Source organism: Pygocentrus nattereri, chromosome 8 (genome assembly GCF_015220715.1).
Source record: "Pygocentrus nattereri isolate fPygNat1 chromosome 8, fPygNat1.pri, whole genome shotgun sequence".
Taxonomy (NCBI): Eukaryota; Metazoa; Chordata; class Actinopteri; order Characiformes; family Serrasalmidae; genus Pygocentrus; species Pygocentrus nattereri.
Genome location: NC_051218.1, coordinates 46,864,488 through 46,936,576, shown reverse-complemented (window position 1 = coordinate 46,936,576; position 72,089 = coordinate 46,864,488). Strand labels below are relative to the sequence as shown.

At 41.3% G+C, this 72,089-nt stretch overlaps 3 protein-coding genes across 6 annotated transcripts; 1 reads left to right on the top strand and 2 right to left on the bottom strand.

Annotated features, from left to right (window-relative positions):
* The first annotated feature begins 14,992 nt into the window (after positions 1-14,992).
* LOC108443114 (integral membrane protein 2A) lies at positions 14,993-20,958 on the top strand. 4 transcript variants are annotated; one of them, XR_005130605.1, is made up of 8 exons: positions 14,993-15,154; positions 15,523-15,657; positions 17,331-17,528; positions 17,805-17,915; positions 18,311-18,455; positions 19,093-19,280; positions 20,476-20,585; positions 20,779-20,958. XR_005130605.1 is itself a non-coding variant. In XM_017723542.2 (6 exons), exons 1-6 carry the CDS (start codon positions 15,098-15,100, stop codon positions 19,179-19,181), a joined length of 735 nt encoding a protein of 244 aa, XP_017579031.1. In that variant the 5' UTR covers positions 14,993-15,097; the 3' UTR covers positions 19,182-20,958. The 4 variants fall into 4 exon arrangements, 1 of the variants encoding a protein (XP_017579031.1); XR_001859111.2 differs by having other exon boundaries at positions 20,476-20,958; XR_001859112.2 differs by having other exon boundaries at positions 19,093-20,585.
* Positions 20,959-32,179: 11,221 nt separating this feature from the next.
* gpr174 (G protein-coupled receptor 174) lies at positions 32,180-45,951 on the bottom strand. The gene is made up of 2 exons (XM_017723526.1): positions 45,435-45,951; positions 32,180-34,051 (listed from the first exon to the last, which is right to left on the bottom strand). The coding sequence occupies exon 2, from the start codon at positions 33,771-33,773 to the stop codon at positions 32,778-32,780; it is 996 nt and encodes a 331-aa protein (XP_017579015.1). The 5' UTR covers positions 33,774-34,051; positions 45,435-45,951; the 3' UTR covers positions 32,180-32,777.
* A 9,937-nt stretch (positions 45,952-55,888) lies between these two features.
* On the bottom strand, positions 55,889-67,527 carry p2ry10 (P2Y receptor family member 10). Its single transcript, XM_017723541.2, has 3 exons — positions 67,048-67,527; positions 59,050-59,259; positions 55,889-58,850 (listed from the first exon to the last, which is right to left on the bottom strand). Exons 2-3 carry the CDS (start codon positions 59,229-59,231, stop codon positions 58,019-58,021), a joined length of 1,014 nt encoding a protein of 337 aa, XP_017579030.1. The 5' UTR covers positions 59,232-59,259; positions 67,048-67,527; the 3' UTR covers positions 55,889-58,018.
* Between the last annotated feature and the right edge of the window lie 4,562 nt (positions 67,528-72,089).

The following is a 72,089-nucleotide window of genomic DNA, read 5'->3' as shown; positions in this document are numbered from 1 at the left end:
ATATGTGTGTGGGGGGGCAGTTTAACCTAGACACGTTTTTTCCAGTGTTCAGAAACTTGAGCATTTCCTGACTTCGTGGCGGAGCTCCTTAAGGATGAAATTATCAAATTTCCAAAGCAATTATAGAGACTCACACAATCACAGATGTGCGCAGACTCAGGGCTGAGGAGTCAACAGCACGTCTGATTATGAATGGACATCTTCAGACAGGAGAACGTGTGGAACATTACACCTTTTGAAATGGATACGGGCTCCGCGCTCCCGTTTCTCTTTCTCCTCTTTCCTCCCCTTGTTTTTCACTTGTTTATGTGTGTCTTTTTTAAATGTCCTGTATTGAACATGTCTGAGGAACCTTTGGTGAAGTTCACCTCTGACTTCACGGCATTCCCTTCTACTTTAGTCACATCATCTGTTTTAGAGGCTCTCCACATTTTGGATAGGAGCTCATGGGTGTTCAAGAGGACCTATTGGCCACTTTGGGTTTGCGTTTTGTGATGAATTGTTTCCTTTGTTTATTTGCTATTTTTCCCCAAAATAAAGACATCAAAAGTCATTTCTGCATAATTAAATGGTTACCATGTGAACAAACTCTTTGTTTGCTTGAAATCCTACATTCTAGATACTAAGAATTGCTCACAGCAGTAGTGGAGACCCATGTTTGCAGATGTGTGAAGAACTTTTTAAAGAGGGGCTTCACATATTGTTAGAGTTCTTTACCTATGTAAGGGTTCTTTGTAGGACCTTCAGGTTATGTAAAGGTTCTTTAGGGAACCAAAATGGTTCTTTCATGTAAAGTGTACCTCACAGAAATCCAAATGGTTTTGAATATGTTCCCTGATACCTGAGACGTGTGGATGTTGTAAGGTGAAGCACTATGGCCCACTCGCCCCCAATCGTGTTATTTTCAGATTTACCACGTTACACAACAGGCCATACTTCTGCACATAAAACCTCAGAAGACACTTGCAGGTGTGATGGTCATTTGGGATGTTAAATTAAAAGGGCTGTATTTAGAGATTGTAGATATGGATTCCTGTCACAGAAATAATAATTAACTATTTCACATTAAACCACTCTGAGGCTTTGTTTACGTCTCTATAGCTGAATTGTACATCAATTTTAAAAGAAAATTTGTGAAATTTCAAGTGGTGCTTCATTCTGACAAGCTGCACTGTTTGTGGTGACAGACAAACGGGATACGCCTGTGAAGACAGGACTTCACAGAAGTGTTAACAACACCCACACTGTCAGTTTTCTCCCACCAGCTTTTGGACCAGACTGCAGTGAAAAGTAACTTCCCTGCAAATAGAGTTGCCTTTTTTCTTGGAGGGGGAATTTAATCTCAGAGCCATTCTGACTCCAGCAGCACGGCATGAAGTCATCGTTTACTGGGTAAAGTGGCTGAAGGACAAAAATACAAAGTGCATTTTGTCAGTTCGAACAATAAACTGTAGTGTCATGAGGTTTAATCTGCTGTTAATCAGCTCTACGGAAAACTAAATCAAGCATCAGAAACCGCAGATTATTCTGTTCTCTCCTGACTGTAAGTGCAAAGGCCTCCCGGCTGTGCTCGGCTTTATGTCTGTTGACAGATGAGGGTTTTTTTCTCTCAGTAAACCCAATAAGTTGTTCCGTAAGTTAAAGTAACATACCTGATTTTTCCCCCTCTTTCTTGCCGCCTGTTAATCCTTCCTCTTTTGTGTGTACACAAGCAGGATTAGCAAGTTCAAACAAATTGTAAGATGAGCCCATCCCCAGGCTTTCAGGACCACTTTGCCCCGTCTGTATAGGAGCAGACGAGGGCGTGGGCTGCGGCACAAATCAGCTCCTCTGTTTATTTACAAGCCAGTTGTAATTACCGGTCACAATTTGCCCGTTAAACATAGGAAACGTCGAAGCCCAGGGAGCGTGTGTGAACAGATAAGATGTCAGATGTACAGTAGAGAGGTTGGACGGGCTCCGGCCTCGGCTCTATGCAACCTGAAACAAGTGCTCTCGACGTGTTTATTTACCTTCTGGAATAAGTAAAGTAAAACCAGGGGACCACCTTGGACCCAGCCAGTAATTTCATATTGATGTTTAAGGGTTTAAGACTTTTTTTATAGATGCAGGTTTACCCATTGCTTCTCTTCAGGAAGCGGTGGACGAGTGAGCCAGCAAACCTTTAACATTCTTTCCTGGGAACCAAGAGGCACTCAATCAGATTTAAAAAGGGGAAAACCGTCACCCTTTTCATTTTACCACAAGTTGGCCCGGCTGGAGCCACGACTCCCGGTGTGGGGCTTCCACAGACCTACTGTAAGCACCGCTGAGCTGCTCTGTTAGAGTGAATGGTTTCTGGGAGGCCATGAACATTTAACTTAATGGGAAGCAACAGATGGAAGGGAGATCTTTTACATTATAAGGGATCCAGAGTTTCATTATGGAAATGAGAGGAACTTTAGAGCGACCTGTGGGGAAAAGCTACGAGTCCAAGTATAAGAAAGCCTCTGAGTCGCGATTTAAAGGGTTTTCCATGTAATATATCAAAGAGTGTCATCGTTTAAGCTGCAAGCTAGATTCATCTCACTGGAGGACAGGACATTTACAGCTATATGTCTTTCAATGTGAGCACAGCTTACATAGTGAAACTTGAATTGTATGACTTTAACTGGCATAATTTCAAGTGATCCTCATGTTACAGACTCTGCAAACTCATGCATATTCTTTATGAACATGGATATGTTTTGAAGTATGTAACAAATGCTTAAAGATGTCAAGACTGACAAGTTACTGAAAGAAACTTGAAAGGGAAAGAAAGGGAAAAAAGTAGCAAGTGGCAAATTCATAAGGAAACAATGCACAACACAATATCATGGAAGATAATAATATATTAATACCAGTAAATATATAAATAAATAAATCTTCTGAGAAGGTCCAGTGAGATGGTAAACAAAACTATGAATCAAGATGATTTTAAGGTCTCTGGCTGCATCTGAATCTGAATCTGAATCTGATCTGTAACTGATGGTCTCACTGAATACACTCCATGCATTAATGAGCATGTAAATCCACATGGCCACCAGATCAGGCTTCCAAAATCATTTAAAGAGAGTAATACACATAAATAGAAATTACACAATGTATTAAAGAAGAAACTGAAACAACTGTTGATCTAAGCCGTTTTCAGTTTCACTAAAAGAAAACTGGTCTTTTTAACACACATTCGAAAAATGAAATAAAATAGAAGAATGAAAAAAACTGTCTCCCAAATCCTGAGAGTTTGTCTTCACAGTCACCTTTTTTTCAGGTCGACAGTTTTAATATTTTTCATGAATTCTATATTTATTATCAGTTACACAGTGACTTTAATTTATTCACTTCTGCACAGTCTCTATTTATTTATTTCACACAGTGGCAATATGTTTATTAATTCTACACTCTCTCAGTTTTTTGGTTCTACTTAGTGTCAATATTTAAAAAATTCTGCACACCCACAATATTTTTTATCAGTCCTGCACAAAATTCCTTCTTTTCTTTTCTCTTTCGGTTTTTCCATTGTTGTTTATTATTATTTATCCTTTGTACTTTGTGATAATAATATGAAAATCAGCAGCTTTCACCTTAAGAGTGTAATATTTACTGAAAGTGCGACATGTTTTTAATGTTTATATCTATCTATCTATCTATCTATCTATCTATCTATCTATCTATCTATCTATCTATCTATATATATATATATATATATATATATATATATATATATATATCGTATCTCCATTTGTGTCATTTTTCCTGGTTCATAATTTGAAAATGCCTGTTTCTCTTTATATTGTGCATAAATTTCATAAAAATATAAATGGACTAAAGAAACAAAGAAAAAAAAGTTACCATTTTAGAGATACGAGGTTTTCTTCTGACAACATGATGATGATCCACCACCCAAATAATACCTCTGTGGGGGTCCATGGGGGTCCTGCCCACTGAAGACCAGGGTAAAAGGGGGCTAACACTAGCTAACATGATTAACGATCTTGCCAGCTAGCATGCTAATGTAGCTAATATGTGCCATGTGTGGTGGGCTGAGTGGACAGCCCTGTGGAATGCCAGTGGTCAGTATGGTGGTGCTGGAGGTGATGTTATCAGTGTGGACTGTCCATAAGAAAATCTAGGATCCAGTTACGGGGGGAGCATTAAAGCCCAGCAGACTCAACTTCACAAGTGGCTACTGTGGAATTATTCTCTTGAATGCTGAAATGAAGTTTAGTGAACAACCTTTGAAGCGTCTTTGTACATAAGACAAGACAGAGTTGTTCATATGGATTCAGTCAGTGAACCAGTGAAGGCGGAATACAGACAAAGTAATCCAGTGAGGTGGGAAGGCTGTTTTTTGGCCTCCTGATTAGCCTTTCCAAGCACTTCATAATGACTGATAGGTGATTAAGTTGGGCCATGGTCAAAGCTTTTGGCACTAATACGATGGAGGTGGCTTTGAAGCATCCTGGATAGCTTGGATCATAACTGTCTATAAAGATGTCTGTGAGGACAACTGCACATTAACTGAACATGTGACCTTATATTTTGTCAGGCCCATGCAGTCTTGCATGGGTTGACCCTTAATAGGGACATTTAAAATCAGCTCTGGACAAGTAGAACACCTGGTCACTAAGAGAGTTAGTGGAGATGGGGGTGGACAGGTGTATCATTCTGTGCCTCAAAGCCTGCATGAAGTCGTTCAGCACAAAAAAAGCCATTTCTAACCAGGCACCTGGCTGTACCTAATAAACCGGCATCTCTGAAGATTTTTGTTTTTGCGTATTTGTAAAATCATTGTAGAATCATCTTGTGGAATCAAATTTCATGATGAATCATATTTACTGCTTGCATTCTGAAGTGAGGGTTTTGTTTTAGAGGAGGTTGATAAAGTTATATGAAACACATAAATATAAAAATATGTAATTTTGTTAAAGTCATCCTCTCAAATACTTATCAGTATTTTTCACACTGTAGCATCAGATTTGAGAAGCCCTTATGATATACATCAATAAATCGATTAAATGTGCTGCCCAGCCAACTACTGGCTGCATTTAGGGGTTTCAACATTTATGTGCGCTGTGACGTGATATTATAGCACGATAACAGAACAACCACATTAGCCTGTCGCCCAGCCAGTTCACACAGTCGAATGGAGTCGAATCCAGGAAACCAGGAGATGCACCACTGGTACTGATGTCAGGCTGAAAAAAGGAGTGCAGATGGAAAACCACTGTAGACACATCACCGCGCACTCGACACAGAATCACACGGTGTGGATCTACAGCTGGGCTAGATGAAAAAATGCAATTCACATTATTTCTTACAGTGTTTTGGTGGTCCACAGTCCACAGAAGTCCAAAATAATCAGTTGCTAGTTATTTATTAACACACAATGATGTGGATCCTTTGGAAGTGATCATGGATTGGGCTCTGATCCATTTCACTGTGAAAGTGAAACAGCTGAGAAAACTGTAACTAATTCATTCTCTTTATCTGAAGGAGAGGAGTCGTGAGACAAGGCTGCCACAATAAGGACTGTTGATGAATGACAGACACTGCAGTTGACTGGCAGGTCATGCATACTGTAAACCAAGTCCACAAAACAATAATATAGCAGCAATTACATCACCATTACACGGTATTAAACAGTGCTGTGAAAACATAGTTACCTGATTTATTTTTGCATATTTGTCACTTTTGTGTGTTTCAGGGCTTTAAACAAAATGTAATATAAGACACAGACAAGTTGAGGAAACATAAAATACATTCTTTAAACGATGGTTTAATTTATTGAAGGCAAAAGTTAACCCAGCACCAACTGGTGCTTAATTGCTCAATCAACCAATCAATTGATAACTGGAATCAATCCAACTAGACACACCCAGACCTGATGACTGCCAGCCCTGTTGATCCAAATACCACTTGAATATAACTTTTCCAAGATCAATAGAAATTCTGGAGGAGATGAGAAAGTTTTTAATATATATATATATTACTCTGGAAATAGAGAAAACTTTTAAACAGCAGTGACTCTTCCTAGACGAGGCTGACCTTCTCCAGGAGCCAAGTCACGACTCAGCACAGAGTTCTCAAAGGAACACAGATGAACACCTAAGGAGCTGCAGGCCCCGCTCACGTCAGATCAAGTCAGATTCCTGATTCCACCGTTACAAAGACATGAGGGAAAATCGGGTCTGTGGGGGAGCTACAAGCTGAAAACCACCACTAACCAAGAAAACACAAATGCTTGTTTCACATCTACCAAAAACACCTTGATGCCCCCCAAGCCTACTGGAATGACGTTCTGCGGACTAACGAGTTGAAAGCTTTTGGAAAACAGGGATCGCTTTACGTGTGACACAGCATTCCACATTACAATCGTACTAGTGACACACATGGTGGCAGCATGATGGTGGGGATACTTTACTGCATTAGGACCTGATCAACTTTCCATAATTGACAGAACCACGAATTCTGCTCTGTACCAGAGATGCTGGTGAAAGTGTGATCTTTTGGGTTACACAGCTAGACACTGATCTGCTTCTTCTTCTTCTTCTTCTTCTTCTTCTTCTTCTTCTTCTTCTTTCGGCTGCTCCCTTCAGGGGAGGCCACAGCGGATCCTCTGCCTCCATCTCGCCCTATCCACTGCCTCCTCTACTTTCACACCAACCATCTCCATGTCCACCTTCACTACATCCATAAACCTTCTCTGAGGTCTACCTCTTCTCCTTCTCCCCAGCAGCTCCATCTCCAACATTCTTTGACTGATCTGCTTCATAAAAGCTGAAAAAAGAAGCAATGGGAAGGTTTTGGTCGTCTGGTCAAATTTCCTGGACCCGGCTGAAACGATAGGAAACTGGATTTTGTCTAAAATGACGCTGTTGTTAATGAAACACTGAGCGCCTCAGAAAGCTCCTCTGTCTTTACACCTGATGTTTTTTTTTTCTTGTTTGTTTGTTTTCACATTATTTGTTTGTTTGTTATATGTGCAAAAATTTGGGCACCCCTAGTAAATGTATATATTTCGTCGACTCTCAGAGTGAATATAAATACACGCCCCACAGAGACTCACTTCTACACAATCACTGTTTATTTCCTGAATTTAACAAACTGGAGAAAAAATTCTCCAACAGAGTTATAGTTTATATTTATTGTTTCATTTTGTATTAAAAAACAGAAAATAAGTAAAATTTCAGAAAGTTGTCATTAGACAAGTAGTAGATTATATCTGCTTTAGAGGATGGGTTCACTTCAACCAAACAGAGGCGCCTACATTTCTGTGTATGATTATATTTTCTATACAGTTTTGTGTCTTGATTGGTGGACTTTAAAGCCATCTTTAAACATCTATATGTAAATGCATTAAGCATTTATTTGTTAAAAACATCTACAACAAAAACTAAAATAAAAACAGTAAATATAAAAACTCAATCTAATTGAATAAAGAAATCAAAAGAAAATAAGTGGTAAAAAACAATAATTTGAGTTTTAAAAAATGATCACAACTCTGACCGGGTAGACCCCCAGAACGGTCTCCATCAGACTAACAGCACTTTTTCATCTTTGGGAGAAACTCAGGCTCCACTGTGAGGAGAGAATTCAACACTGTGGGTCTGAAAGGATGTGTAGCTGAGAAGAAGCTCATACTGAGAAAAAAAACAGTTAAAGATCCCTGCCGATCTTCAGTCGTCAGTCAGGTCTTCAGTGAAGAATGGATGCTGTAATAAAGGTTAAAAACATTAAACACTGAAAATGTTTGTCACATTTTGTTCTTCGTTTTTCTCCTCATACTGAAAAGTGAATAACTTGCACTTAAAGGCTGTTTGACTAGGAAATAAATAAAGGAAGGTGGATTTTATACTGTACAGAACTGATTATTAACCCTGAGGACAGATCTGAAGTCTGATTGGCTTCTGTGTTAAAAATAAAGCTGATAAATGTAGAAATGAAAGGGAAGAAACACTTCTGATTCCGGAAAAACCACTTCTGATTCCTGAAAAATCACTTCTGATTCCTGAAAAATCACTTCTGATTCCTGAAAAATCACTTCTGATTCCTGAAAAACCACTTCTGATTCCTGAAAAGACACTTCTCTGCCCTTTGCTTGCCCTCCACCTTCCTTTCACATTTTCCTGAAAGCTCCTCTCTATGCTGACAGTCTCTCACTGATTGTGTTGAGAGGAGAAGCTTGAGGTTCTTCATTCTTTCCGAGACACCTATGGCGTTCCAGGTCACAGGCCAAATAAATCACATTCACAAGGCGAGACTGAACCCTAAATTATTTCTTGTATGTTTACAAGTGTTTTTCTCCTCCAGTAAAAAGGCTGAAAAGAAATTCCTCTTCATTACACTATTTTCCAGGCATAGCTCTTCATAGCTGTGGTAGATAAAAACAGCAATGGTCCTAATGGGCAAAAGGAGAGGTTAAAACTATCCGTCGTGCACTAAAACTTACTGTGAATATCACATTATAACAATATTTATTCCAACAAGTGACAAGCATCATTTACAGCAAGAAAAACAGAGCAGGCTTTCTCACATCCACCCAGACCACACTGAGCTGCTGCTCGTTGACACTGTATAGAGTTATACTGTAGACACTGCTTAGAGTGCTATAGAGTAGAATCAGCATGTCCCCCAATAAATAAAATGAAATAAAGAAATTAAAAAAAAAGAAATAAAGTCATTCAGAGTGGTTTGATGTGAAATGTGCTGTGCTAGAGCCGGGAATGTTCACAGTGGTGGTGATAGGAACCAGACATCTGAAGAGTAACAGCTCTAAAATCCCCCTCACTGAAGATTAGAACACGAAATAGAAATGCTTATGAAGTCACGGATGCCGGAGACGTTGTTTTATGATGGTTTTGAGTTCAGGTTTAAACCCCCTCAGGGAGGAGGGGAACATGCACGTGGTTCTAAGGCAAAAAGAAATGTGTTTTTTTCAGACTTACCGCTGTTTTATCATCATCATCATCATCATCACAGACAAACTCAGAAGGTGTGTGTAGGTTCACTGGTCATTGTGGTCAGTGATTCGAGTGGCTATATCTGCATTGTAAACATCATAGCCTCTGGTTCCCATCAGCACCACTGTAAAGAAATCAGGACGTTTCTCTACAGAGAACCGTTTCACATCAAACCTCTGTCTCTGTTTACATCTCAGCCAGGTAATTACTGAAAACTGAACATTTACCTCCGCATGAAGGCAGCAGGATGAAGTGCCTTGGCTTGAAAACAGCGTGATTGTTTATGGTCATCAGTACAGCAATCGCTCAAATGACTGAAAATTGGACAGCTGCAGGACAGATGATGTCCACTTAGTCCACCCTGAATGTAACCGCACTTTGTGGTTTTAGACAAAAAATAATTGTTTTTTAATCAGCAGATGACACACTTCAAAACACTGGTAAGTGAGGAAATAGGAATGTGATGTCGTTAACAGCTCTTACTTTTCAGTCAAAGCAGAAAATCAATATTTTTCATATTTTCTTGTTTGTGGATTTGAATCTCTTATTGTGCACTACTGTTCAAATCACTGTTCAAAGGTTTAGATCAGTGTTTCTAATAATAAAGCCACCTGGGTTACAGGCAGGCCTGTGAAATTATCCTAATATGCTGGTCTGGTGTGATTTCATAGGTTTCAAATAACTAATATTACATTAGGAAGATGAAAATAAATAATAAGAAATTATAAATGTGTCCAGAATGATGAACAGAACTGTAGAGCTGTGGTTCTCAAACTGCTTCTCAAGGACCCACAGTGTTTGTTGGTTTTGATATTTAGGTATTGCTTTTATTTTTATTACAAGTACAAAATTGCACTTTTTTGTCAATTAACTGTTAAGAATCAGTGTTACAAATGATCTGTATGAACAATATGAATAATAAAAAAATCACAACCTCATTTTAAGATTATAAATCGGATGAAGAAGCTTGTTGACATTTAAATTTGGTAACTGTGTTTTTTTTTGTGAGTAATTTAATTAACCCTAACCCTAACTGACATTAAGTTTATAACACAGTAATAATAGCCTAGTCCAGTGGTCAAGACTTTTATTATCAAACTCTTAATTTGAAATACTTGTTGGGCAAAAACCTTAGATGGACGACATCCAAACTGAAAAAGCCTCCAGCACTTCCCCTAAAAACTGCAGCCTGGGACAAGCAGAAGCCTCTGAATAGCACAACTTCCATTTTGAACAATTTATTCACAGCACAAATATGTACACTTAACATTTAAAGGGTCAGAAACCCCCCAGGACAGCATCCCCCGCTGGTGGAGGTCAGTATAAACACAACTGAGATTCTGTATTTTTGTTATTCCAAAACTGACCCTAAGGGGGCGTCACTGCAGCCAGTGGCACAGACCCACTGTAGCAGCTGACCTACCGGAGGTCGCTGTGCAGCAGAGTTCACAGTTCAGCTGGGGCGGCTCTGGCCAGTGTTCTGTGAGCTGATGAGCTCTGAGCTCTATTAGAGGATTTTGATCGCGTATTAATCTTTCGCCACACTTTATGACTGTGAGCTTCAGAATAATTCATATGTTAATTTGTTTACTAAATACCTTCTTGAAAAGCTGCAGTGGTGCAGTTAAAGTAATATATACTTCATTCTATTCTGAGGCCTTTAGTTTAGTGTAATTTGATTGTTTTTCATCAGTTAGTATAGTTAGGGATTGTAGTTAAGGGGCAGGGGTTAGTAAGTAAGTAAGTAAGTAAACATTTATTTATATAGCACTTTTCTAAGCACAGCTACAAAGTGCTTCACAAACAACAAGTACTAAAAATAGAATGATAAAACAAAACAGATACATATAACTATAAAAACAGTACAGCTACATTCATAAACAACATAAAACTGACATAAAACCATAAAAACAATGCAGCACTATCCAATAAATAACAAAAGCATCACCTGTGACCAAAAGCTAATGAATAGAGATGCGTCTTGAGTCTTCCTTTAAAAATGTCCTTTGATCCAGCTAGTCTAACATCCAAAGGCAGAGCATTCCACAACTTGGGGGCATACACAGAAAAAGCACAATCTCCCTTTCGTTTCCGTTTTGTCCTAGGGACCACTAAGAGCCCCTGACTAGATGACCTTAGTGATCTGGTACTAGGATACGGTGATAATAACTCTGAGATATATTTTGGCCCATCACCGTGCACCGCCTGGAATGTTAAAACCAAAATTTTGAACTGAATTCTAAAAACAACAGGCAACCAATGCAGAGATGCCAGTACAGGGGTAATATGCTCCCTTCTTTTAGTCCCGGTAAGTACCCGGGCAGCTGCATTCTGAACCAGCTGCAGCCGTGCCATTGCCCCTTGACTAAGACATGTAAATAGTGCATTGCAATAATCAAGTCGTGATGATACAAAAGCATGAATGATCTTCTCTGTGTCCCGGAAGGAGAGCATTTTCTTGATTTTGGCAATATTTCTCAATTGAAAATAACAGGCCTGCACCAGCTTTGTTATATGCATTGAGAAATTAAGATCTGAGTCAAAGATGACTCTGAGGTTTCTGGGATAAGGGTTTATCTGTGAAGCCAATAACCCAAGTTCCTTCTTTAGGTTATCAGCAACCTTTTGAGAACCCAGAACCAATACTTCTGTTTTCCCGCCATTTAATCTGAGGAAATTACAGCTCAGCCAATCCTTAATTGCTTTAATACAATCAGTGAGACTCTCTAATCTCCTGAAGTCGTTCCTTTTAACAGAGAGATAAAGCTGTGTATCGTCTGCGTAAAAATGATAAGAGATATTAAAAACGACGAATCAGGTCACCTAAAGGGAGCATATATAAGTTAAATAGTATAGGACCAAGGATTGAACCTTGTGGAACTCCACACGTTAGATCAGCACATGAAGATAACTTTCTTCCAGTAGATACCCTAAAGGTTCTATTTGTCAAATACGAAATGAACCAATCTAATGCAGTTCCAGATATTCCAACCCACTGATGCAACCTCTCTATTAAAATATTATGATCAACTGTATCGAAGGCTGCACTTATATCCAATAAAACTAAAACAGAGACTTCCCCAGCATCTGCATTCATCAAGAGGTCATTTAATATTCTCAAAAGCGCTGTTTCAGTGCTATGTTTCTGCCTGAAACCTGACTGAAATTTCTCAAAAATACTGTTTTCTTCTAAAAAGAACAGCAGCTGTTTTGCGACCACTTTCTCAAGAATTTTTGAGATAAAAGGTAACTTTGAGATTGGCCTGTAATTTACACAATCCATCGGATCAAGACCAGGTTTCTTGAGAATCGGCTCCACGATCGCCAATTTAAAACAATCTGGCACACAGCCCGTATTAAGTGACAAATTCACTATTTCTTGAAGATAAATGCCCACAGAATCGAGAATGCTCTTAACAAATGTAGCTGGGAGAATGTCACCAGGAGAAGTTGAAGGATGTAAACAATTCACAACTTCTTTTAATTCCTCAAGGGAAATGGGAGAAAACTGAGTGAAAATTTCAACTCCTTCATTTTGAGGAGCCACATCACCATTTAAACAAGAAGAAATTGCTATATTATGTTTCAGAGCCTTGATTTTATCCAAGAAAAATCTTAAAAACTGTTCAGCATCAATCTCAGAACTAGGTGTAATCACAGCCACCCCGTTAACCAGGTTGTCTATCCTAGAGAACAAGAACCTTGGATTACGTATATTTGCAGTTATCAACTCATTAAAATATTTGGCTCTTACACTCCTCATTCTGTTTTTAAAAATAGACCATAAATCCTTCAAATTAGGGGTTATAGTTAGGGATTGTAGTTAAGGGGCAGGGGTTAGGGGTTATAGTTAGGGATTGTAGTTAAGGGGCAGGGGTTAGGGGTTATAGTTAGGGATTGTAGTTAAGGGGCAGGGGTTAGGGGTTATAGTTAGGGATTGTAGTTAAGGGGCAGGGGTTAGGGGTTATAGTTAGGGATTGTAGTTAAGGGGCAAGGGTTAGGGGTTATAGTTAGGGATTGTAGTTAAGGGGCAGGGGTTAGGGGTTATAGTTAGGGATTGTAGTTAAGGGGCAGGGGTTAGGGGTTATAGTTAGGGATTGTAGTTAAGGGGAAGGGGTTAGGGGTTATAGTTAGGGATTGTAGTTAAGGGGCAGGGGTTAGGGGTTATAGTTAGGGATTGTAGTTAAGGGGCAAGGGTTAGGGGTTATAGTTAGGGATTGTAGTTAAGGGGAAGGGGTTAGGGGTTATAGTTAGGGATTGTAGTTAAGGGGCAGGGGTTAGGGGTTATAGTTAGGCATTGTAGTTAAGGGGCAGGGCTTAGGGGTTATAGTTAGGGATTGTAGTTAAGGGGCAGGGGTTAGGGGTTATAGTTAGGGATTGTAGTTAAGGGGCAGGGGTTAGGGGTTATAGTTAGGGATTGTAGTTAAGGGGCAGGGCTTAGGGGTTATAGTTAGGGATTGTAGTTAAGGGGCAGGGGTTAGGGGTTATAGTTAGGGATTGTAGTTAAGGGGCAGGGGTTAGGGGTTATAGTTAGGCATTGTAGTTAAGGGGCAGGGCTTAGGGGTTATAGTTAGGGATTGTAGTTAAGGGGCAGGGGTTAGGGGTTATAGTTAGGGATTGTAGTTAAGGGGCAGGGGTTAGGGGTTATAGTTAGGCATTGTAGTTAAGGGGCAGGGCTTAGGGGTTATAGTTAGGGATTGTAGTTAAGGGGCAAGGGTTAGGGGTTATAGTTAGGGATTGTAGTTAAGGGGCAGGGGTTAGGGGTTATAGTTAGGGATTGTAGTTAAGGGGCAGGGGTTAGGGGTTATAGTTAGGGATTGTAGTTAAGGGGCAGGGCTTAGGGGTTATAGTTAGGGATTGTAGTTAAGGGGAAGGGGTTAGGGGTTATAGTTAGGGATTGTAGTTAAGGGGCAGGGGTTAGGGGTTATAGTTAGGGATTGTAGTTAAGGGGCAAGGGTTAGGGGTTATAGTTAGGGATTGTAGTTAAGGGGAAGGGGTTAGGGGTTATAGTTAGGGATTGTAGTTAAGGGGCAGGGGTTAGGGGTTATAGTTAGGGATTGTAGTTAAGGGGCAGGGGTTAGGGGTTATAGTTAGGGATTGTAGTTAAGGGGCAGGGGTTAGGGGTTATAGTTAGGGATTGTAGTTAAGGGGCAGGGCTTAGGGGTTATAGTTAGGGATTGTAGTTAAGGGGAAGGGGTTAGGGGTTATAGTTAGGGATTGTAGTTAAGGGGCAGGGGTTAGGGGTTATAGTTAGGGATTGTAGTTAAGGGGCAAGGGTTAGGGGTTATAGTTAGGGATTGTAGTTAAGGGGAAGGGGTTAGGGGTTATAGTTAGGGATTGTAGTTAAGGGGCAGGGGTTAGGGGTTATAGTTAGGGATTGTAGTTAAGGGGCAGGGGTTAGGGGTTATAGTTAGGGATTGTAGTTAAGGGGCAGGGGTTAGGGGTTATAGTTAGGGATTGTAGTTAAGGGGCAGGGGTTAGGGGTTATAGTTAGGGATTGTAGTTAAGGGGCAGGGGTTAGGGGTTATAGTTAGGGATTGTAGTTAAGGGGCAGGGGTTAGGGGTTATAGTTAGGGATTGTAGTTAAGGGGCAGGGGTAGGGGTTATAGTTAGGGATTGTAGTTAAGGGGCAGGGGTAGGGGTTATAGTTAGGGATTGTAGTTAAGGGGCAGGGGTTTAGGGTAATAGTTAGGGATTGTAGTTGAGGGGCAGGGGTTAGGGGTTATAGTTAGGGGTTTTAGTTAAGGGGCAGGGGTTAGGGGTTATAGTTAGGGGTTTTAGTTAAGGGGCAGGGGTTAGGGGTTATAGTTAGGGATTGTAGTTAAGGGGCAGGGGTTAGGGGTTATAGTTAGGGATTGTAGTTAAGGGGAAGGGCTTAGGGGTTATAGTTAGGGATTGTAGTTAAGGGGCAGGGCTTAGGGGTTATAGTTTGAGGTTAGGGGAAGTGACCGAGGGCGAGTTCTCCTTCTCGGATTAGACGCGTCCCGTTCCTAACATACCGAACACGACCCGGAAGTCTATTGCACGGAATTGCGAACAGAAGTGCGTCACTCTCCGCGCTGCGCCGTTTCTGGTCTGAAACCCCGCCGCTCGTTTCTGCCCCGAGCCGCTCCGTCATGGTGAAGATCGCCTTTAACTCCGCGCTGGCGCAGAAGGCGCTGGTGTCCGAGAAGGTGAGGCTCAGCTGCTGTGAACGGACCGAACCCGGACGGGTCCAGTATTCAAGCACAATTACTTTATCTCACGGTTCAGAATGTGAGACGCTCGCGGCTGCTCGGGGTCGGAGAGGACGGTGTCCGAGCGCCGCGGCGGTGACCGGCCGAGCCGCGCTGCTGCTCTCGGTCATCCATTTTAAAGCGCTGCGGCTGTCCAGACCGAACCTGCCCAGCAGCTCCGCCGCGGTTCGGCCCGCGCTCTCACCCTGACTGGGTTAGAGTTCTGACATAAGCTCTTGGCCGTCTTGTTGGTCAGAGCCGTTTCTGCCGACCTGCAGCCGCTTTAACGGCAGTGTCTGTTTATCTGTCCGTGTTTTACCGCGCAGGACCCAGAGACGGGCTCCGTGTACGGCAGCGAGAGCTCCACAGGCCGCTGCCTGCTCACCCTGCTGGGCCTGGCCTTCATCTTATCCGGCCTCATTGTTGGCGGCGCCTGCGTCTACCGCTACTTCACCCCCAAGGTACGTCTGGTCATCTGCCCGCTTTGGTCCTGTTGGGTCATCGATTGATTTTGTAGGACTGTCCCGCATGATGCGTGTTTTTACGTGCACCACAAAATGTGACCTGCCAGTGGGATGAGCTAAATACACACGACCCCTGCACGTGAAGACCTGGCGGTCAAGATAACAAATGTCCGCATTCCTGATACAGCAAATAACTAAGTACTACATCGTGGATCTGTTGACCACTTAATCTTACTACAGAGCACTGCACTAACGTGGTGGAGGTGTGTTAGTGCGTGTTGTGCTGGTACGAGTGGATCAGACACAGCAGTGTTGCTGGAGTTTTTAAACACTGTGTCCAAATCAAATTTATTTGTAGTGCTTTTTACAACTCATGTCATCACAAAGCAGCTTCACAGAATTCCCATAAAGACAGAGTTTTAACAGGAATGTAAAACCCCCAGGTGAGCAAGCCAGGGGGGCAACAGTGGCCAGGAGAACCTCCCTCAGGGCTGAGGAAGAAACCTTGGGAGGAACCAGGCTCACCAGGGGGACCCGTCCTCCTCTGGTCAGACTACCTACAGAGTTATTATACTACTAATATTAATAGCAGTAATATTAGTAGTAGGAATAACTGGGAGTCCATGAGAACATCAATGTAGGGTGGGCAGCTAGTCCAAGGCCGGTGGTGGTACCTGGGCATGGGCAGCTGGTCTGAAGACTGGACTACAGTCTGTAACTGTAGAACTACAAAGTGAAACTATATGGATAGTGGAGCGCACACGTGCATGTATGTGTGTGTGTGTGTGTGTGTGTGTGTGTGTGTGTGTGTGTGTGTATATATATATATATATATATATATATATATATATATATATATATATATATATATAAAATATTTTGTGTGTATTTAATGCACACATGGTTTCAGTAATGAATTGTTTGGCGTTCACTGAAAACATTATTATCAGGAAAACATCCCACCGATTTTTAAATTTATTTATTTTTCCATACAGTCATTGTAATGTAAACAGCCATTCGGAGTGGTTTGATATGAAGTGGGTTTCTTTACAGTGGCTTTAAATATTCTATATAATATCTATCTCTGGCAGTGTCTCAGTGTTGGAGGCATTTAGTGCTGGATGTCCACTGAATAATTCTGTCTCCGTAGGTTTTACTATAGCGGCACGTTTCAGCCGGTCAGGCCACTCTGACTTTGGCTACATGTTTATGGTTGAAATTTGCAAAGAAGATTGGTTAGAATTCCCCTTTAAACTGTCCAGACTAAGTAAGTTTGAAGTGCTGTGCAGTTACTGCCCCCTGTTGTATATAAAATGACTAGGCTGACAAACCCCCCGCCCCCCCACCCCAACACTGTGAAATATTACTAAAGGTCTCATTTACATAAACATCTTATATTGTGAGGCAACACGTTTTAAAACGAGGACCTTTTTAAGATGAGTGTGATTAACTAACCGCTCATTCGCCGTCGTTTAACGTGCTTCACCCTGTGGTTTCAGAGCTGTAGGGAAAGTAGGGAAAAAGTCAAACCCAGTTTCATCTTCCCTTTCGTTCCCAAAAAGCTAAAGCAATTGGCCTGTGAACAAGTTACTCCATTGAAATCCTGCTTCCTCTTTTCACTTCCAATTTTGGCCAGACCTTTTAGTGAAGGCGCTTTATTTGCTTTACAGAAACTGTACCACGGCTCCATGCAGTTCACCAAGCTGGACAGTGCTGATGTGCCCATGGATGTAGAGGCAAGAGAGCCTTACTATTTGCCCCGCATTGATGAGGATGTGGATATCCGTGACGACGTGGCTATCGTTAACGTTCCCGCCCCTCGCTTTGGCGAAGGAGACCCAGCCTACATTCTGCATGACTTTAAAAGAGTAAGGAATACACTGACACAGCAAGTAATGGAGGCACACTGCAAGCTTCTCAGGAAAATGACAAACTTGTTTTGGCGGATTTAGAAGCTGTAGGTCTGAAATCAGTGCATGGTTGATTTCTTATTATTATTCCCTCTAAACGTGAGTGGAGCTCTTTAATCATGTGTTCAGTAATCAGCGCGTTCGTGCTTTATTACAGAAAAAGTGTTAATCCTTAATGTATAAACAGTCGGCCAGTATTGACTGTAATCATCGCCGTATGTCCTCTATAAACAGAAGATGACCGCGTACCTGGACCTCACCCTGAGGACGTGTTTCGTGATCCCTCTCAACACCTCAGTGGTGCTGCCCCCTCAAGACCTCATGGATCTGTTTATGCAGCTCATGGTATGTGTGGAGCCTCAGAGCTCATAAACCTCCTTATGTGGCTACAGTAGGACTTCACTCTTTCAGCAGGCAGAAGTGTGGAAGTGGTGCAGTACACAGAACACGGGTTTATTGGGTTATGCTGCAAAGGTTTTGAGGTTAAAAGATTTCTGTGATTGATTGATTGGTTTATCACGGGGAAGAATAAAGCTGCAGGACAAAAACAAATCATCCATCCATCCATTTTCTAAGCCGCTTCTCCCTCAGGGTCGTGGACAAAAACAGATTTGACTAAATAATACTCAGCAAAATATCTGTCATATATGCGTTACGTAATTCTGGAATGTTTTTCATGTAGAAATCAGAAGTGTGAAAAGTTGTGTGATGCTGATCCTGTTGTCCTTGTGTCTGATCAGTCCGGCTCTTACAAGTCTTACTTGGTGCATGAGGATCTGGTGGTGACCGAACGCGTGGATGACCTCGGCCCTTTGGGCTACTACATCTACAACCTGTGTGAGGGCAAAGCCACGTACAAGATGCAGCGTCGCAGTGAGATTATCGGTAGGTGCTGTTCTGCTGGAATATTTTAATATATTTATATTTTCTTTGAAAATCTTGGACATCTGAGGTATTTATTGTTCCAGCATAGTAGAGTTTATAGTTTATCTAAGAAGCTAGATTAACATCTTCCTTTCATCTCAGGGGCTATGAAGTGTTCAAGACTGTATAAAATTTTGTGCGTGCGCTGATTTGCCAAAACCTGTTTTTCAAAGCTGCGAGGATCCCGTTCCTAACAAACGCTAGAAGTTAAGTCGCCTCATTTTTTCTGTAAATACATCAAGAGAACCTCTCCACCCGCTCCATTCTGCTTTTCTTTTGTCTCTTAAGACATATTATGACTTGCAGTGAATTGGAAGAGAAAAAAAACCCAACAAAACAAAAACTTCCTAGTGAGTATTTGAGATGAATTTACAGAAGATTGTGGCGATTATTGATTTCTAGGTTTTGTTAGCAGCGTCAGACTTGTAGCTCCCGGACGGCTGCTTCTCACTTCGGGACAGCTGACACAGTATTTTGGTGCTAACTAGTGTAAGTTGTGTAAGAAGTGAGCCCTGTATGTTGAACATGAGCTTTTCAGTGTGATGTATTTTTTATTGGTCCTGCTGGTTCTGATGGCCTTTGATGATCTCTACCACAGGCATCCAGAAGCGCTCGGTGGAGGAGTGCTTCAAAATCCACCACTTTGAGAACAAGTTTGTTACCGAAACCAGGATCTGCCGAGCCTGAGCGAGCAGGAAGTCAGGAGGGGACAGACACGATGATGGGAGCGGTCACCTCCCCCTCCCCCACTCCATTACAGGGGAGGGTGAGGCGAGGCAAGGCGAGGTGAGCTGAGAAAGGGAGGGATGGCTGAGAGGAAATGGCCTGTCTTCCAACTCCTGCTGTAGAGCTTAGCTTGGGGTGTTATTTTGTTTTCCGGAGCGACAGCAGACTTTTCCCTTCTCCCTCTTGGGGCCCAGCGACGTAGATCTCCTCAGCGTTTTTGTGTAATTTCTTACTGTTCTGTCGCCACCTGCTACAGCTCCCCCTACAGCCTAAGGGCTGCTATGACCATGTTTTCAGTGTGTTGGTTTGGTGATCCTTCCCTGCGCTGATCAGCCTTTTTTGTAGATCAGGGTTTGTGTTCTATCTTAAATATCTTGTGCACCTTGATGCCCTTTGACCTTGATTAACGCTTTCTTGGCAGAAGTGATTATTATTATTATTACTAAAGCACACGGTGACCAACCTCTGCTCTCACCTGTCCGTTAAGCTCCGTTTCCCTTTCCTGCTCCTAACCACTGCTCAGTGTACATGTACCCATGTAATATGTAGCTCTCTGATGGATATAAGCTTTTAAAACTCACCCTCTTTGTTTTCGACTGTATTTGAGTAACTGAACATATCACGTCACGCGTGACTCATAACTTCAGCATGTCTACTGTACTGTAATGTAGCATATTGGTTATGGAACCTTATGTCAGGAAGAGTGTTTTCCTACTGATTTATACCCTTCAGAACAGCCAATGGACACGAGTTCTCAAGAGCCAAAATGTGGCGTAATTGTGTTTGGCGAACTGTGATGTCACTGTGACGGATTTAGAGACTAAGCGGTTTTCTGGCTGACCATATGAGGAAGCATATGAAGGTTTCAGCTCAGCAGTGTAAGGGTTTGTTATTTGGGCCCTACCGGAGCGGTTTCGGCTGCAGAGCGGTCTAGCCTGGCCGTTTCTGTCTCGTTCGCTCCGTCTTTTCTCATCTCGTCTGGTGAACTCTGGCTTGTGGCTTGCCCGTCACTGGCTGAGTTTTACCCCTGAGCTACTTCCTGCTGCTGAGACCAGTGGTGTGTTAACCATCACTCGACTGATCAGCTAATATTTGAGAAAGACTTGATGTTTCGCTCATCGTCCAGCTACAGGATGATGCAATAAGGTGTAAAAATAAAAACGAATATACCAGCAGCTTTTTCAATTCTACCCTTTTTTCTTTATTTTTATTATTTTACGTCTATATATTTTAACGTGTGCTGTTGTTTCAAAAGCCCTGATCACTCTGGGTGCGTGTCGAGCAAGTTGTCAGACTGAGCAGCAGTCAGAACCTTGACTGGCCGCTGGCGCGTGGACAGGCCATGCTGAATATCTGTGCATGCAGGTCAGTGTAAACGTGCGTTTGCTCAGTATTGCTGTAAATATCCCTGAATCCGCTGCAGCTGTTACTTCCAGATGGGTTTTCCATTGTAACACTCTGTAACTCCAGTGAATCCCGCAGGGCACAATATCTCTTCATTGTTTTTGGAATCTTCTGCATTGTAAAACCAAGTTAATGAGAATTTTTGAAATTTCAGTTTGACTGCTGCTTAAAGAACGACAATCAAGACTGGAGTGAGTTGCTGTTTTCTGTTGTTTCTGCAGAGAAACAGGCCTGACAGACGCTGGACTGTTTAAAGAACTGCTGTCATGTTAAACTGCTGACTGAAACTCACTTTGTGCATCGTCATAAATAAAAATACATTTCTCTACTTAAATTGCTTGTTTTGATTTTTTTTTTATATAGCAATGATTCTCAACCTTAAAGTCCACCTGTTTATCACTAGAAAGCATGAAGGCCATAATTTTTATACTTTTTTCTAAAAAATGAACGGGTTTAGCTTGTTTTAAACCTGAAATGGTGACAAGTTAAATTGAATATTTATGCAACATTTTTCACAACACACAGTCAAACTCTTGAGTGAGCAGTTGGAGCTTCAGTGGAGAAAACTTATTTTTTCCAGGCAAGGAGTGAAAAACGGACGAGTCTGCTTTGTGCACTGTTGGTGCTGAGCTCCTGTTAACATCATTTACTGTTTAGAAATATGAAATAAAAGTTCTCTCTCCACTAGTTTTTACTGCATGATGTCCAGCCTTCTGCTGGCTCCCCCTCTGAATAGGCCTGAGGGCCACCAGAGGGAGCTTTGTGGCCCAGTGGTTGAGAATTCTAGAAGCTCTGATCTCTACAAATCACATAAAACTTGCGTTGTTTTCTGTTTGAGTGTTTTTTTTTTAATGTGTTGTCACCACTTGCACCTTTTGAGTTGTTCTGTATGAAGAATGCCTTACACTGTAATTCTTACATTTTCTTATTACATTTTAAGCTGATTTGAGTTTCCTGATTATGCCAGATGTTATACAGACGTTGACTTTTGAAAATGCCCGATTTTTCTTTAGCATCAGGTTTTGTGTTACACTGAGTGTTGATGTTTTCAGAGTTTTGCCTTTGGCTTTGTGGAGTTAGTCATGCAGAAGTGCAGCCGAATCGCTCCCTGTGTGCTCTGGCAGGGTTTTTGCTTCTGGTGGTTATCTGGCAATAACTTTTCATGACAAGGCCACTCCAGGATGTAAGCCTTTGTCTGAAGGCTGGCCAGCTCTTTCTTGTTAACTGGTCTCATGCTGAGAGACCTTTTAATGCTCTGATTTCTCACCTGCCACTCTGGGCCTCCGACATCAGCAGAGGGAGCACGGTAAAGACGAGGGGTGGGAGAAAAAAAACGATATCGCTGTAATTATTTTAAGAATAATGTTAATTAGGGCTGTAATGATGCCAAATTTAATCGGACACACTGTGTCTCTACACGTTTTACTACAGCAGAAAAGAGTGCCTGGATATGTGCTTTGGGTTCGTATGCAAATGTTTGTGTCTGAAGTCGAGATGGTTACTTTTTTTTTTTTTTTTTTTTTTTTTTTTTTTTTAAATGTTAAATAATTCTATGGAGCTGTTTATGTGGTACACAGATTAGTGTACCACACGGTTGGATCCACACCTAACGAGTTCATTTCAACACGGTCAGAGAATTCGTGGTCTTAACTCCAGTCTCACCAAACAACTCAAAAACCATGTTCTTGCTATATAAAGTCATTACAGATGTGTAATTTTTACATATTGGCAGCATTTTTATAGTCTTTTGTAGAATAATTTCAGTGGTCACTGCCTTTTATTTCTATATTTGCATATTTTTTATGTCTAACTGTGATTCAAGTCCACCACCATTCAAGTCTACCCCTCCCAAAGAAAAGCATTGTGACCTGCCTAAATGACTCTCGCCCTGTTGCACTCACACCAATCGTGATGAAGTGCTTCGAGAGAATAGTCATGACTCACATCCAAGAGACCATTCCGAACACTATAGACCCTCTTCAGTTACCGACGGAACAGGTCCACAGACGGCGCAGTGAACACAGACCTTCACACAGCCCTCACACACCTGGAGGGCAAGGACACGTATGTCAGAATACACACTCTTAAATTATGACTCCCAGAACAACACCAGCATCATCAAGTTTGACTGACACTACAGTCGTTGGACTGATCACTGGTGGGGACGAGACGGCGTACAGGAAGGAGGTGGCTGAGCTGGTGGCCTGGTGTCATAACAACAATCTCTCCTTGAATGCAGTCAAGACCAAGGAAATGATTGTTGATCCAAGGAGGAAGCAGGAGCTTCACACACCCCTGTATGTTGGTGAGACTGAGGTGGAGAGGGTGAAGACCTTCAAATTCCTCAGCATCCACATCAGTGAGGATCTCACTTGGTCTCACAACAGACACCTCATCATCAGGCAGTCCCAGCAGCGACTGAACTTTCTGAAAAGGCTGAGGAAATGTGGCATTCCAGCCAAAATTCTCAGCACCTTCTACAGGAGCACGACTGAGAGTGTTCTTACCAGCTCCATCAAGTTCTGGTATGGAAACTGCACTGCTCAGGACAGGAAGGCTCTCCAGCGTGTGATCAAAACTGCCCAGTCCATCTCAGGAGCAGCCGCCCCCTCACTACAGGACATTTATCACACCAGGGTCATCAGGAGGGCCCACAGCATCACCAGGGACAGTGCACACCCCCAGCACAGACTCTTCACACTCCTACCTTCAGGCAGACGTTACAGGAGTGTAAAGTCCAGGACGACAAGACTGACCAACAGCTTCTATTCACAGGCCATCAGGCTGGTGAACACCTCACTCACTGCCTCTCCCCCTCCCAGTCTGACCTGGTTTAACCTTCCACTCAACAACTGCACCTTACCTGCACTGCACTGCTGCTGTTAGAACAACACTGTTTACATCTATTACTGCGCAGAGTAATATTGTTTACTGTTTACATCTATTACTGCGCAGAGTAATATTGTTTACTGTTTACATCTGTTACTTGATGCACTTTATGAACAGCTGCTCTAAATATTTGCACATGTACGTGTAATTTCATTTCAACTTTGAACATGCTGTACACTTTTACTTTTTACTACTGTGTTTTAGAGTTATTCTGATATTTTTTATTATCTTAAGTTTAGATTTGGTGAATGGAGGAACAGCAAATCAGCAATCATTGTACAGTGTAACTGCCTGCTCTGCTGTGCACATGACAATAAAACTCTTGAATCTTTACTGTATATTAGACTTATTATAGTCCTCTCATACTATATATTAGTCCTTTCTGTTTTTTACAGCTGTGAAAACCAGTGCTTAAATAGCCATTATGGTTATATTTGATGCAACACTCATCCTGCACTAGAAGCACTCTGATGTCATTGAGGTCAACATCAGCCTCTTGTTCTGTAATCATTTTTTTTCCTCATTTGAATACTAAAGGACTGTGAGTGCTCTGTAAAATTAACAGGTCTGAAAAGATGAAAAATAATCTGCTGCTTATTTTGATCATAGTAATAGACTAAAGGAGAAGAATTGCAGTGGTTTAAACAGATTTCCTGGATTTTTTTCTCATATTGTCTCTCATAGTTGAAGTGTGTCTATGATGAAAATTACAGACGTCTCTCGTCTCAAGTAGGAGAACTTGCACAATCAGCGGCTGACTATATACTTTTTTGGCCCACTGTAGCTGTTTACAGTGTTAATGACCCTGAATATAGTTAAAGAGGTTATACACTGTAAACTTGAATTAGTTGACTTCACTTACAAAATCATGCAAACTTGCCTCAAAGTAATTGCATAGCAGGTTGGAGCTAAAATATCTCAGGTCAAAGTTATAGTTCCTCTCTAATTTCCAGTGATCCACACTTCTGCAGTGAGTGGGTTTAACTCAAACCTCCCAGTAATACTGTATAAATGGTTTCTATTGAACTGGCAGTGCTTTTTAAAGTTCTGCTTAATCTTGAATTAATTTGGTTAACTTGAATTAAAAAATGCATCCTTGTTTAATGGATTAGTAACCATTAAAACAGGTCTCTGGTGCTGTGTAGACGGTTTTGCACAGTTAGGAATGAAGGATAAAGCTACCTACTCATTTCTGAAAAATTAATTAATTCTGAAAATTATAATAATAGTTTAAGGTCTGATGAGAATCAGTACCTCTAAATCCGAGACCATGGTTCTCAGGTGGAAAAGGGCGGAGAGCCCTCTCTGGGTCTGGGATGAGCTCTTGCCTCAAGTGGAGGAGTTTAAGTATCTCGGGGTCTTGTTCACGAGTGATTGTACAAGGGAGCGGGAGATTGGCAGGCGGATTGGTGCTGGGTCAGCAGTGATGCCGGCTCTTTACCGGTCTGTTGTGGTAAAGAAAGAGCTGAGCCATAAGGCAAAGCTCTCAATTTACTGGTCCATCTACGTTCCCACCCTCACCTATCTGTAATGGAGTTGAAATTAAACAGTTGATAAAATATTGAGTTTCACCAAAATGACTCCATCTTTGTAAAAAGGGTTAAAAACAATTGTAAAAAGTTATTTATATTTTTATATAAAAAGGAAAAAAAAGAAAAATTCTTTTCTTGCTGTGACATCACTGCAGACTATGTCCCTCAGCTGCTGCCGTACCTCCATCAGACGAGTGAGAGCTCTGAGATGGACGGTGTGTAACTGCTGTGGTTCCTCATTAATATATAGTTTAATTCAGTTCATATAGAGGAAAAAACTTTGAAACATTGTTCTAACACATTATATGAGCATGTGGTAATCTTAGAGTGTGGTTTTGATTAGAGATGCTATTTTGTTGAATTATTGCTCGGACATGTGCTCCAGCTAGCTGAGCCTCGGTAGCTAGCTATATGGCCAGCTAAAATTCGCCCTCAGAAGCAAAGTTCCATTATAAAAACTTCTAATTCCGTCTTACTTTATATTCATATGCTCAGCTCGCGAGGTCTGCAGCCGTCTAAGGCAAGAGAGGATTAATACCCTGTAAAATCCATTTCAGGTATGTGCTCCCCAGTCTGTTCCCTCCTGAAATGTGCAGTGCATTTCGCTGATGCTCGCCAAGCAGCGTTAGTTTTGTATTTGTTCTGCAGTAAGTTCACTTTGTTTTGCCATAAGAGGAAAAAGAAAACACTTTTCTCTGTGATTTTGGGATTTTGTATGATATGAACAAACTATACGATCACATGTATGCTATTGTAATGTGAGGAGTGCTCTTTTGGGAAGAAATACTATGAGCTCATCAGACGAGTGAGAGCTCTGAGATGGACGCTTGCGAGGTCTGCAGCCGTCTAAGGCAAGAGAGGATTAATACACTGTAAAATCCGTTTCAGAATTAACAGCGTGGAAAGCGAGCCCTTGTGTCCGACTGGTTGATGACCGAACAGTGGTCGTTACATATGGTCATGAGCTTTGGGTAATGACCGAAAGAACGAGATCTCGAATGCAAGCGGCCGAAATGAGTTTCCTCCGCAGGGTGTCTGGACCCTCCCTTAGAGATAGGGTGAGAAGTTCAGTCATCCGGGAGGGACTCGGAGTAGAGCCGCTGCTTCTCCACGTCGAGAGGAGCCAGCTGAGGTGGTTCGGGCATCTGGTTAGGATGCCTCCTGGACGCCTCCCTCGGGAGGTGTCACAGGCAAGTCCACCTGGGAGGAGACCCCGGGGAAGACCCAGGACACACTGACGTGACTATATCGCCCAGCTCGGAATCCCCCTTGGAGAGCTAGTGGAAGTGGCTGGGGAAAGGGAGGTCTGGGCCTCATTGCTTAGGATGCTGCCCCCGCAACCCGAACCCCGGAGAAGCGGAAGATGATGGATGGAATGGATGGATGGATGGTCTGTTTGCTGTGCAGTCAGCGGCCTCCTGGTTGGCCGAACAGAAACCCTGAACCCAACACTTCATGGTGAGAATGAGAAAACTTCACCTTAACCGCGAGAGCCGCTCTGACACAAAACACCTAACAAAGATGTATATTTATCAATCAAAATGAGTGAATTAACAGACCAGTGTAACTGCTGAATGATGGGAATCTTTGGGCACAAAACTCTTCAGTCGGTAGGACTAATCCGCACAAGCTGATCTCGACTAGATTTACCTCAAAGTTAAGATTATACCAGGAATAGTATCTGTTACTAGATATGAATTAGCGATTTTAACGAATTAGTGAACCAAGAAAAAAAGTTTATGCAATTCTGATTTATAGTGTAGTGGATGTCACGTGCTCGTGTTGTTCATAATAAACACTTCGGGTCTTTTAATGCCTGGGTGTGTTTGTACTCCAACACCATCACCTGTATTTAGTTCATGATTTTAATGTGTATGGAGGCAAACCAGCCATTAGGGGTGTACGTTGTGTACTTCTGGTGCCGGTCCCAAGCCCGGATAAATGGTGAGGGTTGCGTCAGGAAGGGCATTCGGCATAAAACTATCATGCGGATCACAAATATGATTGAATATGATGGATCGGTCGAGGCCCGGGTTAACAACGACCGCCTCCAGTGCTGTTGACCAGCAGGGTGCCGGTGGAAATTGGACTACTGTAGGTCGAAGACCATCAAAGAGGAGAGGAGGAAGGCGGGTTAGAAGGCAGTGAGAGAGAAGGAAAGGCAGGAGTGTGGAGGTTAGAGTAGGGACTCTGAACATAGGGACAATGACTGGTAAAGGCAGAGAGCTTGCAGACATGATGGAGAGAAGGAAGGTAGATATTCTGTGTGTCCAGGAGACCAGATGGAAAGGAAGCAAGGCCAGGAACATTGGAGGTGGATTCAAACTGTTCTATCATGGTGTAGAGAGGAAGAGAAATGGAGTAGGGATAACCCTAAAGGAACAGCTTGGGAAAAGTGTTCTGGATGTAAAGAGAGTGTCAGACAGGATCATGAGCCTGAAGTTGGAGGTTGATGGTGTAATTTTGAATGTGGTCAGTTCATATGCACCACAGGTTGGTTGTCAGTTAGAGGAGAAAGAGGAATTCTGGAGTAAGATGGATGAAGTGGTAGATGGTGTCCCTAGAGAGGAGAGATTAGTGATTGGTGCAGACTTCAGTGGACATGTTGGTGAAGGGAACAGAGGGGATGAAGAGGTGCTGGGTATGTATGGTGTGAAAGACAGAAATGCAGAAGGTCAGATGGTTGTAGATTTTGCAGAGAGAATGGAAATGGCTGTGGTGAACACGTATTTTCAGAAGAGGGAAGAACACAGGGTGACATACAAGAGTGGAGGGAGGTGCACACAGGTGGATTATATCCTTAGCAGGAGATGCCACCTAAAGGAGATTGGAGATTGTAAAGTGGTGCCAGGGGAAAGTGTAGCAAGGCAGCATAGGGTAGTTGTCTGTAGAATGAGATTAGAAACAAAGAGGAGGAAGAGAGTGAAGACAGAGCCAAAGATTAGATGGTGGAAGCTGAAGGAGGAGGATGGTTGCAGGCAGTTCAGGGAAAAATTGCAACAGGCCCTTGGGGGCAGTGAGGAGCTACCTGAGGACTGGGAAACTACAGCTAAGGTGGTGAGAGAAACTGGCAAGAATGTGTTGGGTGTTTTGTCTGGTCAGAGGAAAGAAGACAAGGAAAGATGGTGGTGGAATGAGGGAAGTAGCAAGTGGGATAACCAGAGAGATGAAGGAAGTAGGCAGGAGTGCTGTGAGGCTGGTCGCATAGCGAAAAGAATGGTGGCAAAGGCAAAGGCTCAGGCCTGTGATGAGCTGTATGAGAGGCTGGACAGTAAAGAAGGAGTAAAGGACTTGTATCGCTTGGCTAAACAGAGAGATAGAGCTGGAAAGGATGTACAGCAGGTTAGGCTGATAAAGGATAGAGAGGGAAATGTACTAGTGAGTGAACAGAGAGTGTTGAGTAGATGGAAGGAGGACTTTGAAGAACTAATGAATGAGGAAAACGAGAGAGAGAGGAGGACAACGGGGGAGAGATAGTGGATCGGGAAGTGCAGAGAATTAGTAAGGTGGAAGTGAGGGCAGCTTTAAAAAGGATGAAGAATGGAAAGGCAGTTGGTCCAGATGACATACCTGTGGAGGTATGGAGATGTTTAGGAGAGAAGGCAGTGGACTTTTTAACCAGGTTGTTTAACAAAATCCTGGAGAGTGAGAGGACGCCTGATGAGTGGAGAAGCAGTGTACTGGTCCCCATTTTTAAGAACAAGGGTGATGTGCAGAGCTGCAGTAACTACAGAGGTATAAAGTTGATGAGCCACACCATGAAGGTATGGGAAAGAGTTGTTGAAGCAAGGCTAAGGCGATAGGTCCAGATCAGTGAGCAGCAGTTTGGTTTCATGCCCAGAAAGAGAACCACAGATGCAGTTTTTGCATTGAGAGTGTTGGTAGAGAAGTACAGAGAAGGTCAGAAGGAGCTGCATTGTGTCTTTGTGGATCTAGAGAAGGCAGGTGATAGGGTGCCAAGACAGGAACTGTGGTACTGTATGAGGAAGTCAGGTGTAGCTGAAAAGTATGTTGGGGTGGTGCAGGACATGTATGAGGATAGTGAGACAGTGGTGAGGTGTGCAGTTGGAGTGACAAATGGTTTCAAGGTGAAGGTGAGGTTACATCAGGGATCAGCTTTGAGCCCCTTCTTGTTTGCAATGGTGATGGACAGGTTGACAGATGAGGTCAGGCAGGAGGCTCCATGGACCATGATGTTTGCAGATGACATTGTAATCTGTGGTGAGAGTAGAGAGCAGGTGGAAGAGAATCTGGAGAGGTGGAGGTTTGCACTGGAGAGGAGAGGAATGAAGGTCAGTAGAGACAAGACGGAATACATGTGTGTGAATGAGAGGGAAGCAGGTGGAAAGGTGAAGATGCAAGGAGTAGAGGTCGTAAAGGTGGATGACTTCAAATATCTTGGGTCAACCATCCAGAGCAATGGACAGTGTAGAAAAGAGGTGAAGAAGAGGGTGCAGGCAGGATGGAGTGGGTGGAGACGGGTGTCAGGGCTGATGTGTGATGAAGGATAGCAGCAAGAGTGAAAGGAAAGGTCTACAAGACAGTAGTGCGTCCTGCTATGATGTACGGTTTGGAGACTGTGGCTCTGTCTAAAAGACAGGAGGCTGAGCTGGAGGTGGCGGAGATGAAGATGCTGAGATTTTCGTTGGGAGTGACAAGGCTGGACAAGATTAGAAATGAGCAGATCAGAGGGACGGTGAAGGTGGAGCAGTTTGGAGATAAAGCCAGAGAGGCCAGGTTGAGATGGTTTGGACATGTGTTGAGGAGGAATAGTGGAAATATTGGGCAAAGAATGTTGGAGATGGAGCTGCCGGGTGGAAGGAGAAGAGGTAGACCTCAGAGAAGGTTTATGGATGTAGTGAAGGTGGACATGGAGATGGTTGGTGTGAAAGTAGAGGAGGCAGTGGATAGGGCAAGATGGAGGCAGATGATCCGCTGTGGCGACCCCTAAAGGGAGCAGCTGAAAGAAGAAGAAGAAGAAGAAGAAGAATGTGTATGGAGGCATTTTTAGACTAATAGACATGCGTTTCTGTCTTAATCCACAGCAAAGTGCTGTTTGTAGGGATTCTGTGAGTAGACTGATCGTTGTGATGGACAGAAGCATCATTAACACAGCAGGAAGAATCTTTGGGATGAGACTCTGAATGTTACCTGCGCCTGACGGTCTTAGCTGCACTGGATAAAAGCATCTGTTAAATCCATAAGAATATCACCTGATTTGAATGTTGTTTATCTGCTTCATAAATAAAACCATCTACAAAATATGTAAATAAGGACAAAGTTTTTAATGTTAATTTTAGTGATTCACACTTTGGTTTTGCTTCTGTAAAGAATAGTGAAGTGAATCATTAGATAAGCGAAGGATTAGTTTAGGGGATCATTTCCAATCAGTAGTAATGAATCACAAAAGAATATTACAATACTGGGCATGTCACAGATGTTTAAAGAGTCCTTTTCATGGTTCCTCCTTTTTTGACTTTGTAGTATTTGTACTGACTAGGACTCCCACCCCCCACTTCTTATATACTTGTGCTCAAATGACGTAAGAAACATATTCAGTAATGATGCATGTTCGACTCTCCAGCTTATGACAGTTTAGCCTCACATTCACGGGTGGTAAGGATATCAGCCCTGAGTGCTTTTTGAATGATTCACAACAGAGAGCAGCCAATCAGAAAAGAGATTATTTGCATGCATCAGTCCTTAAGGCGCAGTAACAGAACAGCTGGTTTGATTTAAAGGAATAAAGAGAGGATTTTGATTTCATTGAATTCTGACAGGTTTTGATACTTTAACTAACCCAGATATTACGAGTGGATCTCAGGGGACAAAATGAAATGCTATGAAAATGTAAGATATGAGTCTTTAAATTGCACTCGGGCTGCTGTTGCGCTTCTCACCCCTCACCAAGCGTCATACCTGCACACTGAGCGGCCAGAACAGATATAGTTCATAACTCCAATCAGACACGTTCATGACCCTGTCCAGCTGGACGTGATTGTGTAGCTAATCTGGCTTGTATTAAATGGACTTTGTATCAAGTGTTTAAAGATCATGCAGAAGTTTAAACATTTGAATATATCTGTATTTGTGTTGATGCGTTTTGGTGAATTTTCATTGGGTAAAAATGTAACTCCATTTCAGACTGGAGCAGTTTGGCTTTGGGTTTTGTAAACGTAATTTCCTCTCGTCACGTTTCATCCTGATGAGTCATTACTCAGACGTAGTTACACTGGTGAGGTTTTCTATTAATAACTTAAGTGTCTAACTTGTTTCGGCTTTACAGTTAAATGTGTTAGTTTGGTAGAATTACATGTTTATTTTCTCAGTGGAAAGTAAAGAAGCTGCGTTACTTATTATTGAACATATGGCTGCACACAGTTGTGTTGGGCTGGGCAGGGTGACATTGTATATTGTTACTGTGATGAATTACATTGAAATACTATTTCAGTCCTCAAAGAACATCCATTACAAAGAGAGCGTAAGTATATGCACAGAATGTGAAATGTAGTCTTTAAAATGTGGCGCTGCTTTGTTTATTTTCAAAGCCTATGTAAATGCATGCCAAGAGTTATGGAACTTTCTAAAAAGGAATATTAAACCATAAAATTGATATTTTTCTAGAATTTATTACTTTAACACCAATCATTGATGCTGTTAGTCAGGTTGTCTGTTACTTATAGAGAAAATATGTCACATCTTCCAATCCTAACGTGTTTCAGCATCTTAGGTTTGTCCTTTTTCTGTTCTTTGCTGTTGATTTAATCTTCAGTCTGTTTAATAAAAATCATATTAAATGCAACTTTTATTAGCTGCAGTTCTGACAGATGATTTTATTAAATACAGCAGGATTTTAAAAAGCCAGATGACCAGAAAATGCAGTATTTTATATGTATTATAATATGTATTATATATGCAGTATTTTTGTTATTAATAATGTACTTCTTGTGCTTAATGATAAAGCATGCAGTTTGTCCTGCTTCTGAGAAAGACACCCCTTTTGACAGATGCCTTTGCTTTCTCTCATCTGCAGCAATAAATTGCAACACCTGCTCAGTTCAGTTTCCTCAGAAACGACACATTGTTACAAGAATGAGGCCTTCCTCGAAATAAAGCTATAAATAATCCAGTCCCTTTAGAAAAGTGCTTTTGTTTTATTTTCGTCCAAGTGACCAACATGTCCCTTTTCTTAAAATGTCTTTTTATGAAATTAGTGTGTGTTTGTGTGAAGCTTTGCTGCGTTTATTGGTCACAAGATTTCACTATTGCATAATCCTTATGTTCCCCATATTTATGAGAGGAGATGCTCTTGACATTGTTTTGAAAATGTCACTTACTGTTAGCACAGCTTAATGACTTTATTGAACACTTATTTAAGTGAGCACTCATCAGATTTTTTACATAATACACATCCCTTTGACGCTTTAACAGGGCCATAAATATTCATTCATAAATATTCTGCAGCGACTATTTTACACTACTGGGCTCACAGTGCATAGATCATTTATATTCCCCATCAGAAGTTCTCCTGAGTAAGGAACATCGACATAAGGAACATAGGAGCAAATGTGAAGGGCTTAAAGGGCCCTTCCTCAGATTTATTCTCAAGCTTAGTCTGCAGGATTTGTGGGGTCTTACCCTCAACAACAGTTACTACAGTAAAGTGGTCTGTCCTGGAGTCTTTGCTGTTGCTATTTGAGGTTCTGTCTTCACAATGTCTTGAGGGATACCTTCACTCTTTTTGCTCAGACTGCAGTGCCGTCACCTCGGTCATTGTGCAGGAGATCCTGCGGTGCAAATGGAAGCTCTCCGGCAGCTCTGGCCTGGAGAGACGCCGCTTGAACTCATCAGTGGTGAAATAGTACATCACTGGGTCCAGGCAGGAGTTGAAGCTGGCCAGACACAAGGTTATAGGATGGGAGCGTAGGACAGCGTTCCTGAATGTGCAGCTAACGTTTTTTGACTTGGCCAAGAAGTCCAGAGGGAAGGTGATGTGATAAGGCATGAAACAGACCAGGAAGACGCAGGCACAGCTCAGCACCATCTTCAGTGCTTTGCGCTTTTCGCCGGCATCTTGCAAGATGCAGTTCTTTTCTCGCAGGCTTGCAGCGGTTAGCCATGTGCAGGTGAGGACCAGACCCAGTGGTAACAAGAAACCCGCGATCTCGGCCATGGTAACAAGAGTCACTCCGCTAGCCATGGACAGCGACACCATCGGCAGCTCTGAGAAGCAAATCTCTTGCATAGGAGAGTCTACTTTTCTCAGTAGGGGAAAAGGCAGACATCCGATACAGACGATGAACCAGCCCACCGCACACCAGCCCCTGTCCCGCCACCTCTTCATCGCATTGTAGCGCAGTGGGTAGATGATGAGCAGGCACCGTCTCACACTGATGCACGCCAGGAAGTAGATGCTGGCGTACATGTTGACATATTTCAGATAGAAGCAAAACATGCAGAGGGCATGACCGAAAGGCCAGGATTTGTTCAGGTAGTAGTAAATGCGCAGAGGTAACGAAAGCACCTGCAGCAAGTCTGCGATGGCCAGGTTGATCATGAAGATCACAGCCTTCTTTGTCTCCTTCACGTACACATGGAAAACCCAGAGAGCAAGAACGTTGCTGATCAGCCCCGGAACCAGAATTACAGAGTAGATGATGGCATAGATGTAATGCTGGTATTCCTTTATATCTGTTGCATTGCCACATTTGATTTCGCTTTCATTCATTTTCCTCTCATTTGTCCAGTTCTGAGGGTTCGCCCTGAAGCTCCTAAAAGTGCTGATCCTTATTTGCTTACTCCGAGGTCATTCTGGAATAGGGGTGGAGATCCTCTGTGACACCTTTTCTCCTGAATTCAAGTATATTATCCAGACGTCAGCGGTGGTGCAGAAATGCTCATACGTTTCCATCAGGGAGTCCCATCAGTCATCTGGTGTAGGCCTTTTCCTAAAGAATGCCTTCTTAATTTTCTAGCACGGGGATGCTTTGCTCTGTGTGTCCAATCCTGAAAGACAGCAAAGGACCAAGACAGATTAGGGACAGCATTGCTGAGTGAACAGGCTTAAAATTAGTCTGGGTTAAAACTCTAAAACCTGTCACACGTGCTGTAAACACAGAATGTGCCTCAGTGATGGTCATATAACAGCTACGCTATTAGCTTTTTAGCAGGATTAAACTGCTGGAATAACTGGCTCAACCATTTATTTGCATCCTTTTTGAATATTTTGAAGTTAAGCATAATAGAAGCGCTTGTTCAGCATGTTTGTTCTCATTTGCTCATTTACTTACACAGTGGTGTCAGTCGGGCAAAGCGGCCGGTTCTCTCCAGCTCAGAGGGGATATTGTATACTAGCCAGTCGGCTGCGGTTAAACATTACCTTAAATTCCCAATCAGGAAATGCTCACTGCTCAAGCTGCAGGTTTCACTTTGAATTTAATGACCAGTCTCACTGCAGAGGAAGCTCTCCAAGGTCTCGGAGCATTTTCTGATTCAGCTGAAATGTTTCAGCTCTTTCATCTGTTATAATAAATGGATCAGGAAATAAAACCACTGTGGTCTTTTTTAGCGTTTGTTTCAGTATTTCTGGTCAGTGTTATGCCAAATCTTTAATGATTATTATTTAAACCCTTACTGTTTATGTTTAACCCGTCTGTGGGTCCTGATTCCACTTAACCCTATACTCTTAAGTAGTAATTTCATAGTAATTTCTGAGTAATTCAGAGTAGTTACTGGTCTTTACGGTTAATAACTGAACATCTAAGCCTGGCTTTGAATTTTTATTGTTTTATCTAATAATAAAAGAAAAATGTAGATTTCATGTATTTTTAATGTATATTTACTCATTTCAGGAATTGTGTAACAAATGATCAAAATATCCTGTAATTAATAATGTGGTTTTTTAAATATAATAATCTGTTTGCATTTTTTTTCCAAGTTATCTGCCTTCAGGTTTGGTCTCCACTTTTGGAATGTAACGAATTCTGAATATTCAAAAATGCAGAAATTTGAGCACCCCTGGTCAAATGAGAGGTTTGTTGATTTGCTAAATGAAAAGGTTAAAAATTGAACCCTGTTATCCTCCACATTTACTCCACCAGCCAGCCTCTTCACCTCAACTAAACACGTACCGTGATGACCTTAACTCAGTCGGGTGGGCTCTGTTTGACATTCAGCTACATGCTTTTCCCGTTTTCAGGCTTTCCGTTTGACAGTTTGTGGGCTTAAAGAGTAAAAACGAGTGCACTGCATTCTTCCACCCACCCTTCAGCATGTGGGACTTTCCATTGTCACAGCTGTCTGCACTATATTGTTGCACTAGCTCGCTTTGCACGTGTTTAACAGTGTGTTCGGCAGTTGTGGTTATACTGAAATTGTACAGTGCCCTGAAAAACTATTAAGACAGTGAAGGGAACCCTGTACATGCTGATATCCTGTGAAGTGAAAGCGTCTCACTGCATTTATAATGTTTATCATTATGGTGAATATAGTTATCGTACAGCTAAAACGTAAGATGCTCCCCTCCCGACAGAATGGTAATTCATTTGTTTTTGTGTGTGTGTGTGTGTGTGTGTGTGTCTCGCTGTTGTCAGTAGAAAACCTTGTATCGCCAAAATGGTGACTTCACATGAGAAGGAAAGTTCAAATTATGTAAACGACAGCAGCTTCATACATACATACATACATACATATATATATATATATATATATATATATACACACACACACACACACACACACACAATTTTGAATGGATTTTATTGCCATTGTTATCCATGAATGAGGAAGTGAAAAGTTTGAGTTTTTAAAAATGAATTAAAACTCAATAACTATAATCTCTTATTCACAAAAGCATTCAGACTTTTTATTCAGTACTTTGTAGAAGCCCCTTTAGTGGCATTTACAGCTGCAAACCTGCTCGGTCTTGATTTGGGCCGTTTCACATTCTTCGTGGCACTTCCCCTCAACGTTCAGCAGATTGAATGATGAGCGTCTGTGAACTTCCATCTCCAGATCTCTGCTGATATCTCATGTGGTTTAAAATGTGGTCTTTGGCTGAGCCACTTAAGGACATTCAGAGACTTTCTCCAAAGCCTCTCCAGTGATGTGTTGGCTTTGAGTTTCATGTTGGAAGGTACATGTGCTCTGGAGGAGGTTTCTGTCAAGGATGTTCCTATATGTGGCTGCATCTCCCTCTTGCTGATGCTGAGAAACAGCCAAGAGCATGATGCTGCCTCCACCATGTTTCACTGTAGAGATGGTGTTAGCCAGTAGATGTGCTGTGCCTGTATTTCTCCAGACATGGTACTTGTTGTTCTGTACTAAGACTTTAGTTTTTTTCCTCATGTTGCCAGAGTCCTTGCAATTCTGCCAAGACCCGGTTAATGGAGTGCTGCAGATAAAGTTAGTTTCATCTTTAGAGTAACCATTGGGTTCTTTCTTACTTCCTTGACCAGGGCCATTCTTACCTAGATGCCTGATTTGGCCAGATGGACAGACTATTGGAAGGCCATCAAGGAAGGTTCAGGGTTGTGCCAACTTCAGTTTCAAAGGCCACGTGGAGATGCTCAAAGGCTTAGATATTGTTTTCCATCCTTGCTCTGGTTTATTCCTCTCCATAGTTTGAACAGAGCCATTCTTGGACTTCATGGCTAGGATATTGTCCTGACAATACAGTGTAAATTGTGGGCCCTTATAGACCCACATGTGTGCCTTTCCAGACTTTCCATGTCCAATCAATTAAAATTGCAACAGGTGGGCTTCAGTTGAGTTCTAGGCACATCAAAGGATAATTAAACCAAACAAGATGTAGTTCCACAGCAAAAGGTCAGAATACTTTTGTAAATAATAGATTTTAGTTTTTGATATTTTGTCATTTTTTGAAAAAACTCCAGAAACAAGTTACAGTTTTGGAGATACATGGTTTTCTTCTGACAACAGTGATGTGTGTAAGTCTCCATTTTGTTTTGAAAATTAATATTTTTGTGTGTAAGTCAAGTGCCCTGTAAAGTTTAATGACAAATCGATCTACAATGATCTTTTTCTTCTTATAGCAACAATATTAGCCACTGATGCAGTCAGTTTCCTGCCAACTGTGCATTGATTTTAGCTTTTTGCATCATCATCCTGTACATGTAACCCTCATTAATGTGAAGAGAAGCTTCTTCCCCTTATTTTCCCCACACACGTTCATATTTCATGGTTATACACGATAACTACAGTGAACCTGCAGCTTAGTGATGGTACCTCCTGTTTGTGGATCTGGATGGATAAAACAATATTAAATGTTAATGAAAGGAGAAACAATCAATCTGATTAATAAAAGTAAAGAATCTTGGAAATGCTCGTTTACAATCAGCTGTTTAAATGGACGTTGAGGCACAACGATGGCAGGAAGTTTGTGAAGCAAAGAAAAATGTTCTTCTAATGCAGGAGGTACACAAACGTCCTTAAGACTGATCTCAGAACTTTTACCAACAATGAACATGAACATTTATGATTGAAGAGAAGGATTTTAAAGATGTGAGATGTGGTTATTGTGAGCTACAGTGCAGAAATGATGCTGAGTTTCACTGAGAGATGAAATGATGAGCTTAATTTCTGCCAATATTAATGTTGGAGAACGGAAAGAAGATCTGATGTTAAAAGTGGTGAAGCTGAACATGAGGCTTAGACGTCTGTAGCAGCTGAACACGGTCTTATCGATGATGAAAGTGTCCTGAAATGTGTGAATTCTATTGCTGGTTTAATAGGAAATGCGTCTTCAGTCGAACAATCAAAACTCAAAATACAGCAAAACAACAGCTTCGTATGAGTGATGAAGGTTTTCAGCGGCCAAATTAAATGGTCTGATCCATTGTCCACCCATTTGAAATGCGCTGGCTGGTAAGTCTTCTCTGCAGGTTGTGGTCTTCACTGGCTTATCTTTATGTCCTATTTGTGACCATGACCTTAATGTGCAGACAGTTACATGCTTTTTGGGTGTAAATCTGTAGTTTGTGTAAAACCTTTACAATGTGTGGAAGATTCATTACCTTTTAAAATGTTTGATCCAAATTATCATTTTTGGCACTTTTAAGTTGGGCATTTATACATTTTGGAGAGAGAATATTATAATGTATACTTGTTTGATTATATTGGTTATATACATGTGTAAATATCATATATTTGTATGTTTTGTGTACAGTACTGCACAAAAGTCAAAGACCACCCTTAATTTATTTAATGTCTCAACATTAAATAAAGCCTCAACAGCTAAACATGATATCCGTTTTTTTGCATTCATTGTGTCTCTTTATCTTTATTGCAGCTTCCATTTTTTTGATAACTTGCTTTCATTGCATTTTCTTTCTTGGGATCCAAGGAATGCTGAACATATCCAGTGGTGTTGAGGTCTGGACTTTGGGCTGGTCAGTCCATTGTTCTAAGAACACCAGCAGGTTCTTGTTTACAAATTTTAATTTCCTTTTCTCAGTAACAGCTTCTTCACAGCTACACGTCCTTCTCACAGTGGAAGGATGGACAGAAAGACCTGTGGATGTTTTCAGATCTTGATTTGGGATGGAGTTCGATTTTTTTTCTCTCTCTCTCTTAAAAGCTTTTAGTGCTGTTTTCCTGATGGTGATAGTTTCGTGCTCTTACATGATTGTTAGTGTCGTTTTCTCTGTATCTTTTAATGAACTCCAGTTTTATAAACTCCTGTTTTTTTCCCTTCCTTGTGAAAGTGGAGTGTCTTATATCTAATTTACTCAGAAATATCTCCTGATGGACTTGCTTAGTGGCAGGACTCTCACAAACTCATGAAAAAGTCCAGTAGAGCTGACAAGACTTCCGTACACTCAGTCCAGTAAACTCTAAGTACAACAGAATGACCTGCTTGCTGTGACTGGTACAGTAGTCTGATGACCTGTAAACACGTACAGTAGGATCTCTACTGTATTGCCCATGTTGTGTATTTGATGAATGCATCTTTCTTACTGATTAGGATTCTTGTTGTAAACTGTGTAACCCAAACAGCGAATAGCTTCACAAAGCATCAGAACAAAAGATAAATTCTAAACTAACCACAAATGACCAGACCATCGTTTAAGTTCTGCAAAGTTGCATTTTATTTATCTCTTCATCTCTAATGCTTAATTATTTGATTTTACCACTGCAAACTCTGAATAGCATCCAGTGCACATCTCTCATTGTTTTGTGCTGAATAACAAAAGGCTTGGATATAAACATGGAGGTCTGTAGGTCAGCGTTTCTTAGTCTCACTCCTGGCAGCCGACAGCCCTGCAGCTTCAGCTGATTCATCAGAGGCTCTTCCGCAGGTCATCATGAGCTGAATTGGGCCCGTTATGTTTGGGTACAGCTGAACCCGTACTGTACTGTGGATCCACAAGAGCTCACTAGAACTAGTCCTGGTCCCTCATAATACCTTACAAAACCTCTCTGCTTGTCCAAACGCTACAAGATCAACTAGTGCTGCACATGTTGGCACTGAAAGTCAAACACATGTGCAACCACATCCTGCTGATACACTCTGACAGAGTCTTTCCTTGTTTAGCCGCCATCCCTCAGCATCGTAGATAACGGATCACATGTAGATCATGTTCACAGTAACGTCTGTCACCTGTGATCATTTTAACATATGGTGTTATTCGTTATCATTCATTCTGTTTAAAAAAGTGCTGCTTAGGGTTTACGTCATTCAAATGTGCACTTTTGTTCCACAGGAACTACAGAGCACATCACCACAGTTCTGACGAAAGTGAAATGAATTTAAACGGTCAACCATTGGCCAACTTCCATCAAGTTCTTTAGTTTGGCCATCAAGTGTAACAAAATGACATTTAATTCAGAGAAAAACGTTTTAGTAAAGCATCAAACTGACAGACTCTTTGTGTAAAGAAATTCCAGCCAGACTGCGCTACAGTACTGTACTGTAAAGCACGGAGGTGGAAGCTCTTGGGTTGTTCACAGTGGTGTCGATGAAGTTGTGTTCATTGATTCAAGGTCTGCAAAAAAGAGAGCCATTCTTTAAAAAGCCGCCTTTGCTCAAATGAAAATCTGCCACTAACTGGCTCTCTGTGGATTTTCCATTGACTTTATTGGTGTCACTGCTAAAGGAAAAGTCGCCCATGTTCACTGTGTACAGACATGTGGGGGTTGAGTAGTGATCGTTATGAAGACACTTTCAGAGCAGTACTCTCTTTTTTGTGGGTCATAAGACGATAAGAAAACAAGGGAGGTTGAAATCAGCCTTTCAGGATGCAGTAATGATTTAGCAGACATGAACTTCCACAGAGGCGTGGTCAAGGATCTGTGGCCAGTCCTTTTGTTACTTGCTGCTTTCAGTTGCTCTAAAAGAGGTTCTAGGAAAGTTTGTGTGCTTTTGTTTTTCATTGTCTTGAAACTAAGATGAATTAAAAAAAAAAAAACTTTTTACATTTTTTTAGAACTAGATCCATTCACTGTGTTCTGTTTCTTCCAAATATCCTTTACAGTAATTTCCACAACATATCTTCAAATTAGAGCTGAAGTTCTGAACTGAATTCATACTGCATCCCATTTGTTTTAAGGGCTGGAATGTGAGCCAGAGCTGACTGGACTATGAGTAGAACATCATCTTACTGCATACGTGTTCTACTGCCACTGTTGTCAGGTTTCAGTGCTGCTAAGATGCCTGATAATCCTGAAACTCTGCTTACAGTTTGAGTTGCACCTGCTCATGCGTTCCTACAAGCTGTTCTGTAGCCATGAGATCTGGACGATGTGCAGCTGCAGTTGTCATTAGTCCATCCACTGACTGGCTCTCTTTGGCTTAGAGTTCTCCATTGACATTATTGATATGAGGTACTCATTAATGATGTACGGTATAGGCCTGTCGAAATGATCGAATCAGCCATTGCTGTACTGCAGGCGCCGTATAGTGCCTATGAAGAAGTTTTCAAAGCGGTACTTTCTGTGCTTTCTGTACCGTATAATCATGAAAGCAATGCTCTACAGCTTCTAGGAAACGCTGCACTGACCAGGTTTGGGAGAGTGAGCTGTAGGCTTTCATTGGTAGCTTCATCTTAAGGCAGGATGTGGGGCAACATATCCTAAGCTACAGAAACATACAGCAGCTTATTCATTTCACACACAATCCCAGAGCTTAGATCAGCCCCATGAACCTTCGTGATCAGTCAAGTTACAGAGTACAGAAGAATATAATACCTCGTTTGAAAAGTGTTGCAGCACCAAGTGTTTTCCTACTATATACAACATGTGCAGGTAAAGACCACAGATCAGTTTGGTTCAGTGCAAAAAAATGGATTCATACATCTCATACAACTCATATACAAACTAATTTATCGTCATGCTTGAAGCTCTGTGAGTGAATGTTCTACCAGCAGGAAAAACTGCTTTGAGCTGCAGAGCTGCCCCTTTCACCTCAACCCAAACTTGCTCGAAAGGGTCAAGTTCCAGAGACTGTGCACCAGCCATGTTAACTATGCATGAACCACATGGAAAGTTTACAAAATAGATTTGGGCAAATCTGTGGCTGAAACGGGGTGAAATGGACAGGCTTGTTCAGAAAAACTGAACAATTTGGCGATATTGTTGTTTCTAACCAAACGATTGTGGAGAGCGACTGGATGACAGTGCTGCATGCTGTCTCTGTAGAATATTATATATATAAATTATAGAATATTAAGTAATGTTGTAAGTTAGCCTAATTATATGGTGATTGTGTTGCCATCAGGGACGGTGCAGCAGATCAGGCTTTGTAGCGCTTCATCGCTCATCATTAGTGCTTCATCACTGAGTTGGAATCATGATGTCGTTTATTGTGATAATTCTGCAGACTGTAATCATTTGTCAACATTTACAATATCATTCAAGCTTACTGTGCCAAGGGTCATAGACCTGGACCCATTCAACTGACCACCTTTAATGTCCAACTTGGTGCTGTGGGTCTGGACATCTGACCTGGAATTTTTTTAACCGATCCATGTAAAATTGTGATTGACAGTACAGAAGAACTTCTAAACGTTTGGAGGTGTTTACAAAAGCATCGCTGTTTAAAAGCTGTTACTGAGAAAAGGAAAGGAACCAAAAAGAAGAAAATCTGCAAATCGAGCCAAGAAGCTGCTGTTCTCAGAACAACGGACTGACCGCCCCAGAGCCCAAACTGCAGTACGCAACCAATTCCTAGGACTGGACTTTAGTTTACAAGACGCAGGGGAGCTATCCCTGCAGATTTCTTTAAGAGCTGAATCTTTAGATAAGAATGGAAGGTGTTATAAAGACAAAACGTGGACACAGTAAATAATTAATCATTAAATTAAGTACCATATTCATTAGATGCTTGTCTAATTTTGTTAAATGTGTTTTCTGCTGTTTTCTTTGTGCTTAATGACAGGTTAAATTAAATAAATGAAGGTCAGCACTTCATGACGTGGTGGATTCCGATGTTTTTCAGTGAATATCAGAGACTCTGATGGGTGACAGAAAAAGTGTCACACTGTCACCACCGGCCTGACGTACTTTTGATGTGAAACAGAATGTCTTTATGCTGTTTACACCAGATTCTGGAAGGGTTACTTGTTTGGGAGATGCTGGAACCAAATATTAACCATCATGCCAAATGCTGGGCTGCGAGATTTCTCCCACATATCACAGACACCTGACAACATACGAAACTGGTTTTCACAAACTATGTGAAGGCGGGACGTGTGCCTAATACACTGGCAGCTCAGGGCAAATCCACAACAAAAATCCTGAGCAGAAGTAAAACTGTTATGAGGAACTGTTCCCAAAATGCATGCACTGTAAACTTTATACACAAACTTTAAAGGAAGCTTTTTTTTTGGAGCATTTTATTCTAGGATGCGGCTGAAGAACTGTCAGGATTGTGTTTTTTAAAGTTGTCCTGTTGCATTAAAAACATTTCGGTGTATAAGAGAGTGACCCTCTAGACTTGCTTCAGTTCAAGCACATCATTGTTACAGATGGTTGAATAAGCTAAATTGAATGATGCTAAATTCCCTCCTTACATGAGTCACATGTTTGCATTGAAATAGTTCCAGTAGAAAAACTGCACTTTTACTGAGGTTTTTTGTTGTTGTTGTTGTTGTTTAAAGTAGATCATTCACACCTGTAGCACCACAGGTGCACCGGAGTGTATAAAGGCTTAAAATAGTACGTTTCCTTCAAGCCACAGACTGTGTACATTTGGTCTCTTGCACAAGTCTATTGTGGTCTTAGGCCTTCGTCAGAGGCGTCTGTCGTCTGCCAGACTGAGAAAACTAATTCCACTAAAAATGAAGCACTGCAAGACGTGACGGACTGACATTCAGGTGTTTTGATAGGCTTGTGTTACATATACGGTGATGTACAAGAGAGCGCCCTGCTTTTATTTAATTTCCCAAAACGTTTCATTAGATCCCATTTTTCATGAGCGAGTTCAGGGAAAGTTAGAGGGTCCATTTGCATATGGAAGTGGAAGGTATGGAATAACCTGGTAGACCACCATCACCATCAACAGTCCTTAAAGCTTCCATCTTTCAGAAAAGGTTCCACTGTTGGTCAAACCTGTGTCAGCCTGTGAGTCGATAACTCAGCACTGTAGGTCTGGACGTTTGAGATCTGGAGTAAGGTTTAATGAACTAAGTGTAAATTTTAATTAAAATGATCAAAAAATTAATTAAAATGATCAACAAACAAAGTTTAACTATTTGTTTATACTTTCATGTCATGTCTGTTTGATCAGTGTGAATTTTTGCTTTTCTGGATTTTCATTTTATTAAAAGTTTATTCTCAATGCTATAAAGCTTTCTTATTATGGAATCAACTTCTGGCCCATTCATTAAAAATGTTGAAATTTTAACAGAATTCAAAATTGTCCGAAACCTATACTCTGAAAAAAGATGTAAGCAAACACATGCTCTGTGGTTGTAGTTCATCACACTTCATCCCCTTTGTAAAGGCCCTCTGCGCCTTTATGACCATCACACAAGCACATGCCGTAGACTGTGGAGATAAGCCCTGTCCCGACTCCTCACTGCAGCTTATCGTGAAATTCTTAACCTTGCACCTCCTGCTTGTTCGCGCAACTCAGTCAGCTTGTCATGTTAGACGTTTCATTTCTGTCTCCAGCAGAAAGTCCAGCCCCACTCTCTTCCTGCTGTGTTGCATTGTGCATGTCACATTTCATCAGCCTCCTCTGCCCTTTAATCCAGAGGTGATATTTGGTTTAGGCAACAGAGCCGAGCTCTCTAGCATCCCAGGAGAGGTCGAGGGCTTTGGGAGATGGTCATAAGACCTCTCCCTGATGGAGGAGACCCTGGAGAATTTCAGCTATCTGAACAGATTGTATGTGGGGGAAAGAGGAGCCAGAAAGGATGTTTCGAGTGGACTCTGAGGAGCTGAGCTGCAGAAAGCCACCAACAAACATGATCTTTTTGTTTGGCTCTTTCCCCCCCTGACCCCAAAGAACAGAATGAAGTAACAAGGCTGCCAGATCATTCTCAGAAGTGAAGCGCTCTCTCCCCTACATATCAGAATGGCGTCTCCATACGGCACAGTCACATCGGCCAATTCACGCCCACGCTCCTGGCACGCGAGCTTCGAGCCTAATTGGTTTGATTGAGGGTGTCTGTGGGAACTCCCTTTGTTGAATGTGTCACTTTTGTTTGGGGAGTCTGACACAAGCGCTCGACAAATGAATCACCTCTCTTTCCGTTCACACTTCGATCGCCTGCTCTTCAATTGTACCCGCTTGCCATGGAATTTGATATATGATTGTGTGGGGGGTTTTTTGGTTGCAGATCTGGGGAACCAGTTGTAGTTTCCACCGTCATGTGATAAGCTCTAAAAGTAGGACTGGAAATTCACTTAAACATTGTAAGGACTGAGTCATCTCTGAGCTTTGGCTTGAGAACATATTCATTTTCGGGTTTAACTAACTTTAAATGGAGGTTATGGATGAGTGTTTGACCTGCATTTGAAGGCCTCGTCAGTCCTGCCTGAACAGCAGGCAGGTTACTGTTTATGTGTTCTGATAAGTCTGGCAGGTTATCACCTTCAGGACTAAAAAAATTCCAGATCCATAACCTCTGCCCACGAGGAGGGGGTTGGTGTGGGGGGCTTTTCCTTTAAACTTATCACATTAAAAGTAATGAGGTGGTTGTTGCCCCCACATCTTCCCTGTTTCCTGGACAACGGCGGCCTGCAGGCCCACTATCCCCCGCGGTACCCCACACTACTCAGTGCTGAAATATTTAGAATTCTTCAGTTTTTGGAGCAAAGCTTAGCCACAACCCCCCTTGGCTAGCATTGTCTCTCCATAACCGCGATGTTTCCCTGACTTAACAAGCTTTAACCAGCTGTTTAAGACAGAAAGATGATGTCTTACCTCATTTGTAACGGTGTGGACATGTGTCTCCTCTTTTCCACTGGTTGGAGGGAAAACGCAACGAGGGCTGACATCAGCCCATGTGATCAGCAGAGCTGTCAGTGCTGGATGACTGAGGCAGCTGACTTTGTACTTGCCTTCACTGACTCTTCCTCATGAACTCTGTTTGTCCCTCTTTTCCGTGGTTTTCTCTCTCAACCCGGCTCTTGTTCTCTTGTCCTCTGCAACCTTTCTCTGCTTCTCTCACTCCCTGTTACCTCACACTCAGCCGTTTATCACTTCTGATAGAGTTTCCTCTCCCAGTGTGTGGGGGCGGCACCGAGACATGACGCTCGCTCAAACTCTCCTACTTCTGCTATTTTTTGGTCTCCACTTCTTCTGTGCTTGAAGAAGTAAAAACTGCTCTTGGTGGCCGTTTGGTGAACGTTTGAGAACAAAGCTTGTACAGCAGTAAAGACATTAAACTCCCAGTTTAGATTAGTGAGTCAGCACTGTGATCAGAGTAAGAGCCGCTCAGTGTGTGAATACATATGGCTTGATGAACGTAAGACAGGCTGGGTTTCCTGTTTCCTGTTGATCTGTTTCTGCTTTGCTTATTTGTTTCCCTGTTTAGTTCCTTAAGACGGATGTCTTGCGTGTAATTTCACAATATCTAAAACTGAAAGATTATTTTTCTCTTATCAGCCTCTCTAGAAAGAATGGAGGACTGGTTTCTGTGTCGTTCAGAGCCTGCAGAGTATTTTCAGGGGGAATTCCCTGCGGCAATGTGATTTATAAAAAATAACAAACAAAAAAAACAACAGCAGTTTCAGCTTCAAACAATGTGACCATAATTTGGCCACTAGATGCCACTGCAGGCCTTTTAGAGTTTTATTGTGGACATGGAAAGATGCTGTTCCCTAGTTTTACCTCTTATATCACCTTCACCTAATAGCCGTGATTATAATGTAAACATAAGTGAACTAAAGGCATAGCACACACACACACACACACACACACACACACACACACACACACACACACACACACCCATATATATATATATATATATATATATATATAGTGATGTTTTAGTGTCTTCTGTTCTTCTTAGATTTGAGACAGTTCACTCACTCAAAGAACTCTATATATGTAAATATGTATAATATTAAAATGGCACGATGCCATAGAGGAACCACTTTTCTTGCCCTATAAATCAGTGGACGGTTCTTTGTGAGATGTGAGTGTGTGAGAAAAATTTTTGTATAATTTTTGTTTACATTTCTGTATAATTCAGTAGCTGTAGAGATGTAATGCAGTAATGCAGAGATGTAACTGCAGACTGTCTTTCCAGTGGTGGTGATGGGAACCAGGCGTCGCCATGACTATAACACAGATATAGACACTTTATTTACCATCCAGAACCACCAGAGAACCTACACGAGTCTTCTGAGCTGATACGGAACGTTGAGGATAAAAAAAAAAATAATGATAATTCTGAAAAAAACTTTGTTTACTTTCATACAACACCCAGCACGTATCTCTTCACCATCAACCTTAACTAAAGAACCATCATAAATTCATAACCAGTTCATGTAAGAACTTTCTGTGAGGAGCTTTTAGAGGGGGACGTCTGGTTCCTATCACCACCACTGGGAACCGTTCTGACTCTGTAAATCTTATTATTATTATTATTATTACTATTATTATTATTATTATTACTATTATTATTATTATTACTATTCCATCCATCCATTTTCTAAGCCGCTTCTCCGTCAGGGTCGCGGGGGGATGCTGGAGCCTATCCCAGCAGTCTTCGGGCGGAAGGCAGGATACACCCTGGACAGGTCGCCAGTCCATCGCAGGGCAGACAGACAGACACAGACAGACACTCACACACAGGGGTAATTTAGCATGTCCAATTGGCCTGACTGCATGTCTTTGGACTGTGGGAGGAAACCGGAGAACCCGGAGGAAACCCACGCAGACACGGGGAGAACATGCAAACTCCACACAGAGAGGACCCCGGTCACCCGGCCGGGGAATCGAACCCAGACCCTCCTCACTGTGAGGCGACAGCGCTACCCACCACGCCACCGTGCCGCCCATTATTATTACTATTATTATTATTATTATTATTATTATAACAGTATTATTATTAATACAGCCCATTTTAAGAACAGATGTTAAAAAAGAAGGAAAGGGTCTGATTCATCATGGAGTCTCCAGTGGTAAATAGCTGAGTCATGGAAAAACGGTGGAAGGAGAATGGAGAATTACTCTGTTGACCTCTCAAGTAGAATTTACCCTTAGATGAGTTTATAACTTAAAGATATGTTAACATTCTTCACAATAAACTCCGCTGGGTCACCTCTGACAATCAACAATAGACAATGGACATCACAGGGCAGCCCAGTTGAGATGTAGTGTGTTGCACTGAAATTCGTTAAAGTACACAGTACAAACAGCACAACAGTGATGATCAGCATTGGCACTGCAGTGGCTTATAAAGTGCACTTGCTAGATTTTGAAATATACCACAGTAGAACTGCAGAGTAGAACTGCATGGGAGTAGAACCCGATGTTGTAATCTGGTGGTGAATGTTATGATGCTTCTAACCCTCCTACCAGAACCCAAAGGAGAACACTTCTAACTACAGTAGTCCAGAGGTTTATTTCAAGCTTCTCCCAGCAGCCATTTAGATGCACAGATATGGATCTACACATACTCCCAAACACTAGAGTAATGATCTGGATCCACACAAACTCCCAAACACTAGAGTAATGATCTGGATCCACACAAACTCCCAAACACTAGAGTAATGATCTGGATCTACACAAACTCCTGAACACTAGAGTAATGATCTGGATCCACACAAACTCCTGAACACTAGAGTAATGATCTGGATCCACACAAACTCCTGAACACTAGAGTAATGATCTGGATCCACACAAACTCCCAAACACTAGAGTAATGATCTGGATCTACACAAACTCCCAAACACTAGAGTAATGATCTGGATCCACACAAACTCCCAAACACTAGAGTAATGATCTGGATCCACACAAACTCCCAAACACTAGAGTAACGATCTGGATCCACACAAACTCCTGAACACTAGAGTAATGATCTGGATCTACACAAACTCCTGAACACTAGAGTAACGATCTGGATCTACACAAACTCCCAAACACTAGAGTAATGATCTGGATCCACACAAACTCCTGAACACTAGAGTAACGATCTGGATCCACACAAACTCCTGAACACTAGAGTAATGATCTGGATCCACACAAACTCCTGAACACTAGAGTAATGATCTGGATCCACACAAACTCCTGAACACTAGAGTAACGATCTGGATCCACACAAACTCTTGAACACTAGAGTAATGATCTGGATCCACACAAACTCCTGAACACTAGAGTAATGATCTGGATCCACACAAACTCCTGAACACTAGAGTAACGATCTGGATCTACACAAACTCCCAAACACTAGAGTAACGATCTGGATCTACACAAACTCCCGATCAGTATTATCTGTTTTACAACTTTTAAATGCAATAAGTTGTCTTTTATCTTATGTTTTAATTAAATATTATCCATACATACATTTAAAATGAATCTGATGGAGAAAGGTGAGGTCTTATTTGGTTTAATGCACAGTCATCCATCCAATCACGTCAACCCTGTTACTTTAACATGGATAAAGGTTTGATTCACTGTGTTTACGTGTAATACGTATAATAATATATGCGGACATAAAGAGGCCTAAAAGTTTTAAACACAAGTGGAAAAATGTCTGAAAATAAGCTTCAGAGCTAAACCCTGTTATGGTCATCAGTCCCAACAGGTTGGTAACAGGCTTGATGATCAGACATGCTTCAGTCGAGTGATGTCACTGGTCAAGCTGGCGCTCTGAGCCATTTTTACATTCTGTGTGGACAAAGTTTTTTTTTTAATTGGTTGAAAAACTGGTGTTTAAAAAGAATCCAGATAAGTGTGGAGGACAGACAACAGCGTTCTAGATTCATCTGATGTGCTTGCTCACATTGTGTTGCTACATTGTAGCAGCTTCCTCTTCCTATGATGTTTTGAATGTTGATGATCGCACTTTGTACTTTTGTTCCTTGTTGCACCGTGTTGTTCCTGGAGGAACGTAGATTCACTGTGTACTGGTACTTGGACTGAATGACAATAAAAGCCTCTTGACTTTAAGAAGATGTTATCGTTGGTAATTTGGCAATATCTCGTTTCGCTTGTTTTTTGGCACTGTATGACATTTTATCATTGCTGAATTCTTCTGTTTGTTAATTGCTATAGCAACAAGCATCATCACCTGGCTGTTAACATCCTGATGCCACCTGTGATTTCACTGCTTTAGTTATTTTGAGTGGGGCTCTTAGGGGGTGTGGCTGCGCAAAGTGTCTGGAGTATTTGTGTTAAGTAGTGTGATTGAGACAGAGGATCAGGCAGGTGTGTTTATGCTGTGTTAGAGCCGTTGACCCTCCTCATGTATTTTGTGCCCCCTCCCTGTGTCTGATGCTGGGGCAGCGCTAAGCTGCATCTGTTGAGACACCGTTGAAGCGTCTGTTCCAGTAAAGGACGTTTGTCCGTAGGCGTGATGCTTCAGTGCCAACGCTACAATACTGTAAGGATGGAGGGGGTAGAGATCTACAGAAAGCTGCCCCCCCCCCCCCCCCCCCCCCCCCCCCCTTTAATGAAGGTTAGGAGTCTGTGTTCTACTGACATGTCCGCCAATCATGACCACAGAGGTGTGAAAGCTGAATATTTTAAAAGGACATGCAAATTATTCAGTGTGCCACAGCTCTTTATATACATCCTGCTTTACGGGTCATTTCCTGTTATCAGGCCACTTACTGCTTTGCTCCTGGTGTATATTTTAAAGCTTATTTACCTGACACTGTTTCTGCGTCCAGGTCACGTTTTTCATGTACCACACCGTGTTTAGCGGTTTGACATTTACAGGACAGACAGGGAACTTTCTCAAAATGTCAAGTCACTCAAGACAGGCAACACATTCAAGCCCGAGACGACACAACAGCACTGTTAATAATGAGAGGTCAACTCAACTCACCATGCTCTAGTAACTGCTTACATGCCTTTTCTTGACTCAACTGAACTTGAGGACACGAGTTCATACAACTCAAACTTCTAAGTTCAGTCAAAAATTCTCTTAGTTTTTAGTGTTGCTTCTCAGTTAGTCATATAAAATAATTTTGGTTTTTAAGCTCAATTTCTCCACTAGCCAGGCTTCTTTCATCATACAATCCAAGTAGACTCTTGGGTTCACACTTATTTATGGCTATGGCATCACTGGGGCTCAAACTCACAACCTCCTGTCGGGGGTGACGGCTTAGTCAACTACAGCACTCAAGAACACATGAAGCAGCTCAAATTTGTGTCTACAAATGTTTCAAACACTGAATGTGTTATTTTAACAGTTTTAAGTGTGTTGTAGTCTCATGTGGTGTGGCTGTCTAATAATCCATCCCAACGTCAGGAGTTTGTGAGTTTGAATCCCACCAATACCACAGCTGTCCATAAATAGAAGCCCGAGAGAAAAATATGCCAGATGGGACAGAGATGCAGTGAGATGCAGACCTAAAACAGTAGCTGGGAGAATTTTTGGTTCAACTAAGAAGTTTGAGTTGTGTGAACTCCGGTGTCCTCAAGTTGAGTCGACTCAGTAAAGGCTGTGTAATCAGTTACTGTATCGTTTTAAGTTGAGCTGATTTTTTTTCAGTGATGATTGTGTTTAGTTTTGTTTTCTGATTATTAAGATGATCTGGTAAGTCTTTATTTGAAGTTTAATGTAGTTTTGTAAGTCTGAAAACATTCCGTTCTCTCCTCTCCGTACAGGCCACATCATCAGGGTTGAGAAATGTGTCTCCAAAATAGTAACTTTACAGGAGAAGCAGATACGGATGGTGGTCTCGCGAGGGCCCTGAGTACAAGCATTTTAGAGGCCCTCAAACAATAATATAAAATGAAACTAACAAACACGCTTTAATGAAATGAAACAGTAGTTTACTTTCCTGTTTATCTGCACTTTGAGCAACACGTTTGATTTGAAAAAACAAAAGGTGCCGTATCCTCTAAGGTCTGCAGCGCCACAGTTTGTTGTTTTTATGTAAGATCTGAATCATGATTTCTTCTCTTTTTTGTTTAAGCAAGACTGAGTCATAATGCAAGAACAGAAGAGGTTCTGTGCACGTAATGAGTCAACACTATCTCACACCATTTAAAACACCACATCTGAACAGCAGCATCAAAATTCAGATAATAATACACAGACCTGAGAACAGAAAACATTCGTTTAGCCACTCGTGTCTAATTCAGTGGCTTGTTCATCCAGTTACATCTGCAGTGGACTTTCCCAAGTATTTGCACCACCTGGGCCCTGTGGTCTGAGGCCCACTGAGTCCTGTGGCACTCAGAGGCCCTTGGTTGTCACTGGCCCCATTGACCTGGTCAGTAATCCATCCCTGAAAAGAAGGAAAAGTATTCTTAACTTTCAGTTTAACTTCATGTAACAAGAATTTTATACTTAAATACATTTATTAAAAGCATTTAACCTCTTTCTGTGGTCCACATAGTGACCGTTCTGCTGACTGTATATACAACAACAGCTACAACAACATTTATTTGTATAGCAGTTTTTACAGCTAGTGTCTCAAAGCAGCTTTACAGAAAAGCAGTTTATGGTCAGGGTTATCAAAAGAATAAAAAGAAAAGAAAAATAAAAAGGAGTTACTAAATCCAGGTCCAAGCCTCCCATGAGCGAGCCAGACGCGACAGTGATGAGGAAAAACTCCCTAGGAGTGAGAGGCAGAAACCTCGAGAGGAGCCTAGGCTTAGGGGAGGAACCCATCCTCCTCTGGTCAAAGAGAGAACGACACAGCTAACGAGATTTTATTACAGTTTTAGTTTATATAATCAAAAGGAAAATACGACTCATAGGTTTGAACCATTTCAGCAGCAGCACAGCGACAGCAGGAATCACATCCGAGGAGCTCGCTCGTGAGGTTCTACTTGTCAGGTCTGATGTTTGGCTGGTTGAACTGTAACCGAATGTCCTCTAAAGCCAGACAGACACAGCAGGATATTAGAGTTCTTGTTCTTTGGTGGCTCTCACTGTACACTGAATAAAAACCTATGATTTACTCACTCACACTGTATGAAAACACTCCATGAACCATTTTAAATAAACCTGTTTTATTCCAAATGACAGGCTTCATATTGAGCACTGAACATAGAGGAACTGAGCAGAACTGCTAACACTGAGCACTGAAGGTTAGACTGTCCAGTCTGTCTGCAGCCTGTTTTGTAAAGAAATCACTGTATTAACGTTTATATCTCGCTGTTCTGCTCAGTCAGAGTGAAGTTGGCACATATAGACTCTGGAAGGAAATGTTGACTTTCCTCTGTTTGGCCTCTGTGTCTCCACCCTTATTGGGAAGCGATCGTGTGTTTAAACAGTCTAAGATCCCACAGTGCAGGTCTGGCCAGTGAGCAGTGCCGGGGTCAGTAACTCCTCTCTGTGTGAGCCGATCCGCCTTCACTGCCAGCTTGAGTTGGCAGCGACACTCAGCTTACGGCACACGGCATCAGTGGGTGTGAGAAAGTTGGTACCAGTGAATGTTCATGAGTATGTGGTATCAGCCCAAAACTGTTTTAAAGTCGGAACAAATTTCAGACTTTAGGCTAGAATTCTTTTGCTTTGAGTGACTCTGTACCTTAATAATGTTTGTTTTATTAAAACATTTAATTGAACGTTCCATTTTTCTGCGTAACTCAGAAAAGCTGGCCAGTGCAGGACTAACAAACACAGATATTAAACACACAATTATAATATTTTGTATTAGAGATGACAGACAATGTGTTCAGACTCATTTACTTCAAAACAACAGTCTAACTGCTCGCCGTGTGGCCATGAGGGACAGGGATGCAGCCTCACTGTATTGTTTATTAAAATTAAAGAAACAATACATCATAATATTTTGACTTCACTGTAAAAGAAATTAAGTTTTCAACTTTTACAAGGAATGTAGGAGTTCAGGTTTGGGACAATAGGAAGTCTTCTGTAAATGATTTTGTTTATATTATTATTGACCTGCTTATTACAGTTCACATTTAGCTTATTACTATGAATGCCTTGAGTTTATTTAGACAATAACACTTGTAAAAGTCTAAGGCTGAATATTTACTTGTTTTATTAAATTATGCTTTTTGACTGCAGTTTGAACAAACTCAGTAGAATGATCCATAAACATTAACAATCATTAATAATTAATAATGTCTAATTAATTTACTGATTAAGTGGTGATTTATAATTTACCAAAAAGGTCCCTGGATATTAAACAAGCTGCTTGCATTATCTCTCCTCTGAGGAGCTGAGGGTATGTGTTGTGTGGGCTGCCGTGTTCACGAGGAGCTTCTTGCCAGACAAAGTGCTTGTGTGCAGTGACAGTTTAACTGCTGCCCTTGAGGCTTGGCCGGCCTCCAGCTGCCACTTCCACCTAGTGGAGCAGCTGCTGTTCTTGGTAAACCGTTTACCTTACAAACCAGCGGCCTCCTGGGTGTCGGCCCAGCGGCCTCCTGGGTGTCGGCCCAGCGGCCTCCTGGGTGGCAGCTGTCCATCAGTCTGAAGCTTCTGTAGGAGAGCTCATGAATGAGGTGGGAGGTGGGGGTGGGCCTGGGGGTGTAAATATAACACAGAACTTTTTGTTGACACTTTATCTGAAGACATAGGGTGTTCTTAACACATGTATAAGTGCTGAATAACAAGCATTACACTAGTAATTATGACAAAGGCATTTACATTAAATTGCCATTTTTTTCCTTTTTACTGTCATGAAGCATTAAAAACACTAAATATCAGATTAGTAATAAATTACAGAAGTACAGTTTATATAGTGAAGACTAACTCCAGCCAAACGAGTTTCCCTGCTCATCAAAATGACAATACAAATAACTTGGGGCGTTTACTTTTGATACTTAAGCGCACTGATAAACCAGCACTCTTAAACTTTAACTCCAGAAATTTAAAAAAGCCCTTATGTCAGTATAGTGTTCACTTTCTAAAACATCTTCCAGATGTTGACATAAGCTGTTCGTCAGTGTTTTATCAGGCTATTTACTGAGCTGTAACAGCAGAATTCACACCTACATCATTTTAATCTTCCTTTAGTGACTGGAATGTAGAATCATTTTGAAGCACATACGTGACTCGCAGTGGGAGCTGATGGCCTCCACACGCCAGGCTGCGTACAACGACGCTTAAACCATAAGAGATGTCAGTGTTTCCTCTACATACATTCATAATGGTGTATTTTTATAAAAAAAAACAGACTGGATGTCATGAACACTTGTGGTCAAAAGTTTGGACACCCCTGATTAAATGTATAGTTTCCCAGACAGGGACTAAGCCTAGTCTTAATGTGAAACCTCCATTCAAAATGCTGTGCAGTCCAGGACTAGGCTTAATTTCTGTCTGGAAAACAGGCCCAAAGAAATCTTACGGCTTAAATGCAAATGAAGCTTGTTTGTGAGACGAGTACCTAAGGAAGCAGATGCCAGTGTATGAAGTCTCAGCAGATGTAAATCATCTTTCTAGAAAGGCCATTATGAGTGAAACTGCATCAAGACAAAGGGGCTAATTTCTAATATTGTTTGGATTCTTTATCACTTTTTTAATCATTGCAAAATTTCATGTGTTATTTCATGGTTCTGATGTCATTATTACTCAAAATGATGAAAATAGTAAAACATATATATATATATATATATATATATATATATATATATATATATATACACAAAAAAACTATGAGTAACTGTCCAAACTGGTAATAAATATATATATATATTGAAATTTTCCTTTGCGGACATTATGGTGTCATTTGTTCTTACAGTATGTTTTTCATGAGTGGTGTATTTTGATTAATATATTTTGGAGGTACTTAGATCGAACAGCCCATTTGATCAACACAAAATTACATCGTATAGTTGTGTTTGCACCGATTTAACTAAAGTCTGCAGTAAACCAGCCGCTCTGACTGCCTACAGGGCACATTGTAGCATTTTCACTCCAACTTTTGGTCAAATTGTGCTCAAATTCATTTGTAGCACAGATTTTTGTAGCATGAATAAAAGAGTTAATCATGCAGAATTTGAAGGCCGTGCCGTGGGTGCTCCGCGGTCCCTGCTGCTGTGGTGTGATGCTCTGATCTGCAGCAGCGCCGTGCGCCGCTCTCCCCCGCGGCTCCTCCGCTGAGCACGTTTTGAAGCGAGAGTGGTTCATAAATGAGTCATGGAAAAGATCAATAATCTCTGGGTTTCTCGAGAGCTTCTGGGTAATCACCTGGCCGGGGTCCTTTGGTAAATTCAGCTGGGTGGAAAGAACATTTGGGGGTGTGTAATGCAAATAAGCAGCACGTACATCTGAGTCTGTGTGAGGAAACGACATGAATACAGAGGTTTGTTTATTTACAGTAGTTTCACAAACACTTCACAGTGAAACTTTGCATACAGTGGCAAGAAATGAGTCCAAACGTCTGAGACCACGCTTGAAAATCTGGATCTTTACTGTTTTTCATCTCAGTCAGGACCTAAAGAACAGAACCTTTCAGAACAGAGAAGCTCCTGTCTGCATGGCGTTATTACACAAGCAGTTCTCTGACACAGAAAAACCGTTTGTTCTGTACAAAGTCAGATTTTCTTTAGCCTCGTCTGTTGATCTGCTCATCAGAGGCTTGTGGAGTCTTGAGTTCACACATTCATTAAACATTGAAGCAGAAGGACGAGGGAGGAGGAAATAATGCTAAAAGATTTATGCTATTAATATCATTTATAATGGAAAATGTGCATTGATTTAGAAAAGAATGCAAATCAGAAGCACTGAGCCACTGCATATAAGAGAAATCAGCATACAGTAAATACCAGAACAACATGAGAAAAGCGCTCAATGGCTTTATTTACAGCCTCTCATAACACTGACAGGAAGCAATGCCTGTAATTGCTTTAGCTTATTATTATTACTGTATTATTACTATTATTATTACCGGGAAGGAAAACGTACAGCAATATGATGCTTATGTGAAAGTTTGGGTACTTTAGTGGAAATCCTACTCAAAGCGGAAGTACAGAGTCAGAAATCTACTCGAGTGAAATTGAAAATCTCAATTGTACAAAGACGAATTAGCATAGTCAGAATTATTAGATGAATTTGGTGTTTAATAAAAAAACTTCAAATGTACAGGAACCCGACTAAATGAGTGACGGTCAGGAGGAGGAAAAGCTCCTGGCCTTATTGATGTAAGTAATGAACACTTTAAAGGGCTAAAAGAAGGATTTTTCTCTTTTCTCTAAGAAAAAGATCCAATAATACTTGAATAAAGAAGAAATCCTCTAAAATAATACTTTAGTATAGTAATAAAGTAAAACTACTCAAGTATTTTCTACCCTTGATTGTTATATTCTGTGATACATCGATCGTTCAGGTCAGAGAACATATGACACTTTCATTTCTGCCTATTTCAGTTTATAAAAAACCATGTAAAACTAAACTCAGCTAGAATTGTTCTATCAGCTTTGTATTATCTGTAAAATAAGGACGATACTGTACTGAGAGGCAGCGTCCATAAGGCCGCGTAATACATGACAACTGACTTAAACCTACATGAACATTTCTAAAGGCTTATTTCAACACGCGTCTGTTCACAGAAAGGCTGCTTTTGTCAATTCTGCTGTCTTTTCAGCTCAGGAAGTGATGCTTGATGGAATAAACCATTATACATGTCTATACAGGCTTTTGACAGTTGGCACAAAAGACTATAACCTGTTAACGTTGCTCCTCAGTAGTGTCATCAAAATAAAACCCATCATTGTTGTCAGAACAAAAACCTTGTATCTCAGAAAAGTAACTTCACAGGAGAGGGAAAAACCCCTTAACTGAATGAAGGTTAATGGAAAAGAGTTTTATTGGTCCATCTGTGATTTTGACATAGAGTTAATGTGAGCTGGAGCCTTCAGCTCCTGCAAAAAAAGGCAAAAATGAAGATGGAAGGTTTCGGTCTGATTGCAATGTCACACCTTTAAGTGCTTATTTCCGTCATGTTTGTTTTAGTGCAGTAAAATAGGAGCACATTTTATGAGGGTTGCATTTACATAAGAACCCAACACAGAATGTCTTTATATTTCCTTTAAAACTGAACATGGGAAAAATCTGAAGTCCTGTATTTCAGAGGGTCCAGGCAGTCAGTTGTACTGATCAGTAAGTTCTGCTCCGATGTTGGACAGGCACTCTGAGTGGTGACCTTCGCGACAGTCCTCGCCAGTACAAACACACAAAATAACTGAACTGTTGTTGTACCAACAATTCTTCTTTAAAAACAGTTCAAAGCTACTTTTTGAAGCTCTACAGTGTCAAAACTACAGCCAGCATCCTTCAGTTCTCGTCACAGTGCAGCTTGAAACAATGAGAGGAAAGAGTGCATCACAGAGAAGAAGAGGGAGAAAGAGGAGCAGCGTAAGGAGACACTGGCTACTAATGCATACCTGTAAAGGTCTATAGGAGCTCATTCCTTATAGGAGGAGGTGCTCTCCAGACTCATCAGCCGGCCTCTCAGCACTGAGCTGCCATGACGGCTGAGCTGCTGTCGGAACTCCGTGGTGAGGAAATAGTATATCAGTGGATTCAGGCAGCAGTTGAGGCTGGCTATGCACAGAGAGATGGGATGGAACTGTTGAACCGCCTGTCTCACGGTGCACTCAGTAATGAGGTCCTGCGAGACCATCATGTACAGCAGAAAGTTGATGTGGTATGGAGTGAAGCAGAAGAGGAACACCCCTGTGCACACCAGCACCATGCGCAAGGCCCTCTTCTTGTCATTGACTGAGTAGCCAGCCTGAGTGCTCTGCTGCAGAGAGTGCACAATGAAGTAGGAGCAGAAGCCGATGATGATCAGTGGGATCACGAAGCCCAGGAGCTCCCCGAAGGCCATCATCGTTACAGCGGTGCCCAGTTTCAGCTTCCGCGTGGGCAAGTCTTTAAAGCAGCTTGTCCCATTTTGCTGCTCCGAGTTGGTCCTCATCAAGATGAAGGGGGAGCAGCAGAGGCCTACCACCAGCCACACCACGATACTAATGCGTACGTCGTAGCGCCGCTTCCACTTCTTGGCGCAGAAGGGGTGCATCAGGAAAGCGCAGCGCTGGAGGCTGATGCAAACCAAGAAGGCGATGCTGGCGTACATGTTGAGATATTTCAGGTAGAAGCAGAGCAGACACATTCCCTTCCCAAACGGCCAGGAGTGGGTGAAGTAGTAGTAGATACGCAGTGGCAGGGAAAGGACGTGGGCCAGGTCAGCCACGGCCAGATTGATCATGAAGATGATGGCTTTGGTCTTCTTGCTGTAAAGTAGAAAAGCAACAAAGAGACATCAGTTCTGTTCCTGTCAGAGAGAGAAGTCATTCTGGCATGTTTAATCGAGACGTGTCCGCACGCCCACATAGGCTTGCAGTCATTTCGCAAGGTTGTGGGTTTTTCATACTCAGGTCACTTCTGCAGCACGTTTTTCAGAAGATGTCTGCCAGTCAAAAAAAGACTCACCTTATGAAGCGACACAGCACCCAGAGGGCGATGCTGTTTCCTAGCAAGCCTGGGATGAAGATGAGCAGGTAGAAGTAGGTGTACAGAGAATTCATGTGCTCTTCCCAGGAGGTCATGTTGTGAGGGCAGTTCACTCTGGAGGTTGCGTTGACCTCCATGCATGAGGCATTCGGACAGGTCATCTTGGCACCGTAGCGTCATTTATCTTAACTGGAATATAAAAAAAGCAGGTCTTTAAAGCCACACATTGATGGACAAGTTGCTGTTTGTCACTATTGGAGCAGAACCTTCTCCATGTCTGTTGTATTTCAGCATTTAGGCACCAGAACGTAACTGCTGACAGGCAGATTAGCGTATGTTTCAGCGTGTAGCAGTTTCACTCTGACTCTTTTACCGTGAAACAAGGCCTGGTATAGAGCAGCCATGAATCTTTAGTTCCCATCAATTGTGTTAGGCTTTTATAGAAGGTTGAGAAGCCCCTGCAGATTCCCCACCATTAAAACTTTGATAAATGGATCTGTAGAATTATTTGGAAAAAACATATTCCATTTTAGTTCCATTTAAAGTTAAAAACACGTTGTCCTTCTCCTGTAAAGTTGCCATTCTGGACACAAGATTTTGTCATGAAAGCAGCGATTTGATAATGGTCGCCTTAAAGCTGCTGCAGTGCTTAGTTTTTCTAAATTTTGTGTATTAGAGAAGCTTTTGGGATCGCAACCTCTGACCTGTACCAAAACTATGTCTTATTATGTGGAATAAACAATGTGGAGATGAAGGTTATGAGGTCAGGGTTAAGAATTATGATAAAAAGAATCTCATAGCACTTTTGGAAGCGATGGCATGGCATACACGCGCATGACAGCCTCCACATTAAGCTGACTTATGCTTATTTTACAATATGATATCAAATCAAATCAAATTTATTTGTAGCGCTTTTTACAACGGATGTTGTCACAAAGCAGCTTTATGGAATTTCGGAAAAGACAAAGTTTTAACAGGACTGTAAGAATGAACAGAACCCCCCCCGGGGGGCAAGCCAGGGGCAACAGTGGCCAGGAGAACCTCCCTCAGAACTGAGGAAGAAACCTCAGGAGGAACCAGGCTCACCAGGGGGGACCCGTCCTCCTCTGGTCAGACTACCTACAAAGTTATTATATTACTAATATTAATAGCAGTAATATTGGTATTAGGAATAACTAGGAGTCTATGGGAACATAAGTGTAGGGTGGGCAGCTCATCCAAGGTAGGTGGTGGCAGCTGGGGCATGATACATAATACCTTGATGTTTAATAGTATTTAATGGGTAATTATGTAGTAAATACCAGTAATGACACATACTTTTCTTATAAGGTATTAAAATGCCAGGTATGTGCAGCAGCCAAAAAAAAACAAAAAACAATGCAACAAAAGCTTCTTTGAGCGATGTTTCCCATATTTGATGAGGAGATTTGTGCACATGAACAATCTTTAAAAAGATCAAAGAATCTTCACTAAATATAAAAAGTCTTCTTTACAAACTGGCACTTTGTTCTAAAACCTGTACCTTATGCAGAGGTTCTTTAACTTTAAGGTTATTAATATTTACACATCTCATTGGCAGAAATTATTCTCCAAAGATCAATTTGGTTCTTTTACGGAACCAAAAACGGATCTTCTGTGTCATTGGGCAAAGAACATTGTTTGCATCTTTAAAAGTCTACAGTGATTATTTAGAATTAGCTGGTATTGCTCACCTTAAAACGTACTTTATACCTACATATTCAACTTGTGACAAATATACTTTTACATACTGCATAATTACATTGTAGCACTGTCAAGTTATCAGTGAACTGTCATCAAATATTATCCATTTTTTCATCTACAACGTTGTTTCCAAAAAGTTGGGACACTGTGCAAAATATAAATAAAAACAAAATGCAATGATGTGCAAATCATTGAAACCCTGTATTTAATTGAAAATACTACAAAGACAACAAAGCAAAAGTTGAAACTGAGAAATTTGTTGTGTTCAAAAGTAGATGTTCATTTTGAATTAATAAACAGGACATGAGCAACAAAAGTCTGATAAACAAAACAAAAGACTGATAAAATTTTGTAATGCAAAAAAACAGCTGGTGGTTGATTGACAGCAGGTCAGTAACATGACTGGGTATAAAGAGCGTCTCAGAGAGGCGGAGTCTTTCAGAAGTAAAGGTGAGGAGGGGTCACCACTCTGTGAGCAACAACTCAAGAAGAACGTTTCTCAACATAAAACAGCAAAGAGCTTCTGCTTTTCATCGTCTACGGTGCAGAATATCATTAAAGACTCAGAGAATCTGGAGAAATCTCTGTCTGTGAGGGACGAGGCTGAACACCAGCATGGCATGGGTGGCATGCACATCAGTGAAGGCTCCATTAAAGCTGAATTTTATATACATGTTTGGCAACATCTGCTGCCGTCCAGACGACGTCTTTTTCAGGGAAGGTCTTGATTATTTCAGCAAAGACAGTGTAAATACTCATTCTGCATGTATTACAGCAGCACTGCTCCGTATTAAAAGAGTGCAGGTGCTAAACTGACCTGCCTGCAGTCCAGACCGGTCACCACTGAGAACATCTGGTGCATTTTAAATGAAAAATAAGACCCTGAACTGATGAGCAGCTGAAATCCTGCATCAAACAAGAACAGGAAAACATTTCACGTCACATCTCCTCAGTTCCCAAGTTCCTCAGTTGCCACGCAGCAAATTTAAAATGGACATATATATTTTTCCAAAATACCACAATTTCTCAGTCTTAATGTTTGATACTTATTAATGTTTGATATGCTTATTACTATTTTATAGGAGTCTTATCTCCTGACTTGTGTTGCGTAAATTGTGTTATTTAATTGCAGATTCACAGGATATTAAAGTCATTCAGCACCAAAAAGTGCAGAAAAAGCTTGTTATGCACCTCAAAGAACGATTGTGTGAAGTTAGTGTTCTCAGTGTTCTGCAAGCTCAATAACGCGGTTATTATTGACCATTTGACTCTTTATATTCACCTAAAATTCAATTTATCATTCCAAATAAGCAAATATATTCAAATTGAATTTGACATTCTCCACTTTGATCTCGTGCTCATGTTTGTGTCGTCTGATGAATAAGTGAAGAGTATAATCTCCATCTTTCAGTATAATATAACTTTTTTGACTTCCTGTCAAAACACTTTCAGTAGTTGTTGTAAGTGTGGTTTTCTCATGCAGTGTGTATGTGCAGAGGTGTAGCACTGGCATAGATCCAATCAGCAACAAGGTCTGATGTCTTAGAATGAATACACTGTACCAGGCTAAACCATTAAATACAGTCACTGAACAGGGTAAGGTTATAATTAATAAATCTTGTCCATTAAACTTTAACATTGTTTTGTCCTCCTGTGAAATGAGACAATAAGCAAACTGAAGTGTTTGATCAGGTGGGTCGTTCTTAGAAACCAGATCTTAGTCTTTCTTTTGACATGCCCTGTTCACTCCTTCCACTGCTGATTTACTTCTGATGTTAGATAGAAAATCCCAACTCAGCTGTAAACACATTTATCAGCTCCCAGGCTGGCTGCGGTTTCTATCACCTACATGAAGCATGATCTAAATGAACATGAAGCAAATGAAATGGGGAACTAGGGACAAAGGTCAGTGATGAAAGTCAGCAGAACCCTCAACTGCCAGAGCTGGAACCAACGCGTCTGGAAGGAAGCAATTTAATCAGATATTTAAGTCAGTTTATCAGATTATCTACAAACAGACAGCAGGAGTACAGTGTCCCACCAAATCCAGCCCATGCATTGATTGACAGGTGCTCAAAGAAGCCAATAAAACCACATCTGTGAAGGTACAATGTCAAAGTCCACCAGTCAGCTGTGAGACTAAACTAATACAGACTCTGTCAGTGTGGGCGGTCAGGAAGGAAACTGCAGCTGCTGTTATAAAAGCAAACCCAGACCATCTGATCAGTGCCGTATAAAACTGATGTTGGCTGCTTCATTTTGTTGCTTACTATATGTTGTATTACACTGGAGTACTATCTTAAAAAATAAAAACAAAAACATTTGATGGGAAAAATGACCTCGTCAAAGGTTCTTTAGTGAAGACGAGGGTTCTGTTTAGAACTGTGAATAATAAAAAATACTTTTGCATGTTGAAATGGTTCTTCAGTTTGATGGAGAATATATATATATAGTCTTTTTTAAATGGTTCTCTATAGCACCAAAAAGGGTTCTTCTGTTGTTATCTTGTCAAGCTTGTTTCAACAGAAGAACCCCTTTTGAGTGTTAATGGTTCCATACAGAGCTATTGTCTTAACTGAAGAACCCTTGAAGAGCTGTCTTCTTTAAGTGTGTACGTTCTGTGTTATTGGTCAGTTTTGGTCACTTTACTGAGGATCACATGGTTAAAAGATTCAGCTGCTACACTGACAGCAGAGGAGTCTTTCATTTTTCATTTACGGTCAAAATGGCCTTGAGTTATTCATTGTCAGAAGATATTTATGAAGATATTACTTGTAACAGAACCCAAAACTGGAGTTCAAAAATGATTCAGAGATATAGAGAAAATAGGATCCCAACAGCCACGCAAGACCTGGTAGACAAGCAAAACTGTCCACTGCATAAGCCTGAATCTCTGGTCATCAAACTCCACTTTCACTACTTCATATCGGAAAACATCCGCAGGTGTTTCTCACCGTCCTTCTGTGAGGAGACAACTCAGTGTAACGAATCTGAAAGAATGTGCAGGTGTTGAGAACTCATTACTGAGAAAAGCAACTTGCAAATCACACAAAGAAGCTGCTGGTGCTTTCAGAACGATGACCTGACCACCCCAAAGTCCAGAATTTAACATCACTGAATGTGTTTGGGATGAGAAGCATAAACTACAACCAACTTCTAAGCCTGAACTTTATGGGTTTGGAAAATGTTCCTGAAAAACTGAAAGCAAGTCTTCTGAAAAGAGATTCTTTCCACCAAATACTGAAAAAAGATGATATATTTAATTGTTGAGGCTGCGCTGTAATTTTCTCTAAAATATCTGCCTTTTTACAAGCATAGAAAAATTATGTACTTGTAGTTAAACACTGTTCTGACTGGAAATAAGTATATACACACATAGAGCTGTGTATATAACTGTAACCTGTTATCTTAGAACCCTGAACTTGTGTTATGCAAAACATCACTTTCCATTGTGGAATAATACTTGATGCCATTTTTGGAATCGAGTGGATGAAACTGTGTGTGATGAACTTGCGTGTTTGGAGTCGCTCGTGTTGCAGAGGCAGAGACATCGTTACGCTGCTTTTGTGCGATAGAAATACAAAACTTGACGCCATTCACCACTCATGACGCACTTTTGAAGAGCAAGAGAATCTTGTTGGTATCTGTGGTCACATTTTCACCACAACTTCTTTACACGATCTGGCTCCTCAGTATTTGACTCAGTCGCTGGTCCCACCTTTACATTAAATTTTCTTTTCAGCTTTGGTTAGTGAGCAGGAAGTACACTTACATTTACAGTGTTTAGCAGACGCTCTTATCCAGAGCGACTTACAAGAAGAGCTTTGTCAATCTAGAGAAAGTATCTTTGCTAGTTACCAATAGCTTAGAGAAAAAGACGGTCCTGAGCTCAGATACTGATAGAAACTAATATGTCACTGCAGACACCAAGAGAAAAAGAACCAGAGTTGAACGCAGAACTCTGAGCCATTCAATGCAATACAATAACAATAAGATACAATACAATAAACTACAATACAGAGTGCAGGACAATAAAATAAGTGCAGCTTATAACTCAGTGCTGATTTAAGTGCTGTGTAAAGAGACGGTCTTCAGTCTGCGTTTGAAGACAGTGAGAGACTCTGCTGTTCGGACAGCCAGTGGGAGTTCATTCCCCCACCTGGGCTCCAGTACAGAGAACAGTCTCCACGCTGGTCTTCCACGCACCTTGAAGGATGGCGGGTCAAGCCGAGCCGTACTCGAAGCTCAAAGGGCTCGTGGTTCAGTTCGAGATTTCACCATTGCCATCAAGTCAGTAGGGGCTGGTCCATTTTTGGTCCAAATCTTAACTCACAGCCTACCTTTACCAGCAGAAAGACAGAATTCAATCAGAAGACAAGCACACTGATTCTTGCAGGGAACACCTCCTCAATTTATCAGCCTTGTGACTGATAGTCCGGCCCCTACAGGTCACACCTTTCACTAACCTGAAACCACACCTGAAACTAGTAATTGCAATTAAGCACTAGGTACAACAAGACAGCCTTGTAACTAACAGAGTCTAAGCTAGAGAAAATCTTAACTCAGAGCCTCCCTTTACCAGCAGAAAGACAGAATTCAATCAGAAGACAAGCACACAAGAAGGAGAACTCTCTGCTGTAAAGTTATAAGTTGCACTTGGCTGCTTAGTTACAGCAGAAGTTCATCTGAAAGTGTCCAGGCCTTGTTTACCGATTGTTTATCTGAATGTCTGATTTGTCTGTATATGAGCTGCTTATTATTACAAATACAAATCATCATACAAATTGTCCTCGTTAATAGTCACAGTAATATTTAACCTTGTTCTAATGCGTTATTTATATTAATAATATTTATGGCGATATGTAACTGTTATAACCATGTTATTATATCGTATAACTGTCTATTAATGTGTTATTTATATTTTTAGTAGTAACAATGAATATAAAAATGATGCAAAAGGTAGAAGTTTCTGCACATAGTTTCTAAACATTAGCAGTAAGGTGAAAAACCTTCTGGACTGCTGTTCTAGATGACCAGACTGTACGGTTATGACGGTACTGTACACCCCCATCTCGCACACATTTAGGTATGCATACATTTTCAAATATTTACAAATATGTACCAGTTAAGCTGCATATATTAAGGAGAAAAGCCAGTTAAAGCAGATTAACTGGACTAAGTATTAACTTATCTGTATAGTTGTAAATGATTTGTGCTGGTCAGTCTGTCAGATTTACTTAAACTCTTTGCTTCAGTAATGACAACAGGATGTGGTTGGGCATCAACAAAGCAGTTCTCTTATCTGCAGTACCATGGGGGAACCAGTGTTCCTGCCATTCAGCTCAAGCACTAGACATCTTTCACAAGTGCCAACTCCCTTCCTGCGCCGCTCTCGGAGAGAGGGAGCAGTGTTCTTGTGGTTAGTAAAAGGGCGGAAGAGAGAAGAGCCTGACAGCAGACAGGTGTGGGCAATATACTGTTGGGAAGATGCCCTGACAGTGACGGCTGGGCTGCTTCCTCCATGGACCACGCTTGTTTTGAATCAAGGCCAAAGTAACAATGAACGTTATCTGGTCTTTATCTTCAGTTACTCTACTAGACTCCAGCATACGTTTCTCGTAGTTTGGTTCTAGCATGCAAATGGTACATTGAATGTTTTGGCTTATCTGAGAAGCTCTGCACGAATGCACCCACAGATTTTCACAACTGAGCAAACACCAAATGGTCAGTTATGTTAATGCTTCTGATGTAACATCCTCTCTGAAAATGTCCTTCCTCAAGAGCGACTGCAGACTATTCCCTCCAATGCTGGCTTCCACAGGATCCATAGTAGCGCACATTTGCATAAACACAGGTGTATTAGTCAGCACTGCAGCACAGATGAGCACCACTGGCTGGTCTGCTTCAAACAGCATATATGAAGATTTAAAAGATGTCCTACGTTGATCACTGACATACTTTATCTGCACCATTTGAATGACCTATCAAAGAAAAACAGACCTGCTACAGCAAACATAATGACTTTTCCTATCAGCAGATACACTATTGCCAACTTTTACAGTCATGCTCTTGATTTTGCCTCCAAACAACTCCAAACAACATCAACACAACAGTCCTGTGCTCGTGGTCTATGCAAGCTTTTGTCAAGGTTGCCACTCCGAATTGGCTCTTCAGCAACGCACGACACAAAGAGCAGACAAACAAACGTTCCTTTTGCTTTTGGCTTTTCCTTTCATGTTCTGTGGAAACCCCTACCTGGAGTCTGCAGGTGTCTGTTTAGTGGCTTCCAGTGCTGGCGGTGTCAAACGCTGAGCTGTCGTCTCAGATGTGCCACCGTGTTCTCCACTCCTCTCTGAACAAGAAGGAAGTAGCCCCTTATCAGAACTGAGCGTGTCTCTCTGTTTGATGCTGTGCTGTTCTCCTCGCACTGGAGTCCCGGCGGTGTAAAGCACGTTGTCACATGGTTCACAATGAGACTGAAACCGTAGCTCAGCGGAACAGTGTATGAGAGCCCAACTCAGCGCATGTGTTCGTCCTCAATCTCACCAGAAATGATACTGCACAGAAACTGCATGGCTGCTCGAACCTTAAGGTCATACAAATGCCTGTCTGTACTTCCTCTGGGGGGTTTTGGCACATGTTCTTCGGTGGCTGGCTTTGTGACGTGCTTCTGTATTGCAGAACTGGTTGCTAGTTTGTTTATATTCATGCTGCACATTGTCGTTGTCGTGTCCTTATCTGACTGAGGCTGGTCTGTAATACTAGATCCAAGCCCAAGAAGGGGTATATATAGCTGTGACTTTCCTATTCCTAGAACCTGGATGGCAGCTCAGTTCTATAAATGAAAAGGTTATAAAAGCAGGACTAAACGTGTCATCATCCCTCATACACACAGTTCAGTAGAATCCAAAGAAACTGATAAGATCTAATGGTCTTGTTGTAACAGGATGTCAGTGCTGTTATCTGCAAAATTCAACATGCAAATGATATTTCATTTTCATGTGTTCGACAGGTTTGAACCTGACTTTCTGAGTTTTATCCATTTGTTTTAATGTCAAAATAAGAAACGTGATATTGTTACTTTTTGCAGTATAAAACTGTCCACATAACAACCCTTTTCACCGAATTCAAATCAGTATAAAATATCCCCTGTTATGTTTATGAAAACATCTGTGGTACCCGTTGAAAGCTTGGTTACACTTTTATGTAGGGCAGTGTTTACATAACACTAGCATAAGCTTGCCATGGCAACTGACATAAACATTTATAAAGGGGTCGTCTGTCTTAATAGCCACATTTTCCATCTGTGAGGTGAAGTTGACATAATACCTGCGTCAGGTGGCATTGAGTTTGGTCAGAAGTTTGGTTTTCATGACACTTTTATGGGTGAAACAATAGACGCATGTTAGAAGTGATTTATGTGACTTAGGAGTTAAAAACACTGTTAGAATCATGGAAGTCACAAGCAAACACTCACCAAACAAGAGAACATATGCTGGATTAATCTGACCCAGCATCACTGTGTTATGGTAATGACCCAAGAGTCAGGGTCATAAGACATGCCCTAATGTATGGTTACTTACAATGGGCTGTTTTTATCTACTGTCTGAGGTTTTGTTACACTAACACGCTCAGTAATAACAGGCTGTTCAGTTAGAAAGTCTTTTAAATACTTAAGCTTCTGTTTTCAGCTTGTTCCAGAAATTCTTGCCGATTGTTTCCAACCTGTAAAGAGAAGACGACAAAAGTTAGAAGAAAAAAAAAACATTACAGACATAAATGACAAACAGCAATCAAAACAACATCCAAAGTAAGGTAGATACGAATGGTAAAACCAGTCTAACCAGGTCTGTTGGGTTAACTAAAGGGCTCTTCTTCCCTCTTCTGCATGGTAGAGTTAGCATCACCCTGAACTCTCTCTCACCAGTTAAGATCTGAACCCTGCGATTCTTTTGGGAAGAATCATTTTCATTAAAAATGATTTAATTTTCAGCTCTAAATATCCACAAAGACCACAAAATGAGCTGCACGTACTAGTGATCCTCCACTAAGACAGGGGGAACTTTATAGGGAGCTAATTTTACCTTCCACTTCGTGGAAGTTTGACTCATTCCTGTCAGTGGCTCTGAGCCACGGCCTGATAAGAAGCTGTTTAACTGACTCTGTTCTCATTGGTTAGTCATTATCTGAAAAGTAACTGACGATCTGGTTTGTTATTGAGACAGTCACTAACGAAGCTCCATGGACATATGAAACAGGTGTAACCCGGAGATCTGGAAGAAAAAAACAAGCTTTAAATTCACACTTTAATCTGTGAATACAAATAAATAATGAATTCCGGTGACGCGTCTGTTATTGCTGCAGGTTCTAAGAGTTAAACAGTGAATTGTTGCTTCGGAATCCCTTTAATTTCCTATTTTTACAGTTGGAGTTTTCACCTTCAAGCACAGAGAGGAAGTCTGATGGCCCTACGTTTCTCAGTGGAGGCTGAATTCTGTAACATGTTGCATTCAATGTTGTTCCCTTGGTTCTAGATTTTGTACTTTAGCAGAAGCTGTTTTTCAGTTGTTTACTCCGAATGAGCTCTGAACAAGTCTTTGACTGTTGATCTTGGCCTGCTGAATTTCCCAGGAGCAATTGTGGTAATATCCCAGTGTCGTGGCTTTTTCACACATTTCATCTGACCGACCTTAGAGCGTGTGTAGTGTATACTCATCACCCTCCATTTACAGGGGGTTGCTGGCCTGTTCTGGCACGTATGGTGATGAAGATCTGTTTTCAACAGGCATAACTTGGCTCACTGCCGGCCGTCACTGAAGAAACTGAGTTAAATTTATATCATTTCCACTTGAATAAAATATCACCAGTTTTCTGTTTGTTTGCTTACTTTTGGCAATAATTGCTTTGAAATGCATTGAAATGATCAGGCAAGCTCGAGGCATTATTGTTTGTGTAGAGCACGCTGTGGTTAGCCCTGCAGAACTGGAGGCTGTTCTGTGGTATTTATACACTGAGCTCCTCTGAACTTGTGCTCCATGTGAAAGGAATCAAAATAAGAAGCTGTTCTGACCCCTTTGCACATTCTTTAGTCATTTTATTGGGTAGTTAGGAGCCTCTTTTCCACCAGATCTCTCAGGTCAGGTCAATGTCCAGTTTTTAAAATAAACTATTTCTAAGTTGAGCATCTAAAAGCAGGCTGTCATGCCCACACTACTCAAACACTCTACTACCCCACAGGAAGAACTACACAGCTAGTAATGTATCTCACAATCTGAGCCGGAGCTATATACGCTACAGATTAGACAGAATTGCTTCTTTTTTTGGCTCCAATGTTCAGCCTATTCTGCTGACATCAGTCTGACAAACAGAAAGTATGACAACTGAAGAACCTCAATAAAGATAATCACTAAGGATGATTCATATCTCCAGCTTTACAGCAGCACCGAAAGAGAAATAATGAAGGATATTGCAGGGGTGTGTTTCAGAGTCACCCTGAGGATGGAAAGACAGGCTGGGTGAATGAGAAGGTGGTGGTTTACACCTGTGTGTGGTTCACTGCTGCCTGCTTATGTGTGGGATTTTCTCAGTAGGCTGTCGCAGACCTGAGAGAAACAGCCATCAAATGCAGATGAAATCAATGCTGGAAACGGCAAACTGTTCATCCTGTTTCCACAAACATTGGGACGCTGTGCAAAATGTAAATGAATGCAGAATGCAGATGTGCAAATAATTTAAACCTGAGAATTCATTCAAAATAGTAAAAAGACAACATACCAAATTTTTTAACTGGCAAATTTTGTTTTTTGAAAAATATCTATTTTCAGTGCCCAAAGTCCAGGTGCTGAACTGGCCCACCGGCAGTCCAGACCACTGAAAATATGATCAAAGAGACCAAAGAGACCCTGAACTGTTACTCAGCTGAAATCCTGTATCAATCAAGAACCAGAAAACATTTCACTTTCAAATCTACAGCAGCGTCTCCTCAGTTTCCAAACACTTACAGAGTGCTGTTAAAGAAGAGGTGATGCAGCACAGTGGTGAAAAGCCCCCCCCCAACAAAAAAATATAGAATTTCTCAGTTTCAACATTTTATAAGTTGTCCTTGTAGTGTTTTCAATGAAATATAGACTTTACATGATTTCTCATCATTGCATTTTTACATTTATTTACATTTTGCACAGCATCCCAACGTTTTAGGAAATATGTTGTACTGTTTGCAATTAAATATAGGATTTAAAAGTGTATATATATATATATATATATATATATATATATATATATATATATATATATATATATATATATATATATATTTCTAAGATTACATGACTAATTTGACAGATTACAGTTCACTGAGAAACTCCGAGTCTCTGTCTAACACAGTCAGACAAAGCAGCTCCACCTTTATGAAATGATATGCCTGATCCACTGTTTCAGATTTAAAGCTGTGATGGTGATTAGTGTTAGTCCACAATTAATCCACAAAGATTAGATGAATATGAATATGGAGAGTGTGCGCTGCTGCGAGTCACCCTGTAAAGCCTGAAATAAGGGGCGTGCTGTCAGAGGTTTTCACACCACATCATACATCTTTACGTATTTATGCCACACGCAGGCTCAAAAAGGTCCGGCCCGATAATTAGGTCTCACGTGATAGATGACCATGACAGTCATCTACTGCGAAATGCTACATCAGAATCAGAATACTTTATTGATCCCAGAGGGAAATTGCAGTTATTACAGTTGCAAACATTTATGTAAAAGAATATGTAAATAGTCTGGTAAACAGTAAATGATAATTCAAGGACATCTCCAGAAGACAGCTTTCAGCATGAGTTCTCCTCAGATGCTCTTTGTGTTGTTTCAGTCACCAGACTGGGTGTCCAGAGACAGCAGATGATACAGTATATTTTTCTGCACGTTGTGTGCAAATTACACATTTCCACCAGAGAGTCTCCAAAACTTACAGAGTGAAGACTTAAAGAACGACTGTGGAGTCACTGGACAAATTCAGTCAATAAAGATGAGATGAATCACTTGTTGACCACAACCCTCTGTCATATTTATATGAGAATAAATTAATAAACCGTGTTCAACCCTCTTGAAAGGTGTCAGTGTTTTCCAGAAGATAAATGTACATTTATGAATATTTTTAATTGGTTTCAATGTAAACTATTCAATAACACAAACTGTTCACATCCAGAATAAGTTTGTCTGCAGTTACTTTAAAGAACATGACAAACTAAAATAAAGTGCTTGAATAAGTATTTGACTCTGTTCTCTGCATGTTCAGCTTA

Excerpts from the sequence above, each read along its gene's own strand:
- LOC108443114 (XM_017723542.2), top strand. The coding sequence starts at position 15,098 with ATGGTGAAGATCGCCTTTAACTCCGCGCTGGCGCAGAAGGCGCTGGTG. Across the intron at positions 17,529-17,804 it reads TTCTGCATGACTTTAAAAGA|AAGATGACCGCGTACCTGGA; the intron begins GTAAGGAATACA and ends CTCTATAAACAG. Across the intron at positions 18,456-19,092 it reads GCGTCGCAGTGAGATTATCG|GCATCCAGAAGCGCTCGGTG; the intron begins GTAGGTGCTGTT and ends TCTCTACCACAG.
- gpr174 (XM_017723526.1), bottom strand. The coding sequence starts at position 33,773 with ATGAATGAAAGCGAAATCAAATGTGGCAATGCAACAGATATAAAGGAA.
- p2ry10 (XM_017723541.2), bottom strand. The coding sequence starts at position 59,231 with ATGACCTGTCCGAATGCCTCATGCATGGAGGTCAACGCAACCTCCAGA. Across the intron at positions 58,851-59,049 it reads GTGCTGTGTCGCTTCATAAG|CAAGAAGACCAAAGCCATCA; the intron begins GTGAGTCTTTTT and ends TCTACTTTACAG.